Source organism: Pan troglodytes, chromosome 11, assembly GCF_028858775.2.
Source record: "Pan troglodytes isolate AG18354 chromosome 11, NHGRI_mPanTro3-v2.0_pri, whole genome shotgun sequence".
NCBI classification, from domain to species: Eukaryota; Metazoa; Chordata; class Mammalia; order Primates; family Hominidae; genus Pan; species Pan troglodytes.
Window position 1 is genome coordinate 78860696 of NC_072409.2, and position 72089 is coordinate 78932784.

At 42.1% G+C, this 72089-nt stretch overlaps 1 protein-coding gene and 1 long non-coding RNA gene across 13 annotated transcripts in view; both read right to left on the reverse strand.

Annotated features, from left to right (window-relative positions):
* ZCCHC7 (zinc finger CCHC-type containing 7) overlaps positions 1 to 7265 on the reverse strand; it is a 238958-nt gene extending 231693 nt beyond the window's left edge. Inside the window, exons 1-3 of one of the 12 annotated variants that reach the window (XM_063787214.1) lie at positions 7080 to 7183; positions 6040 to 6204; positions 787 to 1417 (exon numbers count right to left, since the gene is read on the reverse strand). In XM_063787214.1, the coding sequence (XP_063643284.1) occupies positions 787 to 1396 (610 nt within the window). In that variant the 5' untranslated portion in view covers positions 1397 to 1417; positions 6040 to 6204; positions 7080 to 7183. Of the gene's footprint in view, positions 1 to 786; positions 1418 to 5552; positions 6205 to 6808 lie in introns of those variants that run through there. The other 11 variants (XM_016960376.4, XM_054657807.2, XM_016960374.4 and 8 more) reach the window with 11 other exon arrangements.
* A 33719-nt stretch (positions 7266 to 40984) lies between these two features.
* On the reverse strand, positions 40985 to 47293 carry LOC129135929 (uncharacterized). The gene is made up of 3 exons (XR_008537032.2): positions 47172 to 47293; positions 43416 to 43509; positions 40985 to 41038 (listed from the first exon to the last, which is right to left on the reverse strand). It is a non-coding gene; the product is annotated as an uncharacterized LOC129135929 (long non-coding RNA).
* Between the last annotated feature and the right edge of the window lie 24796 nt (positions 47294 to 72089).

Below are 72089 nucleotides of genomic sequence, written 5' to 3' on the forward strand. Positions count from 1 at the left end.
CTATGAGTAAAAGAGCATTTCAATACCAGTTTTAACAACAGTGTACAGGGTAGATATAAAAGAAGACTACTTAGGAAACTAGTGCAAGAGACTGAGCATTAGGCACAAAGGGAGGGAAATGAAAAGGAACTTCTTGAAGGCATAAGCATTAAGACTAGATGACTACATGTCACAGAGACAAAACTAACACCAAAATTTTAATCCTTGATGATGTAGCTATCAAAATTTGCATTCTCCCCTATAACCTGCTCTAGACTTACAGCTCTTCATATTTTCCTGTCTTTCTGACTGTGGAGTACCTAAAATCCTAATCCTAACACTAATTCCATATATTCTGTGTGCCAGACATTCCCTATGCTTGCCATCTAACTCCTGGGTAAGCAAATCCCATAGGAAGAGGCAGTCCCAACAGAGTTGGCTGAATGAGTGCACAGGGCTAATGCCAGAGGTGGATGGAGTACTCACCTGTGGTACCAAGCAGAGAGAGAGGGGGGAAGTAAGATTTCAGGTCCAGAACTGGCTCTAGCCAAACAGGAAGAAGCAGCTATGAATCTGCTTACAGCAGAAGCAGAGTGTCTTTGGTATTCTGACATACTCTTTCTGACGTTCAGACAAACCACCATTAGAGTAGCCACTGGTAAGAGAGTCGCATGAGAAACAAACCAAAAAACAAGACCAAAAAGTGAGGAATTAAACGGAGTAGACCCTATTGGTCTTTTCTCTAGGAAAAGCAGTCCTCCTTATGAAAGACGATACTACTTTCAAAATGGCCAATATGATACTAACCTTCAGTAACAGAGTTTTCACATCCCACAAGGTTGAGAAGGATATCATCATCTTTATCATCTACTTCACATCCCAGTAGCATCCAGCTTTCCACATTATCACCTTCTGAAATGGTGCTCTCTTCCTCTTCACTTGAACTGACCTCTATAATCATGACCTCTCGGATTACACCTGATCTCTCTTCAGATTTAGGCTTCTCAATATCACTCTTGCATTTCTTATCAACCAGCTCATTAGATTGAAGAGAAGAAGAAAGACCATGGGCATTTTCTTGTGCTTGAACTCTAACATTCTTTCCTTTACATCTATAAATACTGTCTTCATCAGACAAAGTGATGACCTCTGACCCATCTGACAGCTGGATGACCTCACTATCTGAAAGGACGATTAGCTTCTTCTGATTTGGTTTACTACTTGAAGATTCCGAATTCCCAGAGTTCTTTTCTTCATGCTCTTCCTCCCTGATGACATCATCAAGATCTTGGGCATAATGAACTTGGCTATAGAGTTGAAATTCCACCTCACTATCAACACTCAGTTCACTAGATGACTCATCTCGATAAAGATCATCTTCGTATGCTTCTATAGTCTCATAGCCACCAAACATCATAAAAAGTCAGTAACCTTGAAGCTGCAAAAGAGAAAGTTGTACACAGAATATACTTTAAAAGTTCAGATCATGCCAGTTTAAGTAACAATATCACCTGCCAGTGACAACTGCTAATATGAAGGCCATCACTATTCTCAGACATATTAAAATACCTTTTTTTCCAAGGATTTCTAAGTCCTGTTAGGACCCACTCCTGTAAGTCCCACCACTCCCCAACGAGAATTACTACTGACAAATTGAGTTATAGTTATTGATGGAAACACAGTCAACACTCTAAGAAATGCTTTGTTCTGTGATTTCATCGTGGAAACTTCATAGGATGATTTTTACAAACTAGATGGTGTAGTCAACTACACAACTAGGCTATATGGTATGGTCTATTGCTCCTAGGATACAAACCAATGCAGCATGTAACGGTACCAAATACTGTAAGTAACTGTAACACAATGGTATTTGGGTATCTAAACATACAAAAGATATAGCAAAAACGTATACAAATCCTATGGGACCACAGTCACACTGTCTGTCTTTAACCAAAATGCTATTATGCAGCACATGATATGTAAGATTTCACAGGTATATTGTAAACGAAAAACAAATTGAGATCTACCGCAGGATATAAAACCCTTGCTTTCCAAAATGTTAAAACAAAACTTAAAGCAGCTCTCACTATCCTATCCATTCTTCATCTTTTCCTTGGTTCTGGTTCTATAGCTCATATTTTCAAGCATATACAGGAATATTACTTCAATTATGACTAAAATCTATAACAGGAAACAATTTTGTTTACTGTTTGGGTGTAAATGTATATTCTCAATTAACAAATTAATCGCACGGCCCTCTGATCATTGGCCAAAAGAATAAATAAAAATGCCTGAGCTGGCAGTGGCTCATGCCTATAATCCCAACACTTTGGGAGGCCAAGGCAGGAGGATCACGTTGAGGTTAGAAGTTTGAGAACAGCCTGGGCAACACAGTAAGACCCCATCTCCATAAAAATTAAAACTAAAAACTTAGCCAGGCATGGCAGTGCAAACCTGTAGTCCCAGCTACTACTCAGGAGGTTGAGGTGGGAGAACCGCTTGAGCTCAGGAGTTCAAAGTTACAGTGAGCTATGCTCATACCATTGTACTCCAGCCTGCGTGACAAAGCAAGAACCCAACTCAAAAATAAAATAAGGGTGGGCCAGTGCAGTGGCTCACGCCTGTAATCCCAGGACTTTGGGAGGCCAAGGCGGGTGGATCACTTGAGTCAGGAGTTCGAGACCAGCCTAGCCAAGATGGTGAAACTACTTATCTGCTAAAAATAAAGAAATCAGCTGGGTGTGGTGGTGTGCGCCTATAATCCCAGCTACTCAGGAGGTGGAGGCACAAGAATAGCTTGAACCTGGGAGGCACAGGCTGCAGTGAGTCGAGATCATGCCACTGCACTTCACCCTGGGCAACAGAGCAGACTGTCTAAAAACTCTGTACTAGTTACAAAAATGTATATTTTTACAATGTATATTTATAATGTATAAATACAAACTTAATAATGACCCAATATTGAGACAAAACTCCCAGCTTTGGGAATAAATGTGTAAAGTGAAACACTTTACTTTCTACTGTGAGCATATTAAATCCTCCTCAGCCTTCATCTTTTAAACTCAGCTCAAAATCACTTGCAACCAGGCTAAATTAAGAGCCCCTTTTATGGGCTTCCATAAGTACTTTACACGTCAAAACACTCATCACATTTATAATTACTTATTCAATACAAATTTCCAAGAAACGCAGATCACAAATCCCAGGAGGGCAGGAACTATATGCACTCTGCTAAACAATGAATCACCAAAGCCAAACAGGGTAACTGGTATTTTCGGGGTCAGCTACAAACGTTTGCTGAATTCATAAATGAATAAATGAACTACACCATCGGGCATTTGTTCTTCAGCCCTGATAAATCTAGTATGTGCTTAAAATACAAAAATTATGAGATGAATTTCTCTGTTGTCTTTCGACTACTCCAAAGTCTTAAATTCTAGCATCAGCAACCAAAACTCTACACAGTAGATGTTTCCATTAGGTACTGATGGACTACTGATTAAAATGAGAGCCCTGAAAAAATAAGCGTGTGTCCAAAATCAGGGACAGCCTAAAGAGCAATAATGATGCCTATTTATTCTTTCTTCCACTAACAGCTATACACATAAAATAAAAAATAGTTGTTTTCTTAGTGTCCCAAATTTCTGCCCAAAAATACCAGGGTGTTGTGGTGGTAGTTCTGGTAATAGAACCTCCTTAATCCCAAAAACCAAATGGACAAAAGCCAAAAATGTACTACATTCCTACTGGAGTTGTTTGTTTTCCAGAAATAAATAAACCCACCTGTAATGCTTTTCTTCTAAAGGGTATCATATACCTGTGCCCTTGTTGCACTGTCCTTCAGGTGGCTATGCTGTTACTGTCACACAAATTGAATGTGACTGTCTGAATAATGCTCACAGCATTCATCAGTTTACATTGAATTGTTAGCCTCAGAGGAATTCGAATAAAAGATGAATCCTTTCCTTTTTATTTAATAGGTAAATTAATTCTAAAAGAAGTCAAAGGAATTATGCTTCTTTCAAAATCCTCACTGGATCCATCCTGAGGATCCAGTGTGGACTTAAGATAAAACATAATTCCAGTGCAGCACAGAAAAAATTAAAAAGCCAAATTACAAAGTTACAAGTTTGTACTACTCTTGCAGCCATGCCAAAGGAAAGGGATTAAGAATAGAGCCATAGGCACACCTGTGAATGTATGCCAAAAATAAACTACAGAACCATAATAAAAACTGACTTCCTTGGGTCAAAGGATTTATCTCTTTCCCTGAAATGTAGAAAAATGAATTTAACAATTTAGCCCCTATGGCCTTTAAGAGGATTTTGTACCGTCTGTACTTGAAAATTGTGCTGGGCATAACGTGCTCTCTTATTTAGGTAGTTTATGTATGCCAGGGTTAAGGTCTGCCTAAGGTTGTTTTCGTTAATGTTACTGCTTTAATTACGTTCAAATGAATTTAATTTACCCTTTTAAAAAGTGTCTTGGAAGACAATGTATGTTTTTTACACACACACGCACACGCACACGCACACACACACCCCCTTGACTCAGAAGGCTTTCTCAGCTTTTTGATCCCTGTACATGATTCCCAAGTATACTAACTAGGTAACAAAATCAGATTATCTCATACAGACTCCTCAATCTTCCCATCAGGAAACTGAAGTACAAAGAGACAGGAAGCCTATTCAAGGTTATGCAGCTGGTTAAGAACACGGCTAGAAGTGATTCACATTTCTGTGATTCTCAGCCAACTGTTCACTAAAATTTTTAAATAAATTTCTTTTTTTCCCCCTTGAGACGGAGTATCGTTCTGTCCCCCAGGTGAGAGTGCAGTGGCGCAATCTCGGCTCACTGCAACCTCCTCCTCCTGGGTTCAAGAAATTCTCCTGCCTCCGCCTCCCAAGTAGCTGGGATTACAGGCACGCGCCACCACGCCTGGGTAATTTTTGTATTCTTAGCAGAGACGGGTTTCACCATGTTGGCCAGGCTGGTCTTGAACTCCTGACCTCGTGATCCGCCCCACTTGGACTCCCAAAGTGCCTGGATTACAGGCGTGAGCCACCGCACATGGCCCAAAATAAAATTTTCAAATAAGTTAACTTCAAATTAAGATTTTTTGAAGAAAAACCTTCCTTCATTGCAATATTTGCATTGGTTCTAACACCTAAATTTACCTCACAAATATCCATTTTATGTCCCAGCAGAGTTTAAAAACTAAATGAGACATTTTAGGTGTAAGGAAAACACACGTTTGTCAGTTTGCCATTTAAGAATCTCCCAAGTTGGTACTCAAAGACTATCAATCCCATGACCAGAAAAGATGTTTCCTATATAACATCTTAAAATATCATGCAAATGAAACTTATCTAAGAATTAAAATACCTTAACAAATATAAAACAGCTATAGAATAACTGCAAAGGCTATTACCATTCAAAAGAGGGAGCAGTATTCATTGACTGAATTGTTTTAAACTAGACAACTTAAGGCTTATTTAAGCTTTCAGCATTTACTTAACACAATCTTTAATCAATCCTTCTGCTCTCACAGCCTACCTACTGGTCATTCTGACCTTTTGCTCTTATTTACTTCCAAATATCTTTAGCCTCCCTAGATGTTCCTTCTTGATGACACACGCATCCATCTCCGGCCGATTTAAATCAAATCCACAGCCTCATTTTCAGTCCAATTTTCATTGGAATGTGATGAATACACTTTACTTTCAAAGTAAAATTTTTCTTACTGTTAGTAAGCTGCCCTGACAGGACAGTTGAAACACAATTGTCTAAAGGGTTAAAATGTCTGTCCATTTTTCAAATGCGACGGCCACTCTGAATCAAATCTGATTGGGATGGAGAATCCAAATGTGTAAAACAAAAGTCACAAAAGACAAACAGAGCACAGTATTTCAGTGGGGGGAAAAAATAAGCTAAATTTAGTCACTTAAGTCCCAGCTCTTCTTGGGATATATACATGATTTTTATGAGAACTAATCCTATCCGGAAACATTTCCTTCACCTTTCCCTTAGCCCTTTTCCTTCGGTCATGCAGTCTCTTACCGTGCTAATTATCATATTAACATAATCCTCACTTGCGATCCTTCCTGACTTTATTCCCCATCCTCAGATTCTCTTGAAAGCATAATGCTTTCCTAAGTATACATTTAAAAGTCTTTGTATGCGACAGCCTAACTATTCAAACACGAAGTCATTTCTCTAACGGTCCTAGAAAAAATTTTAAAAAGAAAAAGAAAACCACAAAGTCAAGAGCTTCTGAGGGGACCTGAAAAGTCATCAAATTGAACGCTCTCGTTTTATAGTTGGAGAAACGAGCTCAGAGAAACTTATTCACTGAGCTAAAAAGGCCCTACTAATGGAGCCCCTAATTCAACTGTGCAATCTGAAATCATCTTAAATTCAGCTTCAATAAGAGCTTTCTGGAATCGCCAGCGAGTCCGTGGGGGAGCCACGGCTAGAACCCAGGCCTCCTGATTCCCAGCCACAGGTTTTCCACCGAACCGGCAGCTCTTCCCAAAAGTTGAAGGCAACTGTCCGCTCACAGGATGGGAGGGATAAAGGGCGCCTTAGTAAACACAGTCCAAGTCTACTCGTTTTACATGAGGAAAGGGTCACAGTTCCCGAAATTTTGGATTCTACTGCTGCAGCTGCTGCTTCTGACAGCAGAGGCGGGAGGTGGCCCAGGACTACTCGGTCCTCAAAGACTGGACTCTCTCTCGGCGCGCCGGGACCTCCGCGCTTCACTGACTGGCTTCCCTAGAAGACTGGGGGCCTTGCGGGGAAATAAAAAGGGCAGACACGCCACCCTCACCGAGGCCCTGGACGCCCAGCCGCTCTAGAATCACGGCATTAGCCCTTGGAAAGCCAGGGAGACGCGGACCCCCTAAACCCGCAGCCCGGCCGCGTGGGGCGGCGCGCGGGTGACGGACCAGGAGCTGCGCCCTGCCACGAGTGAGGGACGGACGGGAGACGTCGAGGCCGGCGAGGGGGCACGCGCTAGTTCCACAGCCCGGCGGGCAAGAAGGAGGGTAGGCAGGGGTCCCGGGCCGCGGGCGGCGGGGGTCCGTCACACACATACTCACTGCCGCAGCTGCGAACAGGAAGCACCAACCGGGAACCAAAACGCGTAGAGGGACGGGGAGGGGCGAGGACAAATGAGGTAAGGAGGCCGCGTCCGCGCAGACCCGGGAGGGAAGGCACTTCCGGGGACAACACAGCTCTAGTCACCGCCTTTCCGTCCCCGCCCACCTGCCGCGCCTGATGTGCGCATGCGTACTGGGTGCGACCCGTTCTCTGCCCCGCCCATAATTATTAGGTTTGCCTTCCTTGCTTTCCCCCTTCCCCTTCCCATCTTCTCTTGAAGCTACCTAGGCTGCATCTATTATTTGAATGACTCGTACGAAGGAGATGCTATTTACCGGGCAAAAGCCGGGGAGTTTGTGCCCTCTACCCCCGCGAGGAAAACTACAACCCCCATGAGGACACGGGCGAGGTTGAGGACGGGCTCCGCCTCCTTCTCCCTGGCGCTCGCTGGACGCCTTCTCAGTGCCACGTGGCGCGGGAGCCTAGCTGATCGCGTGCATGACGAGGGCCAGCGTGGCTGGCTGCTTGGCCCGCAGACCTGGGCAGCGGGAAACGCGTACTTGAGAGCGCATGGCTTCAAGCTTCTCCCTTGCGCTCATGATCTTAGGCTGGTCGCTTTTTCTTTTAGGCCGAACACAGTTCACACTGGGCACCTCCAACTCTCTGGAATTCCAGGCAACAGATTAACACTTTGTGAATCTCGAAGAGCTGCACTCCTGCTAAATATTGGAGTTAATGCTGATCCTTTGGAAATCTCTGAAGGTTGCAAGATTGTGCTGGGAGCCTCTGGCTTCATTTGCCCTTCTCACACCTTATTTTAATACAAGGTAAACCCATCTGTAGAACTTTAGAAATAACTGTCAACCTAAAGGAAAAACTGAGGCAAAGTTAATATAAGTGGAGAATTTATTTGGGCCAAGTTTGATGAGGGCAACCTGGGATCATCAATTCAAGTTGCCCTTAATATGTGATCCGATAAGCAGCAGTTTCAACTGAGTTCTTTGTCTTGTGAAGCTCAAGGCTTAAAGGTATCGATCCTCCCACCTCTGTCTCCCAAAGCACTGAGATCACAGGCGTGAGCCATTACACTTCTTGTAGCAGCTACGAGTGAATTTTTTTCTTTCTTTATGGGTTTTTTTTTTTTTTTTTTTTTTTCCTGAGACGGAGTTTCGCAGTTGTTGCCCAGGCTGGAGTGCAATGGCGCGATCTCGGCTCACTGCAACCTCCGCCTCCCAGATTCAAGCCATTCTCCTGCCTCAGCCTCCGAAGTAGCTGGGATTACAGGCGCCTGCCACCACGCCCAGCTAATTTTTGTATTTTTAGTAGAGTCGGGGTTTCACCATGTTGGCCAGGCTGGTCTCGAACTCCTGGCCTCGACCTGCCAAAGTGCTGGGATTAGAGGCGTGAGCCACCGCGCCCGGCCACGAGTGAATTTTTAAAGGAAAAAAGAAGAGGCTTTTGCTAAACTACATACCAAGAATTGACACTAAAATAACATAAGCTATCCATTGGCTACATATTGTTCTTTCTATCACAAATTTTAGGAACACGAAGATAAAGGGTGATGCAGGTACAGGGAAGAAAAGAACAAAATGCCTTTAAACAATTGCCACACACCCCTACCCCCCACCCCCACCCCCACCACCACCTACATGGGATGGTGCTAACTGAAGTACCATACTCAAGTCCCTCTGGGCCTGATAAAGTTTGAATGCCTGCCTGGCTAATGGGGTAGCTCTCACCTGTTTGGGAGCCCGAAGTGGGAGGATAGCTTAAGGCCGAGAATTCGAAACCAGCCGGGGTAATATAGCAAGACGCTGTCTCTACAAAAAAATTTAAAAATTTAAAAATTAACTGGGCGACTGGGCGCAGTGGCTCACGCCTGTAATCCCAGCACTTTGGGAGGCCGAGGCGGGCGGATCACCTGAGGTCAGGAGTTGGAGACCAGCCTGACCAACATGGCGAAACCCCGTCTCTAGTAAAAATACAAAATTAGCCGGGCGTGATGGCGCATGCCTGTAATCCTAGCCACTCCTGAGGTTAAGGCAGGAGAATCGCTTGAACCCGGCAGGCGGAGGTTGCAGTGAGCCGAGATTGCGCCATTGCACTCCACCCTGGGCAGCAAGAGAGAAACTCCGAGTCAAAAAAATAATAATAATAACAGGGCGTGGTGGCCCACACCTGGAGTCCCAGCTGTTCCTGGCTGAGGTTTGAACTGCGGAGGTCTAGGCTGCAGTGAGCCGAGATCGCACCATTGCACTCCAGAATGAGACCGTCTGAACAAAAATGTTTAAAGCTCAAGCAAGGTGCCTCATGGCTGTAATCCCAGCACTTTGGGAGGTTGAGGCAGGTGGATCACTTGAGCTCAGGAGTTGGAGACCAGCCTGGGCAACATAAGAAGACCCCATCTATATTTAAAATAAGATCCTTTTCTTAATTAAAAAAGTATATAAAAATAAATTTAAAAAAACAAGTCTTTTTATAAAAATAAAAATCAATAAGAAATTTTAAATAGTAAAAATTAGCCAGGCGTGGTGGCACACAACTGTATTCCTAGCTACTAAGGAGGCCAAGGTGAGAAGATTGCTTGAGCCTGAGAGTTCAAGGTCATACTGAGCTGTGATCACACCACTGCACTCCAGCCTGGATGAGAGACCCCATATCTTTAATTTTTAAAAAAATTATTTTTGCATACCTTTAACGTAACTTAGACTGCTCTGAACTATTTTTCTCCTCTCATAATGACACACTGCCAATTCATTGGCCTATTTCAATTCTCCTCAAGACAAGTGTGAGTTTGATTGTTTTCACCAACGTTTATTGAACATCTATCTGTTAAAAGACGGTGTTAGAAAGTGCAGAAAAGTTGTAAATTTTTAAGTCACTGATCTCATAGAGATAGGCATCTAGCTAGGAAAACAGTTATAGTCTAGGAGTTTGGCCGGAAAAGAATTAGAACATTTAATTAACATTATGGGGTAGGAGCTGGGAAGGAGAAGGACAAGGTACTATGAAAAGGTAAAATTGGAGAACCACTTTCCAGAAAAGAAAACAGGCATAGAAGCACATCACAGATGACTAGATTATTTGTTTTGGTAATATGTATTGTGTAAAACAAATGTCACCTTTTTAAAAATTTAAAAATATATTGCCAGGATTACTCCTGTCCATCTATTATAATATTTTAAATTTCGACAACACTTTGTGGATTTTTTTTTTTTTTTTTTTGAGAAAGGGTCTTGCTCTGTCACCCAGGCTGGAGTGCAGTGGTGTAATCACAGCTCACTGAAACCTATCTCCCAAATGATGCTCCCGCATTAACCTCCCAAGTAGCTGGGACTAAAGGCACACACCACCATGCTGAGTTAATTATTTTTTAAATTTTTAAAACTTTTTTGTAGAGATAGGGTCTCCCCGTATTGCCCAGGCTGGTCTCCAGCTTCTGGGCTCCAGGCCTCAAGTGATCCCCCCACCTCAGCCTCCCAAAGTCCTAGGATTACAGGCATGAGACACTCAGCCCCACCAACACTTTCAAGTTGATTTTTTAAGTTCCAATTTCACACACACAAAAAAAGAAAACAGGCGTAGAAAGGCTAAGTAAAACTTATAGAAGGCCACAAGTATAGGAAATAATAGTTATGTGCTTCATAATGACATTCCACTCAAAACCAGACTGCATATATGATGATTATTTTATCATATTTTTACTGTACCTCTTCCATGTTTAGATGCACAAATACTTATTGTGTTATAGTCACCTACAGTATTCAGTACAGTAACATGTAGCAGTTTGTAATCTGGGAGCAATAGGCTACATCATGTGGCCTAGGTGTTTACTTGACTATACCATCTAGGTTTGTGTAAATATGCTCGATGAAGTTTGCACAACGAAAAAATCACCTAACAATGCACTTCTCAAAACTTATCCCCATCATTAAATGACACATGACTATACTCCTAATTACCATGTCCCATCTTCCCACTGTCACACATGCATTCAACAAAGATTTACTGCTTTCCCATGATCAGAATGCTTCAGCCTACCCCTTTAGTTCATGTCTTCAAACCTAGAGTCCTTTGGATGGCATAAAAGGCACTTCATGAGCTGACATCTGCCTACTGTTGATGCTGAATCCTGGGCAGTTGCCAGAACACACCATGCCCTCCCACACCTGTGCCTTTGCAGAGAACACTCCACTGCCTGTAAAGCCCTTCTCCCTGTCCTTCTAACATATACCCACTCACCCTACTCTGCTGAAGTTTTGGGTCTTCAGGGAAACTTTCCACCTCAGCCTCTCTCCACATACACAGCATTTCTCTTTCTAATTGAAGCTGTCTCTACTCCCCATTTCTCCTTTTTATTTTTATTTATTTTTTTTTTGACGCAGGGTCTCACTGTGTCACTCAGGCTGGAGTCCAGTGGTGTAAACACAGCTCACTGGAGCCTCAACCTCCTGGGCTCAAGAGATCCTCCCACCTGAGCCTCCCAAGAAGCTGGGACTACAGGCGTGCATCACCACACTGCACCTGGCTAATTTAAAACTGTATACATTTTGTAGAGATGGGATCTTGCCATGTTGACCAGGCTGGTCTTGAACTGTCTCAAGCAGTCCTCCCGCCTCAGTGTGAACCACAGTCCTCAGCCCCTACTTCTTGAAATCATGGGTGACAGCACGCACAAATATCCTGAAGTCTTTCTTACAGAGTATCTTCTAAAGAGACCAACGTTTATTTTATTTATTTATTTATTTATTTGAGATGGAGTCTCGCTCTATCACCCAGGCTGGAGAGCAGTGGCGCGATCTCGGCTCACTGCAAACTCCTCCGCCTCCCGGGTTCACGCCATTCTCCTGCCTCAGCCTCCTGAGTAGCTAGGACTACAGGCACCCGCCACAACGCCCAGCTTATTTTTTTGTATTTTTAGTAGAGACGGGGTTTCACTGTGTTAGCCAGGATGGTCTCGATCTCCTGACCTCGTGATCCACCCGCCTCTGCCTCCCAAAGTGCTGGCATTACAGGCGTGAGCCACCACGCCCTGCCTAGACCAACATGTATTTGAGAAGGGAAGCACCTGTTCTTCCCACGAAAGTGGCAGTAGGACATCAACAGTGCACAGCTGAATTGGGATGAGGGGCCAAGACAAAGCAGAAATCTGCTGCAGAGAGCAGGAAAGATAAAGGATATTCTGCAGCAGGATCTGGGCAAGTGGCACTCATCCATATCCTTTGCATTGCAAAGAGAGGAGCTACCTCCTTCCTTTTTATTTTCCAGTTTATTAGTGGCTCCTAGAACCTCTGAGAACTAACTGATTTTGACCTCTTAACAGTTGCCTTTCAACTACCATTCATTGACTGCAAGCCTACTGTGTAACAGGCCCTTTTTAGTCATTTCAGATATATTGTCTCTTACCCAGCTTCAAGTGACTCTATAAGGGAGGGATTAGCCTCACCTCACTAGTATGGAAATGGAGACTTGGAGTAATCAAGTGACTTGCTCTGAATTACACAGCTGGGAAGTGGTGAAGCTGGAATTCAACTCAAGTTATGTCTAGATCTAAAACTCATGCTCTTTTCTATGGTCAAAGCTGCATTTCAAAATTGAACTTTAGCATGGAGTCTATGATGACTGGCTCATGTCTCTCCACCCAACACCTAGCCCAAGGCCAAGCACAGAGAAGGCTCACAGTGGACACTTTTGGAATGAGTAGATTTTGTATGGAATGGTTGGTAAATGAAGGCCTGGGCATGGTGTGAACAGTGTTATGGGACAGCAGAGGAGGGGGTGGTGGCTGATTAGGGGACATGGGGAAGCCTCTGCAGAGGAACAGAATTGAGTGAGGCCTGGAGAAATAAGTAGTCAGACAAAGACGGACAATTCAGCATTCTCACAGCAAAGACCACTAACAGGCAATTCACAGAACAAGAAACCCAAAGGCCGTGAATAGGTGCTCTGCATCACTAACAGTCAGAAAAATGCAAATTATCTCATGCACAGTAGATGAGAATACAAACTGGAAAAGTGTGTTAGGAGAGCTATTTAATAGCATCTATCACAATTATAAATGAGGTATGTTCTTAAATGTATGTACAAACATTGTGATAGAAAAAAATGGAAACAAATATTCATTAGTAGGGAACGATCTAAACAAGGACATACTTACACTATTTAAAAAAATGCCACTTTTGGCCTGGCACAGTGGCTCACACCTGTAATCCTAGCACTTTGGTAGGCTAAGGAAGGCAGACTTCTTGAGCCCAGAAGTTCCAGACCAGCCTGGGTAACATGGCGAAACCCCGTCTCAACAAAAATACAAAAATTAGCTGGGAATGGTGATATGCATCAGTAGTCCCAGCTACTCGGGAGGCTGAGGTGGGAGGATCACTTGAGCCCAGTAGGTGGAGACCAGCCTGGCCAACATGGCAAAACCCCCGTCTACTAAAAATACAGAAATTAGCTGTGCATGGTGGCACACGCCTGTAGACCCAGCTTCAACAAAAAGATATAGAAAGATTCACAAAGACATACAGTTCAGTGAAAAAAGGTACATTGCAGAGCAGTAGGTGTATTGTGAAATCTTTTTTTTATTTTTTAATTTTTTATGACAGAGTCTCACTCTGTTGCCCAGGCTGGAGTGAAATGGCACGATCTCAGCTCACTGCAACCTCCACCTCCCCGGCTCAAGTGATTCTCCTGCCTCAGCTTCCCAAGTAGCAGGTACTACAGGCACCTGGAACCACGCCCAGTTAATTTTTGTATTTTTAGTAAAGACAGGGTTTCACCATGTTGGCCAGGCTGGTCTTGAACTCCTGGCCTCAAGTGATCCACCCACCCCAGCCACCCAAAGTGCTGGGATTACAGGCAGGAGCCACCGAACCCAGCCCATTTTTATGTTTTTAAAGGGTACCTGTGTGTCTGTATGTAGATATGTGTGTACATAGATACATAGACAAAATACTGCATGGATGCCAATTGTTAGCAGTGGTTATTTACATCTTAGGAGGGGAGTGGGAGTAAGAGATTGAAGGACTTTCATCTAAACAAAAAAATGTGAGACATTATTCATTGAGAAAAACAGCATGTAACTTCTGTGGTATTCCCATCAAAAGTACATAACTTGAATATAAACATGAGAAAACTATCAAACACATATTGAGGGACATTCTACAAAATACTGGACTTATCTCTTCAAAACTGTCAGTGGCAGGAAATGCAAAGAAAGACCGAGGAGCTGTACCACATTAAAGGAACAATTGGCAACATCCAGATCTAGGTTAGAGGACAGCACTGCATTAACGTTATTTCCCCGATTTTTATATTTACATTATGTAGGAGAACGTCTTGGTTTTATTTTTCAGATCAAGCACACTGAACTACCTGGAGTAAAGGGGCATCATGTCTGAAACTGATGCTTAAGTGGCTCAGAAAAAAAATTCTGGGAGCTAGAGGGAGAGAGAGACAGAGGAGTGTGGTAAAAAGTTATCATTTGGGGGGTCTGCGTAAAAGGTATATGAGGATTCTTTGTACAGATTTTGCAACTTTTCTCCCAGTCTGAAATTATGTCAAAATATAAAATTAAAAGGCAAAATTAAAAGAATGAGTGAGAGTTTACTAGGTAGAGAAGCAGAAGGATCTTCTGGTAAAGGAACAGGATAAGCAAAAGCATCACAAGTGTGCGAGTCTTCTGTGTTGACAAACAAGCCCTGACTCTGAATATCCAGGACTAGCATGGTGTGGGGAGATGGGGATTAGAGGGATAATGAGCAGCATAACCCACAAATGGACACATTTCCCTGCTACCTAAGATTAGAAGTAAAGACTTTAGGCCTACATTATACCCAGCCTCAAGAGTTGCAAGACATAACATGAGTTCTCATGGCGGCTCAGTCTTTGCATTGGCAGTGTCTCTTCATCCAGTGACTGTGTGGAACAATGGAAACCCTAGAATCATGGCTGAAAGGGACATCTAGTCCAACTCTCTCATTTTGCAGAAGGGACAACTAAGATGCAAAATGAAGAAAAGATTTGCAAGGTCCCAGCAAAGGTTAGTGTTAAAACTGGCCTCTAGTTCCCAGTCCATCATTCTTTCTGTTGCACCAAAGTCTAAATAATAAGGGAGAAGAAATAGAAGGCTAGCAAGGGAAATGACTGAATGTTAAAGTTTGGATGTTTTTTATTTGCCAAAAGTACAAACTTAGTGTCTATACAATTTTAAAAGTAAACAATATAGATACCAATGTTATTGTAGAAACTGTCGTCACTGAAGCCAATAGCTTCCAACTGGTAAGTGATATTCAATTCAGGCTCCTAGGTCTGAAGCAGCAATCAAGGTGATTCTCAGGAATTCTCAATGACATTGATACCCATCTGGATTTGTTGAAAAGTTTAACATCCTTTTGTATTATTCATGATTTTGCAGTTCTTCAAATTGCAAAGTGATGGAGAGAGCACACAATTTTCAACCAGGCTATGAAATCGTTCTTGAAAATGTGGACATTCATAGAGATGGCTTTTAATTTTTCTTGGAGACTGCCTTTCCTTATGAAATAATGAAATTTAAAAATATATATTATAAATTAAACTACATACATGATAATATTCTCATTACAGTAAAATCCTAGGGATAAGGAACTAGTATTGCAAGGGCACCATTCCCGTTTTTTATTATTATTCCTAGTTGGAATTTTATTCCTCAAGGCTTAGCTCTAAGTGACTATATAATGAATACTGACTGGCAAAACTATTGGGATTCTAATTTAAGAATCATCAGATTCTGCACAAGAAATCTTGAAGCATGTCATCAGTAACATGTGGAGAAGCTGCCTAAAAAGGCATGCCTTTCTTTTAAATGTCCGTGAGCCCTGGATCCACAGATTATGAGACATGAAGGATCACGCATGCTCAAACAGGGCTTATTTAGGTGTCATCTATAGAGGGGCTGCTCTCTTCAGCTGCCCGTCCCGGACCCCGGAATTATGTCTACAGTTTTCAGTTTCCACATGTCTTTGCGGCAATGCTACCATGAATTATTTCACTTGGGACTTTAGATTAACCACAAAAGAAACTAATTGAAAATAACTAAGATCATTCTGTCATGTGAGCCACAGTTTACTACAGTCAACTTAAGCACAATTATATATGATAAACTATAGACATGATGCTTTGTGTTTCAACCATTATTATCCATTGTTTCTTACTCAACTGGTGAAACCATTAGCAATATGGGGCTTTAAAAGGACTGTCTCTGTGATATCCTCTTCCTCTGCCTCCCTTCGGGATCTGATATTCTTCTGTGGTTGACTGACGAGTCTGCATATGGGTGTTGTATTTCTTTTATCAGACCTATTAATTGCAGAAGGTTCTGTCTCCCTATCCCCAATACCTCAAACTTCCTGTTTCCTGTACAGTCTTCAACAACTCTATCTGCATGGCTCTAGCAATCCCTGTTCTTACTTGCTATGGACAGATCTGTTAAAATCCTGGAACTGCCACACAGTTTCTTCAGAATGTTTGATGTCTCCCTCCAGAGAATGGCTTTTTTCTCATTGTGCTATGCCGTTGCTCTCAGAACTTACCCCCTGGAACTTTCTCTTTTCTGTGCCTATGCTCAGCTGTGGGGGAATAATAAGAGAGGTTTTATTCCTATTTATTATCATGTATGATAGGAATAATAAGAAGGAATAATGAGAATAATGGTAGGAATAATGAGAATCGCTTGAATCTGGGAGGCAGAGGTTGCAGTGAGCCAAGATCACGCCACTGTACTCCAGCCTGGGTGACAGAGTGAGACTCTGTCTCCAAAAAAAAAAAAAAGAAAAGAAAAGAAATCATACATATGTAACCTTCTATGTCTGGCTACTTTCACATAACACAAAAATTTTTGAGGTTCATCCATTGTGGCACATATCAGTACTTCATTCTTTGTTTTTTTTTTTTTTTTGAAACAGTATCTGTTGCTGAGGCTGGAGTGTAGTGATCAAATCATGGCTCACTGCAGCCTCGAACTCCCAGATTCAATCAATCCTCCCACCTTAGCCTCCCAGGTACCTGGAATTATAGACATGCCACCATGTCCAGCTAATTTTTGTACTTTTTGTAGAGATAGGGTTTTGCCATGCTTCCCAAGCTGGTCTCAAACTCTTGGGCTCAAGCAATCTGCCTAACTCAGCCTCCCAAACTGGTGGGATTACAGGCGTGACCTACCTCAGTCAGCCATTTCATTCTTTTTAATGGCTGAATAATATTCCATTATATGTATATACCACAATTTGTTTATCCATACATCTACTGACAGGCATTTGGATTGTTTCCACCTTTGGGTTGTTATGAGTAACGATACTACAAACATTCACAGACAAGTTTCGATGTGAACAAATGTTTTCGTTTCTATTCATATACCTAGAATTATTGGGTCATTATGGTAATCCAATGTTTTACTTTTTGAGGAACCACCAAGCTGTTTTCCACAGTGGCTACATGATTTTACATTCCAAACTGTAATGTACCAGGATTCCTATTTCTTCACATACTTACCAACACTTGTTATTTTCAATTTTTTAAGTTATAGTAATCCTAGTGGGTGTGAAATGGCATTTCATTGTGATTTTGACTTAAATTTCTTTAATGACCAATAAAGTTGAACATTTTAATGTGAATGTAGGCTATTTGTACATCTTCTCTGGAGAACTATCTATTCAAATCCACTATCAATTTTTAAATTGAATTGTTTGTATTTTTGTTGTTGAGTCACAAATTTTTTTTTTTTTTTTTTTTTTTTTTTGAGACAGGGTCTCGCTCTGTCACCTAAGCTGGAGTGCAGTAGTGTGATCTCGGCTCCCTGCAACCTCTGCCTCTGGGGCTCAATCAATCCTCCTACCTCAGCCTCCTGAGTAGCTGAGACTTCAGTTGTGAACCACCACATTCAGCTAATTTTTGTATTTTTTGTAAAGACAGAGTTTTGCCATGTTGCCCAGGCTGATCTCCAACTCCTGGGCTCAAGGGATGAGCCTGCCTCAGCCTCCCAAAGTGCTGGGATTAAAGAAGCAAGCCACTGCACCTGGCTGAGCATTTTTTATATATTCTGAATACTAAACCCTTATGAGATATGATTTATAAGTATTTTCTCCCATTCTGTAGGTTACCTTTTCACTTTATTGATAATATCCTTTGATTTGGAAAGGTTTTAATTTTTGTGAAATCTAATTGATGTATTCTTTTGTTGCTTGTGCTTTAGTGTTAGTTCTAAGAATCCATTGCCAAATCCAAGCTCATAGAGATTTACCCCTGCTTTCTTCTAATAGTTTTATACTTTTGGCTCTTATATTTAGGTAATTGATCCATTTCAGTTAATCTTTGTATATGGAGTGAGGTAGGGGTCCAACTTCATTCTTTTGCATGTAGTTTCCCAGTTCCAGCACCATCTTCTGAAGACACTTTTTTTTCCCTATTGAATGTTCTTGGCACCCTTGTTGATAAATCAATTCGCCATAGGTGTTTGGGTTTATTTCTGGACTCTCAACTCTATTCTGTTGATATATACGTCTATCCTTATGCCAGCACCACACTGTTTTGATTATTGTAGCTTTGTAGTACTTTATTTCTCTTTTTCAATATTGTTTTGGCTGTTTAGGGCCTCATGCAATTCTGTGTGAATTTGAGGATCAACCTTTCCATTTACACAAAAATGGCCATTAAAATTGTTATAGGGATTGCATTGAATCTGTAGATCATTTTGGGAGTACTGCCATCTTAACAATATTAAGTTTTCTGATACATAACCATGGAATTTCATTATATTAAATTAGGTCTTTTTAAATTTTATTCAGCAGTTTTATACTTTTCAGTGTGCGAGTCCTTCACCTCCTTGGTTAAATTTACACAAAAATGGCCATTAAAATTTTTATAGGGATTGCATTGAATCTGTAAGTCATTTTGGGAGTACTGCCATCTTAACAATATTAAGTTTTCTGATACATAACCATGGAATTTCATGTTAAGTTAGGTCTCTTTAAATTTTATTCAGCAGTTTTATACTTTTCAGTGTACATGTCCTTCACCTTTCTTGATGAATGGTCTGATCAAATGCATACCTGAGAGATGCAACTTGCATAAACCATAAAATTCTATATCCCAATCAGAATAAAATTCCTAAGAATTGTATTTGATTCTTCTGGATGCTATTATGAATGGAATTTTTTTTTAGGATTGTTCCTTGGTGATGTACAGAAACACAACTGGTTTTTGTGTGTTGATCTTGTACCCTAGAAATTTGCTAAATCAATTTACTAGATCTAATAGATTTTTTTGTGTATTCCTTGGGATTTTCTATATGTAGAGTCCTGTGTTCTGCAACTGTAAATATTTATTTCTTCCTTTCCAATTTGGATGACTATTGTGATTCCAAATGATGACAGTGTTTTACTTTTTCTTTCCAAGATGCTCTGGCTAGGACTCCCAGTACCATGTTGAGTAGCAGTGATGAAAGCAGGCATCCTTATATTGTTTCTGATCTTAGGGGGAACGCTTTCAGTCTATCACCCTTAAGTTTGAAAAGCTTCCTTATCTTTTGGTCTTTGGTTGAGGTTGGACAATAGGCAGCATGAGCTAAATTTAGGAGGACAGGAGGGGAATGAAGTCACACCGTTAGTGTGCTGGCTCCCTCTCTGCTGCGTCTCCATGAGTTGATTGCGTTCCTCTACAAAAGACCACAGCTCCTGTCAGGTGACCTTCTTCATACAGCCACTCCCTTCCTTCCTGGCCCTTTTAGGTGTAACTAAAAGGTGAATGCTCCCTGCAATGGCTAGCCCTAGGGTGCCATACCTTGTTGTCTTCCCTGAGTTCTACCCACCCCTCTGTAAACTGTCCCTTCATGAAACTACTCAATTCTTCATTCAGAATGTACACCTGTTTCCTGCAGAGACTCTAATTCAAAGACTTAACAGCGAGTAAATGGGCACATCTCTCTGGACTGAAGTCAGCCTGCAGTGGTCCAGCAACACTCCAAAGTGAGTGAGGTTTTAACAACCACCTTACACTCTTTTCTGGCTTTTGAACATATATAAGTCTGTGACTGGGTATGCGGTACGAGGAGTTTGGTGAGAACAAGGAAGAGAACTTGCTGCTTTTCATGTCAGCTACGTGTACCTGAGAGATGCAACTTGCATAAACTGTAAAATTCTGTATCCCAATCAGAATTGCTGAATCAAAGATTTGGAACTGCAACTTCTTCAAATGGGAAGACAAATATTTCCTCCACCTTTGCTTCTGATTCTGCTCATCATCCATTGTTAGTATCCCAGATTAGAATCTGATTGGGACATGCTGGCTGCTTGAACTTTGGGGCTTATTGCTACCAAATATTCGAGCCCAGCCCAACTTTTGTTTCATAACTGCCTCTACCCCAAGGCCTGATGGAACCCACCTCTTTTGGCCCAAGGAAACTCACATGCTGGCAACATTTGTGTACTGTATTCATTTCCTAGGGCTGCCCACAACAAATTACCAAAAAGTGGGGTGACTTAAAACAGCAAGAATTTCTTTTCTCACAGTTTTGGAGGCTAGAAGTCCGAGATCAAGATGTTGGCAGGTCCATGCTCTCTGATGGCTTTAAGGAAGAACCCTCCCTGCCTCTTCCTGGCTTCTGTAGGTTCTTGGCAATCCTTGGTTTGTAGATGCATCACTCCAACCTCTGCCTCTGTCATCACATGGCTACATCTTCTTCCTGTGTGTCTTATTCTTCCTCCCATGAGGCCATCAGTCATATTGAATTGAGAACCCATCAGGCTGGGCATGGTGGCTTATGCCTGTAATCTCAGCACTTTGGGAGGCAGAGACACATGGATCACCTGAGGTCAGGAGTTCGAGACCAGCCCGGCCAACATGGCAAAACCCCGTCTCTATTAAAAATACAAAAATTAGCTGAGTCTGGTGGCACGTGACTGTAGTCCTGGCTACTTGGGAGGCTGAGGCAGAAGAATCACTTGAACCCGGGAGACAGAGGTTGCAGTCAGCCGAGATCGAGCCACTGCATTCAGGCCTGGGCAACAGAGTGAGACTCTGTCTCAAACAAACAGAAAAAAGGATCCATCATATCTTAACTGATATCTGCAATGACCCTGTTTCCAAATAAGGTCATATTCTGAGATACTAGCATAAGGACTTCAACATTCCCTTGGAGGGACACAATTCAACCCATAGCAATAGATATTTATCATTTGCAAGGACTTGCTTCTCCCTGTCTGACTCATTCCACCACTAGAAGAGAAAATCCTACTTATAAAATAGAAGGTTAGAGGCTGGGCACGGTGGCTCACACCTGTAATCCCAGCAATTTGGGAGGCTAAGGCTGGTGGATCACAAGATCAGGAGTTCAAGACCAGCCTGGCCAAGATGGTGAAACCCCGTCTCTACTAAAACTACAAAAATTAGCAGGGCATAGTGGCAGGCGCCTGTAATCCCAGCTACTCAGGAGGCAGAGACAGGAGAATGGCTTGAACCTGGGCGGCAGAGGTTGTAGTGAGCTGAGATGACGCCACTGCACTCCGGTCTGGGTGACAGAGTGAGACTCCATCTCAAAAAATAAATAAATAAAATAAAAATAAAATAAAATATAAGGTTAGAACATTTTATTGAAGGAAAGCAATAGGTGAGCAGAAAATCAAGGGCCCTCACTCAACTAAAAGTCAAAGCATGGGACTATAGTGCCAGGTATGACATAATATTCCTGTGTGAAGTTTCAAACCACTTAATCTCTGTGCACTTTGGTTTCCTCATCTGTAAAATGAGGAAAAAGACTTAGTAACTGCCAAGGCAGGTCCTGTTAAGCTCCCAAATTCTTAGATTCTTTGACATACACATCTATTGCTAGTAGATTTTTTGCAAGGGATATTGTGAGCTTGCTTAGTGTTACCTCAGACTGCCTATGCTCAAGGTCTCTCTCAGTCCATTTTCAATTACTCTCCTGTTGTCTCTGTGATAGTTTGGTTTATTTGAAAACATCTGGAGGATTCACTAGCCTTAATTCCAAGTATGAAATGTAAAGGCTCCATTTAAAGCTTCATAATTGGACCCAGATGTTTCTTCTGATGCTATTAAATCTTCTCATCTAATCTTGACTCCAGAAATATTATGGGGTTTCCTCTCAAGGAGACTCAGAAGCATGCACGGGGGTCAGAGGGGAAGGAGAATAATGGGAAGATTTCGAGTCATGACGTATGATCTCCCTTATTATTCCACCTGTGAAATTGGCTCCCATACTTCCTCCCTGACTTATCTGTAGCACTGACTCCTCCAGGGGAGGTGCTCTGTCTTATTCATCTCTGAGTGCACACAAGCATATGTGTTTGGCCCCAAAATAGGACCTGGCTCAGCCTGTGTGGCAGGCAAAAAGGGAGGCAGAAAGGCAGAGAGGTAATTTACAGAGAAGTTTCATCACTGCTCTATTTTCACCCCACCCTCCTCCTCTGATCCCCTAAACTCAGATCCTCAGATCCATGAACTGATCCTCCTTTTCAAAAAATTGTGGTAGGCCAGGCATAGTGGCTCACGCCTGTAATCCCAGCACTTTGGGAAGCTGAGGTGGGCGGATCACCTGAAGTCAGGAGTTCAAGACCAGCCTGGCCAACATGGTGTAACCCCATCTCTACTAAAAATACAAAAAGTTAGCCGGGTGTGATGGTGGGTGCCTGTAATCCCAACTACTCAGGAGGCTGAGGCAGGAGAATCGCTTGAACCCAGAAGGCAGAGGTTCCAGTGAGCTGAAATGGAGCGCCATTTTACTCCAGCATGGGCAACAAGAGTGAAACTCCATCTCAAAGGGGAGGAGGTTGTTGTTTATATGTAATTAAGAGAATGAGAAAAGTTTGCATGAGTGACTCTTTGAATCTTGACATAGGAGTGAGTGTTCTCTGCAGAAACCAGGATCAGGCTGAAGCACACCAGCCAGGAGGCTCTGCAAGAGCCATGGCATAGAGGCATGACTCAGCCTTGTGAGTTTGTGAAACTGCAAGTGAGCTGGCCTGACTGGAGCACAGCATGTTGGGGAATGGAGGGAGAGAGGAAAACACCGTGAAAGAATAGACTTACTGGGAAGCTATAGAGGAAGGTTTGGGTCTGGTCACAAAGTCCAGGTATGGTAGATAAGGAACAGGATTTTATCCTCAGGACAATCAAAACCCATGGAAGGTTTTAAGAAGAGTAATGTGGTCAATTACATGTTTTATACACCCTTTCTAGTGGCTAGTGTGGGGAAGGTGAGACTAGATGTTAGAGGCCAGTTAGGAGACTATTGCCTGAGACCAGGTGAGGGGTAACACAGTTTTGGTGGGATAGGGGCAGCATTGTGCCTCAGCTGGCTCAGATTGGCTCATGAGAGCTGATTGTCAAATTTTAAGGAATTCTCCAAGCTGCTGGTTAAACCCATTCATTCTTAAAAATTAAATTATATGAACTTACAATTAGCTGAGTGTGGTGGTACGCGCCTGTAGTCCCAGCTACTTGGGAGGCTGAGGCAGAAGAATCACACTTACAATTAAAGAAATATTTTCATATGGTAACAATATTTAAAATTCATCATTTCCTAATTGTGTTTTTTGGGTTTTTGTTTGTTTGTTTTCTTATTTGTTTTGTAGCTCTGTTGCCCAGGCTGGAGTGCAGTGGCACAATCATAGCTCACTTTAAGTTCAAACTCCCAGGCTGAAGTGATCTTCCCACCTCAGCCTCCTGAGAGAGTAGAACTACAGGTGTGCACCACCAGGCCTGCTATTTTAAATTTTTTGTAGAGATGGGTTTCCCTATGTTGCCCAGGCAGTCTCGCACTCCTGGGCTCAAGCAATCCTCCTACCTCAGCCTCCCAAAGTGCTGGGATTACAGGCATCAACCAGCACACCCAGCTCTTAATTGTTGTACTATTGTCTTAGTTCTTAAGGCAATTTACCTCTATTTGATCTGTATGGCGGAAACACGATATAATGGTGTGCTGCTGCACACCTCTTCCCCACATGATGTTCAATGCCATCATGGTGGTAATTGTGGAAACTCAAAACAGAGATAAGTAACCCCTAGATATGGTTGGCTTAGATTTGGGATTGTATGTATTGTTTAAAAATATATGCATTAACTTTTCTTTACACAACCACTCTTTCATTATGATTTGACATCTTCTCTCTTCCTTTGTCCCTCTTTTTTTTTTTTTTTTTTTTTGAGATAGAGTTCTTGCTCGTTGCCCAGGCTGGAGTGCAATGGCACATTCTCAGCTCACCACAACCTCTGCCACCCAGGTTCAAGCGATTCTCCTGCCTCAGCCTCTTGAGTAGCAGGGATTACAGACACCCACCACCACGCCTGGCTAATTTTTTTTTTTGTAATTTTTAGTGGAGACAGGGGTTTCACCATGTTGGCCAGGCTGGTCTCGAACTCCTGACATCAGGTGATCCACCCGCCTCCGCCTCCCAAAGTGCTGAGATTACAGGTGTGAGCCACCACACCCAGCCCTTTCCTTCCTTTTCTTATGCGTTCCCTCTCCCCTCCCACTTGTTAAGACCACTCTCCCTTTAGGAATTCACATTCCTGTTGATATCTCATCAAAGAAGCACATGAATAGCTGACATTATGTAATGCTTTCACATTGGGATTCCCAAGATATTACCCCACCCCAATTCAGAATAAGTTGTCAGAGCATAAAATTGGTATTTTTACATATTCTTAATGTACAGATGTCAGTCTGAAAACCATTGACTACTATTATGATTACATTCTTTGAATTATTTTCTTTGTATGCCAAGATTTCTTCTTGTAATTTCTTTTCTTTTGGGGGTTTCAAAGAGGGAAGACAAAACTTTAATAATCCAGTTTACTGATGCTGCCAAAACGAAAAAGTAAACATTTAAGTCTCTGACCACTTTTGGCAATGAAACTTCTGGCACAGGAGAAAAGATGTAACAAGAAGGACCAGATGCAAACTGGAAATACAATCAGTGGCCCACCGGATGGTGCCAGATTCCTCAGCCTGTTCCAGATCAAATATGCCTGCAGTTTACAAGTTTGTTACTCTGTATTAATCACATAAATCAATAGCCTAGGCTTATGGGAGGAACGGTGTGCCTAAAAAATAACATTGTGGAAAATACACAAGATAAGAACCAGAAGAGATTCAGAGACACCCTGATCCATCCTCTATGTATTCAGTGATGCAGGAGTGAGGGGGAGAATATATTCTAGATAAGGTCAAGGAAGGTCTCCCTGAGGAGACGACCTTAAGTGGAGACTTGAAGGAGAAGGAGCTGGGCATGCAGAAAGCCAGAGGGTAGAACATTCCAGGCAGAAGGAATAACATGAACTAAGGGTCTGAGAAAATAACAATTCCTAACATTTATTTAACACTTACTGTGGGCCTGGCACTATTCTAAACACATTACATATATTACCTCACATATTCTTTTTTTTCCAGAGACTGGGTCTCACTCTGTCACCCAGACTGGAGTGCAGTGGCATGATCATAGTTCACTGTAACCTCAAACTCCTGGGTTCAAGCGATCCTTTCGTCTTGGCCTCTCAAAGCACTGAGATTACATGTGTGAGCCACGGAGCCCAGCCTACCTCATGTGTTCTTCACAGCAGCTCTATGAGGCAGAGAATATCATTGTCTCCATTCTATAGGTGGGGAAATGAAGCACACCACGATTAGGTAACCTCCCCAAGGCTGAACAGCTAGTAAGTGCGAGAGCTGGGATTCTAACCCAGCAGTACAATTCCAGAGTCCACATGCTTAACCATTTTGTCATGCTGACAAAGTTGGGGCTGAACCCCTAGTCTCCTGACTTTTACGTCAATGCCTATCCCAGTCAAATACATGTATATAGGTACTTATACACACTCCCAACTTTCCCTCTCAGGAGTCTATATAAACGAGGGACATCTGAAGGTGCCTTCTCTAATCAAGTTGCTAGAATTGAGATGCCCATGGGGAATCTGTGTTGGCACTCCACCCTGAGGGGCACGGTCACCCTGAAGACATAGGCTTCACGTCTCACGTGGAAATTTTCTAGGTGTATCCCCCAGTGCAGGCAGCCCTGGGAAAACTGGTTGAAGATGGTGGCAAGGACAGAATTGATGGCTCATTGACAGTTTATCTGGGGCCTGAGATGAAAGCCCAGGGCTACGGTAGATTCAGCTCAGTGATATGTGGTCAGAGTCCAGGCCATCCCAAGGAGGCAGGTCATGGACCATGGTTGTCATGGAAAACATCCAGAACAGGCCAGAGCTCCACAAGGAAGGACTTGAGCTAAATTGGCAAGTTGTTAAGAGCTCCAGGTTGCTTGAGACCCATACTGCCTCCTCTCTGCCTTTGACTTCATTCATTCATTTGTATGTTTAATTATTTATTATTTCATCTGGTCATTTGTTCATTCAGCAAGTGTTTACTCTGTATCTTCCACATGCTATTCCCCTGCTAGGCAGTGAGATACAAAGGCAAAGAAGATGAAGTCCCTACTCTAGAGGGGCTCAAAGTCTAGAGAGATGGGAGAGGGCATGGTTCAGAGAATTCCTGGGGAAGGCAACACTGAATAGAATCTCTCTGGAAAGAGTAGAGAGGGAAGACCAATGAAGACAAAGGAAACAGCAAGTGCAAAGCTACACTGACATGAGGGAGGCTGGCTCAGCTGGGTACATGCAAATCTTGCTCATACACCATAAAACCTGAATATGGAGGGTGTGAGTATCAAGGGTATAGAGCAAAGCCAGAAAGAGAAATGTGCTACCCTGCCTTTGTTACAAGGCAGTGGTTAAGCAATACAGGAGAAAGCGGAGAGGATGTAGGCCTGGGGATCTGGAGACTGGGGTCCAACCTGAGCTCTGTGCTAATTCAGTAGGTGACCTTGGGCAGGTCTCTTCTGCTCTCTTGGGCAGGTCTCTTTGACCTTCTGTAAAATGATGGAATAGGATTATGATGATGTCTTAGGGACTCTCTTCCACCTCTATCATTCTGTGATTCTAAATCTCTTTATAACAAACTCTAGGAGAGGAGCTTTCCTCTTGCAAATGGAGTGTAAAGTTAATCCTGCCTGTGCTGATGCTAATGTGTGTGTGTGTGTGGTTTATCCCACTTCATTAAACCCTGACTCGCCACAGAGCAATGCATGAGGCAGCCTAGGCAGGTAAATACTAAAGTGTTGCTGAACTGGGTCTGTTAGTGGAAAATGATTTCCCCAAACTTTTTCTCAGGTTTATCAACACAAAGCCTATAACCCCTATTTTCCACACAGTTACCTTGCCATATGTGCAGATTTAGGCCCAGTCACAGGGTATGGCAAGTCGGGTCCTCATACCTTATTTATGTGGGCATCCTCCACACCTCCCACCGTGCTGCCAGCAACATCATCATTTTCCATATGAAAAAACTGAAGCTCAGACAGGTTAGGCCACTTGGTAGGTGAGGCACAGCCTTATGTGATGTGTGACCTACATAGTGAGGGCAATGCTTCTGTTGACTGAATACTCGCCAAGGAGTGAAGAAAAGGCAAGCTCTGAGGTAAAGTTCCTATGTGAAAAACTTCCCCAAGGTTCTTGCCTTTTGTAAAGATCTTACAGGTTCCAAGTCACTCTTTTTTTTTTTTGAGACATGGTCTCACTATGTGGCCTACGCTGAAGTGGAGTGGTGAGATCTTGACTTACTGAAGCCTCAACCTCCCAGGGTAAGGTGATCCTCCTGCCTCAGCCTCCAAAGTAGCTGGAACTACAGGTGCTCACCAGCATGCCCAGCCAATTTTTGTATTTTTTGTAGACACAGGGTTTTACCATGTTTGCCAGGCTGGTCTCAAACACCTGGGCTCCAGTGACTGTCCTGCTTCATCCTCACAAAGTGCTGGGACTGCAGATGTGAACCACCATGCCCAGCCACTTTTTCTAAAAGTGGCTAAAAGAGAACACCCATTCTAGGTTGTCTCTTGAAAACAAACAGCAATCGTCTTGGACTCCCTCAATTCTTCTTTTATTGTGAAGTATAGTGCAGATACTGAATATGCACAAAGCATATGTATATACTTTAATGAGTAATTAAAAGTGAATGCTAATAACCCCCATCCTAGCAAGTATATAGAATATAATATTGGTGGAAAGAAGCAAGACACAGGCCAGGCACAGTGGCTCACGCCTGTAATCCCAGCACTTTGGGAGGCCAAGGTCTACAGATCACTTGATGCAGGAGTTCGAGACCAACCTGGCCAAATGGTGAAACCCTGTCTCTACTAAAAATAGAAAAATTAGCTGGCCATGGTGGCACGCACCTGTAATTCCAGCGACTCAGGAGGCTGAGGCATGAGAATCGCTTGAACCCGGGAGGCGGAGGTTCTAGTGAGCCAAGGTCGCACTACTGCACTCTAGCTTGGAGAACAGAGTGAAACTGTGTCTGGAAATTAAAAAAAAAAAAAGAAAAAAAAAAGGCAGCATGACACAGTGAATACATCCAGTATAATCCCATCCATATGAAGTTAGTAAAACTAATAGGCTCAACGTTTGGCAGAAGTGGCCCACTCTTTGCATGGTCCTATGCCGTATCTAGACCTGAGAAGACTTTGTCCTCTTTCACCTCACTGAGGATGAACCCTCTGAGGACAGAGGCATTGAATGTTACAGCTGGAAAGAAGCTGATATGACATTTGTTCACTCAATCATTCATTCATTTCTCAGATACTTTTGGGGATTTACTATGTAGGGGATCTCTGGGCTGGGAATGTGGGAGATAAGGTATCGGGGATCTTTCATAGATCTTGTCTTGGAGGAACAGGAAAAGCTGAAATGAGTTGAGTCCTAAATGGAGGAAAGGAGTGAGGGTTGAGGAAGTGCCTGGCTCTGGGCCAGAACACACCCTCAGCCCCTCTGAAAGAGGTGGAGGGGTGGGACCCACCAAAGGTACAAGGCAGAAGAGATTCCCTGGGCCTCAGGAAGAATGGGTAGGCTACCGCAGATGAACCCAACGAGTCTCACTGACCAGTCTCTGTATTCAGTCACCTAAGGGTGGTTTATGTGCAAACAATGAATCTCAAAGGAATCAGAATTAATTAGGCTGCAGAATGTGAGAGGAAGAGCCCTGACACTGCCTGCTCCAGTGCCTTTACTTTGTGGATGAAGATACTAAGGTCCAGAGTGAAGTGGCTTTTCCAGTGTCCCCTGGATAGCTTGAGGGGAGCCCTAGGACTCGAATCCAGGTTCCTGCTTCCCTTACCAGCGTTCTTCCACCCAGACACACAACAGTATTTTCCAAGATGAGTTTTTAGAATAATCAGTTTTGATGGTCATGAAATCTGGAAAAGATCTTAGTGGTAATCTGTCTAGTCCAGAGGGTCCCAAACCTGGTTGATCATCAAACCACATGAGAAATTTATTTTTAAAAATATAAACTCTGGGAGCCCCAACCCTCAGAGACTGGGGTTTTGGGGTCTAGTGGGACTGGAATTTAGTAGGACAGGTTGGCCATGTGTTTTGTTTGCATTTTTTTTTTTTTTTTTTGAGACAGAATCTCGCTGTCGCCCAGGCAGGAATGCAGTGGTGTGATCTCGGCTCACTACAACCTCTGCCTCCCGGGCCCAAGCGATTCTTGTGCCCCTGAGTAGCTGGAATTACAGTGTGCCACTGCACCCAGCTAATTTTTGTATTTTTAGTAGAGACAGGGTTTCACTATGTTGGCCAGGAGGGTATCAAACTCCTGACCTCGTGATCCGCCTGCCTCAAGCCTCCCAAAGTGCTGGGATTACAGGGGTGAGCCACCACGCCTGGCCTCCACGTGTATTTTTTAAAGCTCTCACTTGCCACCCTCCACCCTCTGCTGATTCTGATGATTAGTAGGTAGGACACTCACAGACCTAGCCGACTCTGTCCAGTTGAGAGGAAGAAACTGAGGCCCAGATTAGGTGAGGTAGAGTGACTGTACAAGGTCACATGTTATTCCACCACAAATTCTTCTATTGTCCAGGATAGAATTGAGCCAGCCTGCATATCTAAGAGCCTTGATATGTTAAGAGTGTTTTCTCCCAATATGGTTCTTTCAGTGAACACATTTCATTTTTTGAAGCAGGTTAAAAGATTCCCAGCCACACCGCAAGGCACTCAGATTTGTGCAATATTTACAGTGACTTTGTGGTTCACTAAACAAATTCACCTAAGCAACATGAAAGAAATCATCTTGTTTACAGTGAGATCCTGACAAAAATATGTGTAGCAAAGACAGAAAAACACACATAAACCTAGATTGCTGGGTGGGACATGATTTGCTGCCACATTCAATTTTTCTCATTAGAACTTGTTTTATTTGAGCATGTATTTATTGACTCAGTACCCCATGTAAATGCGAGGTTGTTAATCTTATTACTATATGGAAAACAAATTAATTAGTATGCATGCTTTTGACATGAGTTTTTAGGTTGGTGTTGGAAAGATTAGGAAAATACACTCATTACTCCAAATGATATCTGATAATACACATCTGACTTCCACTTTAAGATCTGTTCCAATATATGGGCAACAAATATAGCTAATAAAAATCAAGCTTTTGTGTTCAGTATCTAAATGTTCATGTTGACCAGATTCACACATGAATAACTGCTTGTCACTGTCCATCATCCAGACTCACCTGCAGCAGACAGCTTCTCAGTTCTCAGGTTTGAGCTCATGTCCAATATCCAAAACCAGCTGAGATGATCTCTTTTCTCTTCTTGCCTACTACATTTTATCTCTCTCTCTCCATTTTTTTTTTTTTTTTTTGAGACAGTCTTGCTCTGTCGCCCCACACTGGAGTGCAGTGGTGTGATCTTGGCTCACTGCAACCTCCGCCTCCCAGGTTCAGGTGATCCTCATGCTTCAGCCACTGGAGTAGCTGCAATTACAGACGTGCACCACCATGCCTGGCTAATTTTTGTATTTTTAGGATTCACCATGTTGCCCAGGCTGGTCTTCACACTCCTGAGCTCAAGTGATGCACCCACCTCGGCTTCTCAAAATGTTGAAATTACAGGCATGAGCCACTGTTTCCAGCCAAACTTTGTATCTCTTCCCAGTGCACCTGCTCCCTTCTTTCAGCAGCCATAATGAACACACCTCATTCTTCCAGGAGACTATAAGCTCCCTGAGGGTAGAGACTATATTCCAATTAGAGATTCAAATACATATTGATCAGAATACCCCACTGCAGGAAAAATATATGAAGAACAACAAGGAAGCCCTTAAAGTACCAATGTGGAACAATCACCAAGATATACTGTTAAGTGTACACATACCTCTGCAAGTATACAGTGACACTGATTACCAGGTAAAAAATAAGTAAATAAATAAATAAACAACACATGCTAAAAGTAAAATCTAATAAAAAGGATATATTTCCTCAAAGTAAAAATAAACAAACAAGCCCAACCAAATACCCAAAAAACACTAAAACTAAATAATAAAAAAATTGTCATTTGGGGTAGCAGACTATGGCAAATCCTTTAATTTAAAAAAATCTGTTTCACATTAACATATTGTTACCCAGACTATTTCACCAGGGATCTCCAAAAGAAACATAAGGTATCCAGTGTTTCTCAAATGGTTCTCACTGCTTTTAAAAACTGTTCACTTAAGGACCAGGCGCAGTGGCTCACGCCTGTAATCCCAGCACTCTGGGAGGCTAAGGCAGGCGGATTGCTTGAGCTCAGGAGCTGAGAGCAGAGCCTAGGCAAGCAGTTCAAGACCAGCCTGGACTACATGGTGAAACCCCATCTCTACCAAAATGCAAAACATTAGCTGGACTTGGTGCCATTTTCCTGTAGTCCCAGCTACTCAGGAGTCTGAGATGGGAGGATCGCTTGAGCCTGGGAGGTGAGGTTGCAGTAAGCCAAGACTGCCACTGCACTCCAGCCTGGGCGACAGAGTGAGACCCCATTTCAAAAAAAAAAAAAAAAAGAAAAGAAAAAATACTCATTTTTGAATATCTCACAATATACAAGTTGCCCACTTATATGCTCTAGGCAACGTTTTTAAAGTAGTTTTTTTTCATTATTTATTTATTTGTTTGTTTTTGAGACAGGGTCTCTGTCACCCAGGCTGGAGTGCAATGGTGCAAACATGGCTCATGGCAGCCTCAACCTCCTGGGCTCAAGTTATTCTCTTGACTCAGCCCCCCAAGTAACTGGGACTACAGGCACGCACCATCACACCCTGCTATTTTTGTGTTTTTGTAGAGACAGGGTTTCACCATTTTGCCCAGGCTTGTCTCAGCTCTTCAGCTCAAGCACATCCACCTGCTTTGGCCTCCCAAAGTGCTGGGATTACAGGTGTGAGTCATGGTACCCGGCCTAGGCACCATTTTAAACCAGAATGTAGATCCTAACTCTGCTGTCAGCTCCGTGAATGAACCTGGAAAAATCCTTGCTCTTCTTTGGGACTGTTTCTCCATCTCCATTCTCCCAGTAGAATGAGATTATCTCTGATGTTCCCTCCAGCTCTGAAAGTCACAGATTCTCTGGCAAATAAAATATATCAAAAGTCTCCTCCAAAGTAAGCCCATGATGTGAGTAGCAATTGGAGGCTGGAAGGCCTATGAGGTCTGCTGAAAAAAAGTTACAAATGTACCTGATGTGAACATGCTTTCCTAGCTTCAAAACCCAGAAGACATTCCAGGAGGTTATAAGGAACCAATGCATCATCTTTGGTTCACAACAGTTGATGATATTACCAAAGTCTCAGCACTTCCACTTACTCACTGTCCAGCCTATTGGGAAAAACCCTGATTTGAGACTCAGTTTCCTCAGCTATAAAATGGGTATTATAATTGCTTTGCCTCATTCCCAGATTCTTGGTATAGGCACTTAATTTATGACAGCAACAGAGATAAGAGAATAGAGAGCCTGCGACAGGCTTGTCAAGCCATTTGTCAAAATGAAGTAAAAACATTGCTTATCAAGTTACATTTCATTTGTTGGTAGATTTCCCTTGGTTGTGGCAAGTGCATGGTATGAGACTATCCTCCTCATCCATTACTAGAGGCAAAGTAAATGTATAAAAGCCTTTGGCAAAGTGATTTGCCCATATATATCAAGAGCCATGCAAGCATTCAGGCCCTTTGACCCAGCAAAATCTAGATCTGGGGATTTTAAAGAAATGACAAAAATAGGAGAATGTGATATGTATGAAGACATGCACTTTGGGATTATCTGTGATAGTGAAAAACTGGAGTCCTTCTAAATATATAATACTAGGGAATGATATATCCACTTAAAAGAGTATTAAGCAGCCATTAAAATAATTATTAAAATATTTATTTTTAAATGATAATCACGAAAACCTGTGGCATTATAATGATAAACTGTCAGGTGTGAAAGCTGAATGAACGCGAGGCTGTAACTACACTCATAAATCACCTATGTAAATTTTGCCTGAAGTAAGAGGAACACTGAACAGTTCATTTGTTAGGGTGGTAGGATTATGGATAATTTTCTTTCCTTTTAATTTCCCTTATTGTTGTAACATTGCAAACTAAATAAAAATCTGGGAAAAAATACAATGAAGGCAACAGACAGGTACATTGTGTTGTATCCTTCGTAAATCCTTTCACTGAAGAACGGGATTAAATGTGCCTTACCATAGCAAATCATAAAATAAGACTCACGTTTTGCATTTCCTCTAGACCCTCCTACCCTTCTGAGAATAAATTAAAATATAAACACTAGAGTTGAGTTTTTAAAATCAGGATTATCTCGGCCTGGCCACATGGCAAAACCCCGTCTCTACTAAAAATACAAAACTTAGCCAGGCGTGTTGGTGGGCGCCTATAGTCCCAGCTACTTGGGAGGCTGAGGCAGGAAAATCGTTTGAACCCGGGAAGCAGAGGTTGCAGTGAGCTGAGACTGGGACACTGCACTCCAGCCTGGGCAATAGAACTAGAGTCTGTCTCAAAATAAATTAATTAATTTTAATTAAAAAAATAAAATAAAATCCAGGATTCTCATTATTCTATTTAAAACATATAAGGAGAGAAAATACACTTTTTTCTTCTGGATTAAGTTTCCCTGGCCAAGTTCCGTATGTCTGTTCTTCCCTATTGGCAGGTCATGGGTCCCCATTCCTACCACAGGAGTTTATCAACCTGTTGACTTTGCTCAGCTATCGCACAGATGGTGGTGAAATCATTAGATTGAAGGAAACCCAACAGTTCTTGCTTTATGAAATGAGCATGCTATTTCTGGCCAGGCTACAAGCTTGGTCTGGTATCAGGATCTCCTGAGATGATGTGCAGGAAGGCACAGAAGTGCTTTGCAAATCCTCCAAAGCTGTGACCATCTGGATCTTTTTTCTTTAGGAGTCAATGTAACATAATGGAGGACTACAGGGATAGAGTGGACTTAGGGGAGTGGGGAGACGGGGCCTGGGTTTTAGGCAACCCGAAAGTGTTAGTGGTCAAACGATTTGTGTGGAAAATCAGACTGGCTTTCAAATTCCAGCTCTGCCATCTCCTAACTGTGTGATCCTGGGCAACTTCCCAGTGTCTGAGCCTCAGAGTTGAGGCTTCATCTGTGAAACCGGAGTACTAACAAAACCTGCTGCATAGGTTTGTTTTGAGGATGGAATATGATCATGTATGCAAAGCACAGTGCCCAGTGAGTGTCCAAGAGATGTCTGTTTTCTCATTAGTCTTGCCCCTCCCATGAACTCACTGTAGAACCTTTGGCAATTCTATTTCCTTCTCTGGGCCTTAGTGTCTCCATCTGCAAAATGGGAGAAGGGGAGGAGTCAACTGTCTCCCAGGGCTGTTTTAGCATATGGGCCTGTGGTTTCACAGTGGTGGTTGTAGCAATATCCTAAAGGCAAAATCCTATCTCTACAAAAAATACAAAAATTAACTGGGTATGGTGGCACATGTCTATAGTTCCAGCTATTTGAGAGGAATGCTTCCGCCTGGGGTCAAAGCTGCAGTGAACCATGATCACACCATTGCTCTCCAGCCTGGGCAACAGAGTGAGAGACGTCTCAAAAGAAAAACAACAAACAAACAAACCAAAAACAGAAAAAACCATAGTGGAAGGTATAAGCCCATGTTTGCCACAATGATCATGAACTTATCATGTAGTTATGAAGACTTTTATCAAAATATTTGCCTATTATGTTAAGTCTACTCATTCTCTCATTTTAGCTTTATAACTTTAATGGAAAAAAATGTATTTTTTACCAATAAAGTAATTAAGTTACCCAAAGTCAAAGCTAACTACTGCAGAATTCTAACAGACCCAACAACAACCACTAATTGAGAACCTATGACCATTACACCTCATTCAGAAGTGACCTTTTAAACCGATATTTGAGAGATAAGTAGGTGTCAGCCAGGCAAGTTGGAAATTAACTCACACAGGGGAAAAAAACCTGCATATGTGAAGACCCAGATCAAATAAAATATATATTTGAAAACCTAAAATTCAAATAGGTAACCCACTCTACTCAAATTTTAATTAGTTATCAAGTCTTGGTTGAGTGCCTAATAAACGTCAGGAATTCAGCAACTGCCTCTAGATGAGTTCTCCATCCTGTTAAATTGTATCTAAAACTGTTATGAACATGTTTTTGGGAGAAAAAGGATTTGACATAAAACAGTTAGAAGACTTACTGCCCTAAGTTGTTGAAGCCATAATTTCATTTCAATTTCAAAAGCCACTTACCTTAAGCCATTATTTCACTTCAAATCATACTATGTAAAGAGCTGTACTCTATACACAAAAACAGAATTCTAATTAAATTTACCTACGATCTGTTAGGTATCCCGTATGTGCCAAATGCTGACAAACTAAAGGGGCTGTGTTCCAAATTATACATATTGAAGGAGCTCTACGATAACATACCACAAGACCCACAAACTAGGAATATGCCATCTTCAACTCTTAAAAATGTTGTATTCTTCCATTTTCAAAACAAATATTCTTTTAAAATCCTGAACCTAGCCAGGCACGGTGGCTCACGCCTGTAATCCCAGCACTTTGGGAGGCTAAGACGGGAGGACTGCTTGAGGTTGGGAGTTCGAGCCCAGCCTGGCCAACATGGTGAAACCCCGACTCTACTAAAAACTACTAAAAATACAAAAATTAGCTGGGGGTGGTGATGCATGTCTGTAATCCTAGCTACTTGGGAGGCTGAGGCAGGAGAATTGCTTGAACTCAGGAGACAGAGGTTGCAGTGAGCCGAGATCATGCCACTGCAATCCAGCCTGGGCAACAGAGCGAGACCCCATCTCAAAAAAAAAAAAAAAAAAAGTCCTGAGCCTAATAATTTTTTCCTAAATCTTCAAAATTATTAAATGAGAAAGAAACATTATGACCAGGAACAAGAACAAAGCATGCTTCTGAAAGTGGAATTAGACTTTTTTATTTGTTTAAAATACATTTTAAGACTGTCAGAAGTGGGCCGGGCGCGGTGGCTCACGCCTGTAATCCCAGCACTTTGGGAGGCCGAGGCGGGCGGATCACAAGGGCAGGAGTTTGAGACCAGCCTGACCAACATGGTGAAACCCCGTCTCTACTAAAAATACAAAAATTAGCTGGGCATGGTGGCGCATGCCTGTAATCCCAGCTACTCAGAAGGCTGAGGCAGGAGAATCGCTTGAACCTGGGAGGCAGAGGTCGCAGTGAGCTGAAATCGAGCCATTGCACTCCAGCCTGGGCAACACAGCGAGACTCTGTCTCAAAAAAAAAAGATTGTCACAAGTATACTACTATTCATCAATCATTTTAAAAGAGCACATAGTATTCCACAACTTATTAAGAAAGAGGGAAGCTGGGCACAGTGGCTCATGCCTGTAATCCCAGCACTTTGGGAGGCCGAGGCACATGGATCACCTGAGGTCGGGAGTTCGAGACCAGCCTGGCCAACATGGTGAAACCCTATCTCTACTAAAAATACAAAAAATTAGCCAGGCGTGGTGACGAGCACCTGTAATCCCAGCTACTCGGGAGGCTGAGGCAGGAGAATTGCTTGAACCTGGGAGTTAGAGGTTGCAGTGAGCCAAGGTTGCGCCACTGCACTCCAGCCTGGGCAATAAGAGCGAAACTCTGTCTAAAATAAATAAATAAATAAATAAAATAAATTTAAGAAAGAGGGTACAAAGATATACAGTTTTTTGCTTATATATATTTTTAAATGTAAGGATCAACCACCAATTTTCTCTTAATGGTTACCCATAAGGGGAAGGGCAGGAGCAGGATGGAGACTGGACAGAAGGTTTGCCTTCTCTGAATAGATTTTATTGTGTTTTGCTGATCTGAATTTGGAAATTTATAAACATTTTACATGATTATAAAATTAAATCAAAATTTTAAGAGGTAATTCTAAAAAACAACGTATCAAAAGCAAAATGAAACAAATGATCCAAGTTGATGATCTAAAGTTGATGATCTAAAGAGAGAAAATCTGAATTTAATCAAGCTTCTAGATCTAACTACCAACTCACAGGAAATAAGAGGACACTGGAACATGTTAAACAATACTACATAATTCAGACTACAGGAAATTCTAGAAGACAATCTATTTAGTACAACAAATTACAAGGAATTTAATAAAGAAGAGGTAAAAGAGAACCTATAAAGGATACTTAAGTTATCAAACATTACAGTACATGAATTGAATGAGATTCAAATAATCGTAAAAAAATTAGGAGCCAATCTAGAAAATGTGAACACCGGGTATATGAGGATAAAAGAATTACTGGTAATTTGTTTAGCTGTGATAATAATTTTTTTAAAAAGAGAATATTTACGTTTCAGAAATATGTGTGTGTGTGTCTGTATGCACACACACACACACACACACACACACACGCAGTCAGCCTCCTATGTCCATGGGTTCAACTGACCTTGGAATGAAAATATTCCACACACAAAAAAATTTGCGCCTGTACTGAACATGTACATTTTTCTTGTTGTTATTCCTTAATACAGTATAACAGTTATTTACATGGCATTTACATTGTATTACGTATTATAAGTGATCTAGGGATGATTTAAATAATACGGGATGTACACAGGTTATATGCAAATAGTCCATCATTTTATATCAGGGACTTGAGCATCCATAGATGTTGGTATCCATAAGTGGTCCTAGAACCAATGTCCCACAGATACTGAGGGACACCTGTGCATGTGTGTAAAGATTGGTCATAATTTGGTAATTGTTGAAGCTGGTTTATGGGACACTGAAGTCAATTATAACATTTTATTTTCATATATATATTTTTGATTTCCACAATAAAAAATGTAGAAGTTAGTAATTACTTCTACAACTAATAATATCTCTTCCCTAACCAAGAAAATAAATAGCTAATTATTCCTCCATAATTCCTATAGCATTTATTGTCTCATGTCATCATTTGGTTGTCTTATATAACAATCCTTCCCACATTTGAGATCCCCCTCAAAAATTATTAAACATGCTGACTTGCTTGGGTGGATCTTTTCTTCAACCAGGAGATCTGCCTTTCTAACATATGAGAATTACAAGTCACTCCTACTGGGGATAATAAAAGAAAGGGAATCAAAAAGGAAAACAATAGAACATGCATAGTTTTTATAAAGAAGGCTTAGGAAAGAGTAAAGGAAGTAAAGGAAAAGAGGCTCAGACCTCAGAAATAAACTCCTACATCCCTCAGTAGAGAGAGCTGAAAGCCATATGTAATAGGCACTGAAAGCCTATGTTTTGGCATGAATTTACTACAGGCAAAGCCACCATCATATATCTATATGTACCGAGGAAGGCTAGACTGTTAAGTGTCACGTATATACGGTCTCAATGGAGCCTCAGGAAGCTATTAAACAACCTCAAATCACAAAATCAGAAAAGTGTTGAACATTTAGAGGAAGAATAGAAAGGAAAAAAAAGCCTCCAAGTTGTGTATTATTTGTCAGTAAAGCAAAACAAATGTGTAAGCCCACTTATATTTAATAATGTCTCACTGAAATTAAAGTAATAGGGGAGAGTCTGAAGTTTCCACAGATAAAGAGATAGTGCTGTACTCAAATTTACTACAAAATTAATAATAGTAAATGTAAAATATGTATTTATACAGTCTTTTGCAGACTTATGAACTATCTCAAATTCACGAATCCTATTTTTTAAATACAGTTTTAAGTTTCAACCACTTGTATCACCAGAATTTTGAGACTTAACTCCCATGGTTAAGAGATTTCCAAGCTGTGTTCACACCTGTAGTCGCAGCTACACTGAAAGCTAAGGCGGGAGGACCACATGAGCCCAGGAGTTCCAGACTAGCCTTGCTCTATTTAAAGAGCAAGACTCCACTGCCAAAAAAAAAAAAAAAGAAAAACAAAGAAGAGAATTCCATAAATTACTTGGCTTCTTATATTCCATCTCTTCAGTGAAACAGTACATCACTTAAGGCTAAAACTATGTCTTTTATCACTGTAAGTCCCCAGTACTGCTTACACCCTACACAGAGTAGATGCTCAATAAATGTTTGATGATTTGGCAATTAATGGGATAGGAGGGAATATTAATATGTGTCAATAAATTACTCTGAATATTATAAATAGGCTTATGAGTATGGAAAAGACCCACCCTCAAGGAATTTGTGATATTTTCTCTTACATCATACTGCTGTTTTCAATATGCCATAATTTTTCTTTTCTTCAGGGTGGGGTCAGGGAAACAACACAAAATAGCTGTGGATGCTGTTTAACAATCAGCATTTCATAAGCAGTTAAGAATTTCTGTACTTTCACAAAAATGAAAAAATCTCTCTAAAGATTATGTGAGCCCAATCTATGCCCAAATCTTTTTTTTTTTTAATATAGAGAACTGATTATGTTCACTTGTAACCTGTCATTCCAAAATTCTTCAGGATGTTTAATGTTCAAGTGTCCATATTCCCAGTCCCACTGGATGCCTGGCAGGATGCAACCATCTGAATGAGTGGAAGTATAATGTTTGCACCAGGTATTATATTAGGAGCCCTGAACCCAGAATATGTCTGATTAAGTCTTTTAGCCCAATAATTTGCCACTGCTGCCAAGTCTGGTAATTTTGAAGGAGAAAGTTCAACCATAACGGGGTGATACAGGGCACCCCCGTACTCAAAAAACTTTCAAAGTGCTTTCTAAACAAGTTTCTCTTTCTCCTTGAATACAACGTCAGTCACAACTGATGGCAGTACAATCGATCCATCCATACACTGCTCTAAGAACATCTTGATGGTATAATATGCTGTCATTCATGCTCTACCTGCTACTAGTTTAATTTGGTCAAGTAGCTCTTTCCCTGGAGACTCAAATTCTACTAGACTCAAATTCTATTAGACCAAAGACAAATGATCTCAACCATGGTCTTCACTTAAACCAATCACTGGCCCTGCATTATAACTGAGCAACAAGTTGGCACAATCACCATGTGTTGGTTGCTGGAGAGCTATCATCAGGGTCTTGAATTGCTTCTGAACCTGGAGACTGCTGGCACGGATTCTGTCACTTGACCCCTACTACTATGCCAATGCCAATCAGCAGATCACAACAGTACAGTACAGATGATAGCTCCAAGAATGTAAATTGCAGATCCTTCCCTTTGTGGCTTTGGCCATACAGCATTTTAGTTTTGTTCTTTCCATTAACTGAAGTCACGAGGTATGCCTCCTTGGAAACTCCAACAGTTAAGAGATTCTCATGTATTCCATGAAATAAAAAGCAAAGAAAAATCAAACTTGTCTTAATGAGATGGAAGTGTTGGATCAAACACTGATTGAGCTGTTCTATGTCCTCCACCTCCCCAGTGCCTGGATGTGGTTCATCTGCATCGGATGGACACTGTCCAAATTTGCCACTTGGCTCAAAAGACTGCTGCCCAGTGAATGGTAATGCAGATAGAGGCTCAGAGGTATCCATGGGTTCCTCCATGATGAACAATGGTCTTGATTGCTGAAGCGATTGTTTCTGATTGGTTCCTATGCCCAGATCTATTTATGAAAGGAATAATAATGATTAGAGAGTAACAGCACACTTAAATGGGCATCGGTATTGAACATATTGCTTATTAATTGGAAAAGGATTACAACATTATTGGATTAAGGAAACAAAATAGAGAACATATATTTGAATATTTGTAAGAGTGTATGAGTCAAGAACTTGATTTGGCTAAAATTTAAAAAACAAATGGTAAGAGCAAACAGTAGGTTTTCTCTACTTTCTCATCACCATCATTTACCAGTCATGATACTGTTCAATTTCTTCAATGAATCCCACACCTAATTCGTGTTTTTCCCAACCTATCCACATTTTCCCATCAACTTCAGCATCTCTGTATATTCTCTACTCCAACTAGAAATCAGCAGAGAGCTCGTTTCAAAGGAAAGATAAGAAGCTTTCTTTTCAGTAGGTTAAATGTGAAACAGTAAGATACCCAAATGGAAATATTCAGTAAGGTGTAAATGGGGAACATGAAATCAACAAAACGGTTAAGAAAATGAGATGCCAATTTGATCACCATAAATAGAGAAGTGATTAATGAAACTGGGTGTGATCTCAGGAAAAGGTAATTTAGAGAAAGAATAAGCTAAATGTTTATTCTGGCCTTCTATATAATGTTATGCCTAACCCTAGATCATTTTGTTTCTGTCATCTTGCTCAAAACTGCCAAGTACTACTGAATAAAAAGTTATGGAATCCTTCAAAGTGAGTTCATTATAAGTTCATTTTAATTTTGACAGAATACTACTTCTAAGCAATCCTTTATTCTCTTATTGTTGATTCATTAGAACGCAATGATTTCTAACTTATGAGCTTTCAGCCTCCTGGGAAGCTGTTAAATTAGTTATCTCAGTGGGTACCCAGGGCATTGCATTACATAAAGACAATTTCTCACATACATGTATTAACATTTTTCAAATGTGCAGTCCATGTTGTGGTTAATAAAATACAAAGTCATCTAAGAGAGAACTGGGTAGTAGCTTTTTTCTAATATGCATATTCTCCATTGATGAATACTAAAAATGTAACTACAATCATGGGGTGGTCCACAAATTGTTTCAAGGTTAAACAAGTTGTCATCTTCAAAATACTGGTAACAACTGCCTGAAAGTATTCCCCACAGCACAGACATCCTTTCCCCATTCTAAGCTTCCAATTATCCTCTGCCCTCTCCTACTTCTGCTTTCATTTTCCCAAATCAAACAAATCCTCATAGGTACTCTCATCTATCTCAACACATCTGAATTTCTCCTACTTCTGCTTCTCCTACTTCTGCTTTCATTTTCCCAAATCAAACAAATCCTCATAGGTACTCTCATCTATCTCAACACATCTGAATTTATTCTTTCTCCTCCACCTCTATAAATATTTGATGATTTTGCAATTACTGGTGTCTCTCTTCCCTTTTAGGAATAATTCAACAACACATACACCTGATCCTATCTCTAACCTGGCCCCCAACCAAAAACATCAAACAGGTTTAGTCTCTCCTGCTTCACAAGTTTCTTCCTTTCTACCTAAAAACATTATCAGATCTCACCTATATGGAAAAAAAATTTATTTGATTCTGCTTTATGTTTTAACTACTATTTATCTCTTCTTTTTGCTGTCAAGTTCTCAGGGTTAGCAAACTACAGTCTGAGCCAGCCACCTGTTTTTGTAAGTAAGGTTTTATTGACAATAGCCACCCTGATTTCTACAGGTATTATCTAAGGCTGCTTTCCCACAAGGGCAGAGTTGAGTAGTTAAGATATCATATGGCTTGGAAACCTAAAATATTTTCTATCTGGCTTCTTAAAAAAAAAAAAATTTGCCAATCCCAGGGGCTCCAAGTATGATCTACATTCAGTGTCATAGTTTCCTGGGGAAGCAGGATGCCATTACAAATTTTGGAGCAATAAAGTACCATGAAATAAAAGGACATTTCAATACCAGTTTTAACAACAGCATATAGGGCAGACATAAAAGAAGACCACTTCCGAAACTAGTGCAAGAGATTGAGCATTAGGCACAAAGGGAGAAAAATGAAAAGAATGAACTTTTTGAAGGAATAAGCATTAAGACTAGATGACCACATTATTATAGAGACAAAGCTAGCAGCAAAATTTTAATCCTTGATGATGTAGCTTTCAAAATTTGCATTCTCTCCTATAGTCTACCCTATACGAACAGCTCTTCCTATTTTCCTCTTTCCGACTGTGAAGTTACTAAAATCCTAACACTAATTCCATATATTCTGTGTGCCAGGCATTTCCCATGCTTGCTATCTAACTCCCGGGTAAGCAAATCTTGTAGTAAGAGGCAGTACCAACAGAATTGGTTGAATGAGAGCACAGGGCCAAGGTCAGAGGTGGATGGTGTACTCACCTGTACCTCCCACCTTGGGAGGCTGAGGGAGGATAGCTTGAGCCCAAGTGTTCAAAGTTGACAGTGAGCTATGATCACGCCACTGCACTCCAGCCTGGGTGACAGAACAAGACCCCAATTCCAAAAAAAAACCAAAAAAAAACCTGATAAACCTCTTTATTCCTGTGCTTGTTATAAAACTGTGTATAAAATACAAACGTAATAAAGACCTAAAATTGAGAGAAAACTCCCAACTTTGGGAATAAATGCATAAAGTGAAACACTTAGTACTGTGAGCATATTAAATCCTTCTCAGCCTTCATCTTTTAAACTTGGCTCAAAATCACTTCCCACCAGATTAAATTAAATGCCCCTTTTATAGGCTTTCATAGCACTTTACATTTCAAAACACTCATCACATTTCTAATTATTTATTCAATGTAAATCTCCCAGAAGCACAGATCACAAACCACAGGAGGGGCAGGAACTATATACACACTGCTAAACAATGAATCACCAAAGCCAAGCAGGGTAACTGGTATTTTGGGGGCCATCTACAAGTATCTGTTGAATTTATAAATGAATTATAACACCAGGCCATTTGTCCTTCAGCCCTGATAAATCTAGTACGTGCTTAAAATACAGAAATTATGATAGGATAAATTTCTCTGCTGTCTTTCAACTACTCCAAAGTCTTAGAAATTCTCGTATCTACACAGTAGATGTTTCCATTAGGTACTGATGGACTACTGACTAAAATGAGAGCTCTGGAAAAATAAGCTTGTGTCCAAAAATCAAGGACAGCCCAGACAGCAATAACAATGCCAATTTATTCTTTTTTCCACTTGTAGCTATACACATAAAGTTAAAAATAGTTGTTTTCTTAGCCACTCAAATTTCTGCTCAAAATGTCAGGGTGTTGTGATGCTAGTTCTGATAGTAGAACCAGCTTAATCGCAAGAACCAAATGGACAAGAGCCAAAAATGTACTACATTCTTGCTGGAGTTTTTTGTTTGTTTTCCAGAAATAAATGAACCCACCTATTAATGCTTTTCTTCTAAAAGGTATCATATACCTGTGCCCTTGTTGTACTGTCCTTCAGGTGGCTATGCTGTTATTGTCACACAAATTGAATGTGACTGTCTGAATAATGCTCATAGCATTCATCAGTTTATATTGAATTGTTAGCCTCAGAGGAATTCAAATAAAAGATGAATCCTTTCCTTTTTATTTAATAGGTAAATTAATTCTAAAAGAAGTCAAAGGAATTATGCTTCTTTCAAAATCCTCACTGGATCCATCCTGAGGATCCAGTGTGGACTTAAGATAAAACATAATTCCAGTGCAGCACAGAAAAAAATTAAAGAGCTAAATTACAGTTACAAATTTGTACTACTCTTGCAGCCATCCCAAAGGAAAGGGATTAAGAATAGAGCCATAGGCACACCTGTGAATGTATGCCAAAAATAAACTACAGAACCATAATAAAAACTGACTTCCCTGGGTCGAAGGATTTATCTCTTTCTCTGAAATGTAGAAAAATGAATTTACCAATTTAGCCCCTATGGCCTTTAAGAGGATTTTGTACCGTCTGTACTTGAAAATTGTGCTGGGTATAACCTGCTCTCTTATTTAGGTAGCTTATGTATGCCAGGGTTAAAGTCTGCCTGAGGCTGTTGTGGTTTATGTTACCGCTTTAATTACATTCAAATGAATTTAATAACTTTTTAAAAAAAGAGTATTCTCAGAGGACAATATATATGTTTTTTACATACACACAAACAAACCCTTGACTCAGAAGGCTTTCTCAGCTTTTTGATCCCTGTACGTGACTCCCAAGTATACTAACTAGATAACAAAATCAGATTATCTCATACAGACTCCTCAATCTACCCACAGGAAACTGAAGTACAAAGAGATAGGAGGCCTATCCAAGGTTATGCAGCTGGTTAAGAACACAGCTAGAAGTGATTCACGTTTCTGTGATTCTCAGCCAACTGTCCACTAAAATTTTTAAATAAAATTTCCAAATAAGTAATTTCAAATTAAAAAAACACCTTCCTTCATTGAAGTATTTGCATTGGTTCTAACACCTAAGTTTACCTCACAAATATCCATTTTACCTCCCAGCAGAGTTTAAGAACTATGAATGAGACATTTTCGTTGGAAGAAAAACACACATTTGTCAGTTTATCATCCAAGAATCTCCCAAGTTAGTACTCAAAGACTTTATCAATCCCGTGACCAGAAAAGATATTTCTTATATAAGATCCTAAAATATCATGGAAATGGAAATGAAACTTATCTAAGAATCAAAATAGCTTAACAAATATAAAACAGCTATAGAATAACTGCAAAGGCTCTTCCCATTCAAAAGAGGGAGTAGTATTCATTGACCGAATTGTTTTAAACTAGACAACTTAAGGCCTATTTAAGCTTTCAGAATTTACTTTATGTTTTTTGAGATGGAGTTTCGCTCTTGTTGCCCAGGCTGCAGTGCAATGGCGCGATCTCGGCTCACCGCAACCTCTGCCTCCCGGGTTCAAGCAATTCTCCGGCTTCAGCCTCCCGAGTAACTGGGAGTACAGGCATGCGCCACCACGCCGGCTAATTTTTGTATATTTAGTAGAGACGGGGTTTCTCCATTTTGGTCAGGATGGTCTCGAACTCCTGACCTCAGGTGATCCGCCCACCTCGGCCTCCCAAAGTGCTGAGATTTACAGGCATCAGCCACCGCGCCCGGTCTTTAATCAATCTTTCTGGTCTCACAGTCTACCTACTGGTCATTCTGACCTTTTGCTCTTATTTACTTCCAAAGCACCTTTAGCCTCCCTAGATGTTCCTTCTTGACGACACAGGAATCTATCTCGGGCCGATTTAAATCAAATCCACAGCCTCATTCAGTCCAAATTTCACTGCAATATGATGAACACACTTTACTTTCAACGTAAAATTTCTTTCTTACTCTTAATGAGCTATCCTGATAGTGACAGATGAAACACAATTGACTAAGGGGTTAAAATGTCCATTTTTCAAATGCGACGGCCACTCTGAATCAAATCTGAGATTGGAGTGGAGAATCCAAATGTGTAAAACAAAGGTCACAAAACACAGGCAGAGCACAGTATTTCAGTTGGGGGAAAAAAATAAGCTAAATTTAGTCACTTAAGTCCCAGCTCTTCTTGGGATATATACATGATTTTTATGAGAACTAACCCTATCCGGAAACATTTCCTTCACCTTTCCCTTAGCCCTTTTCCTTCGGTCATGCAGTCTCTTACCGTGCTAATTATCATATTAACATAATCCTCACTTGCGATCCTTCCTGACTTTATTCCCCATCCTCAGATTCTCTTGAAAGCATAATGCTTTCCTAAGTATACACACAATCCATTTAAAAGTCTTTGTATGCGACAGCCTAACTATTCAAACACGAAGTCATTTCTCTAACGGTCCTAGAAAAAATTTTAAAAAGAAAAAGAAAACCACAAAGTCAAGAGCTTCTGAGGGGACCTGAAAAGTCATCAAATTGAACGCTCTCGTTTTATAGTTGGAGAAACTTATTCACTGAGCTAAAAGGGCCCTACTAATGGAGCCCCTAATTCAACTGTGTAATCTGATATAATCTTAAATTCAGCCTCAACAAGAGCTTTCTGGAATCGCCAGCGAGTTCGTGGGGGAGCCACGGCTAGAACCCAGGCCTCCTGATTCCCAGCCACAGCTTTTCCACCGAACCGGCAGCTCTTCCCAAAAGCTGAAGGCAACTGTCCGCTCACCGTCCAAGACTACTCGTGTTACATGAGGAAAGGGACACAGCTCCCGAAATTTTGGATTCCACGGCGGCAGCTGCTGCTTCTGACAGCAGAGGCGGGAGGTGGCCCAGGACTACTCGGTCCTCAAAGACTGGACTCTCTCTCGGCGCGCCCGGACCTCCGCGCTTCACTGACTGGCTTCCCTAGAAGACTGGGGGCCTTGCGGGGAGATAAAAAGGGCAGACACGCCACCCCCACCGAGGCCCTGGACGCCCAGCCGCTCTAGAATCACGACCTTAGCCCTTGGAGAGCCAGGGAGATGCGGACCCCCTAGACCCGCAGCCCGGCCGCGTGGGGCGGCGCGCAGCTGAGGGACCAGGAGCTGCGCCCCACCACAAGTGAGGGGCGGACCGGAGACGCCGAGGTCGGCGAGGGGGCACGCGCTAGTTCCACAGCTCGGCTGGCGAGACGGAGGGTAGGCAGGGGTCCCAGGCCGCGGGTGACTCGGGGTCCGTCACATACATACTCACTGCCGTAGCTGCAAACAGAAAGCACCAAACAGGGACCAAAACGCGTAGAGGGACGGGGAGGGGCGAGGACAAATGAAGTAAGGAGGCCGTGTCCGCGCAGACCCGGGAGGAGAGAAGGCACTTCCGGGACAACACAGCCCTAGGCGTCGCCTTTCTGTGTCCGCCCACCTGTCGCGCCTGGTGTGCGCATGCGTACTAAGTGCGAACCTTTCTCTGCCCCGCCCATAATCTTTAGATTTGCCTTCCATGCTTTGCCCCTTCCCCTTCCCATCTTCTCTTGAAGTTACCTAGATTGCGTCTATTATTTGAATGACTCGTACAAAAGAGATGCTATTTATCGGGCAAAAGCCGGGAGTTCGTGCCCTCTACGCCCGCAAGGAAAACTACAACTCCCATGAGGACACGGGTGAGATTGAGGCCGGGCTCCGCCTCCTTCTCCCTGGAGCTTGGTGGACGCCTTCCCAGTGCCAAGTGGCGGGGAGCTGATCTGATCGCGGGCGTGACGAGGGCCCGCACGGCTAGCTGCTTGGCCCGCGGGCCTGGGCAGCCCTGGAGCGGGAAACGCCTCCGTGAGAACGCATGGCTTCAAGCTTCTCCCTTGCGCTCCTGATCTTAGGCTGATCGCTTTTACCTTTAGGTTGAAGTTGAACACAGTTCACACTGTGCGCTTCCTCCCCCTCTTTCTGGAATTCCAGGCAACAGATTTAACACTTTATGAATCTTGAAGAGCTGCACTCCTCCTAAATATTGCAGTTAATGCTGATCCTTTGGAAGCCTCCGAAGGCCACAAGGCTGTGATGGGAGCCTCTGGCTTCAGTTGCCTTTCTCACACCTTATTTTAATACTCAAGGTAAACCCGTCTGTACAACTTTAGAAATAACTGTCAACCTAAAGGAAAAACGGAGGCAAAGTTAATATAAATAGAGAATTTATTTGGGCCAAGTCTCAAGAATGCAACCTGGGAGCATCAATTCAAGTTACCCTTAATTTAATACATGATCTTAGCAGCAGTTTCAAGTGAGTTCTTTGTTTTGTCGGCCAGGAAGCTCGAACTCTTGTCTCAAAGGAATTGATCCTTCCATCTCTGCCTCCCAAAGTACTGGTATTACAGGTATGGGCGACTGCACCCGGCTACAAGTGAATTTTTAAAGGAAAAAAAAAGAAGAGACCCTTGCTAAATTGTATTCCAAGAATTTACATTAAAATAACAACCTATCCATTGGCTATACTTGTTCTTTCTATCACGGATTCTGGGAACACGAAGATAAAGGGTGATGCTTGTACAGGGCAGAAAAGAACAAAGTGCCTTTAAACAATTGCTAGTGTACATGGGGATGGTGCTAACTGACGTCTCATACTCAGGTCTCTCTGGGCCTGATAAATTTTGAATGCCTGGCCGGGCTGGTGGGGTTGCTCACACTCGTAATCTCAGCATTTTGGGAGCCTAAGGGGGAAGGATCTCTTAAGGCCAAGAATTCGAAACCAGCCTCGGTAACATACCAACAGGCTATCTCTTAAAAATTTTTAAAAATTAGCCGGGCACGGTGATGCATCATGCAACCGCGCTCCATCCTGGGTGACAGACTGAGATCCTGTCTCAAAAAATAAGATAAAGAATAAATCTCCTTTTTATAAAATCTTTTTATAAAAATTAAATAAAAATTAAATTTTTTAAATAATTCAAATTTTAAATATTAGCTGGGTGTGATGGGGCACGCCTGTAGCTCTAGTTACTCAGGAGGCTGGGGCGGGAGGATTGCTTGAGCCTGGAAGTTCAAGGTCACTGTGAGCTGTAATTACACCACTGCACTCCAGCCTGGATAAGAGACCCCATAACTTTAATTTAAAAAAAAGTGGGGGACTGGGCACGGTGGCTCATGGCTGTAATCCCAGCACTTTGGGAGGGTGAGGTGGGAGGATCACTTGAGTCCAGGAGTTCAAGACCAGCCTGGGCAACATAGTGAGACCCCATCTCTATTTCTTAAATTAGTTAATACAAATACAAATAAATTGTTTTGTTCTGTGAGTTACCAGGAATGTAAAAAAGATTCAAATAAAATAAATTGTTGCATACTTTTAATATAGCGTAGACTGCTCTATTTTTCTCCTGTCATAATGAAACACTTTGCCAGTTCATTGGCCCCTCTAAATTCTCCTCAAGATAAGTGTGACTTTGATTTTTTTCACCAACATTTATTGAACATGGGTTAAGAGACGGGTGGTGTTAGAGAGTGCAGATAAGTACTACATTTTTAAGCGACTGGTCTCACAGAGCCAGGAGTTTGCCTGGGAAAACAGTTAAAGTCTAAGGGTTTGGCTAGAAAAGAATTAGAACATTAATTAACATTATGGTAAGTGCTGGGAAGGAGGACAGAGTACTATGAAAAGGTAAAATTGGAGAACCACTTTGCAGATAAGGAAAGAAGCATAGAAGCAGCTCACAGATTAATGATTGTTTGTTTCGGTAATGTGTATTGTGTAAAACAAATGTCACCTTTTAAAAAATATTCAGCTTTTATTAAGTGCCTGTATTACTCCTGTCTATCTATTATATATAATATTTTAAATTTCAACAACACTTTATGGGTTTTATATATATATATATATATATATATTTTTTTTTTTTTTTTTTTTGAGATGGAGTCTTGCTCTGTCACCCAGGCTGGAGTACAGTGGCACTATAACATCTCACTGTAACCTACCTTCTAGTCAAGTGATGCTCCCACCTCAGCCTCTCAAGTAGCTGGGACTGCAAGCTCACGCTACTATGACCTGCTACTTTTTCTTTTTCTTTTCATAGAGATGTGGTATCCCCGTGTTGCCCAGGCTGGTCTTGAACTTCTGCTCTCCTGGGCTCAAGCAATCCTCCTGCCTCTTCCTCCCAAAGTGCTGGGATTACAGGTGTGAGCCACAGAGCCTGGCCAACACTTTCAAGTTGATTTTTTTAAATTCTCATTTCACCAAAAAAAAAAAGAAAGAAAAAAAGGAAACAGATGTAGAAAGACTAAGTAACACTTATAGAAGGCCATAAGCTTAGGACATATAGTCATGTGCTGCTTAATAACGTTCCAGTCAAAAACAGACTGCACATACTACAGTGGCCCCGTAAGGTTATTTTATCATATTTTTATTTTACCTTTTCCATGTTTAGATACACAAATACTTACCATTGTGTTACAATCACCTATAGCATTCAGTACAGTAACATGCAGTTTTCTAGCCTAGGAGCACTATGCTCTACCATATAGCCTAGATGTGTAGTTGACTATACCATCTAGGTTTCTGTAAATACACTCAATGATGTTTATACAACGATGAAGTTGGCTAATGACGCATTTCTCAGAACATATCCCAGTCTTTAATGACACATGACTGTACTCCTAATTACCATGTCCCGTCTTCCCACTGTCACACAGGCATTCAACAAAGATTTCCTACTTTCCCATTCTCAGAATGCTTCAGCCTACCCCTTTAGTTTATGTCTTCAAACCTAGAGTCCTTTGGATGGCATAAAAGGCACTTCATGAGCTGACATCTGCCTACTGTTGACGCTGAATCCTGGGCAGTTGCCAGAACACACCATGCCCTCCCACATCTGTGCCTTTGCAGAGAACACTCCACTGCCTGTAAAGCCCTTCTCCCTGTCCTTCTAACATATACCCACTCACCCTACTCTGCTGCAGTTTTGGGTCTTCAGGGAGACTTTCCACCTCAGCCTCTCTCCACATACACAGCATTTCTCTTTCTAATTGAAGCTGTCTCTACTCCCCATTTCTCCTTTTTTTCTTTTCTTTTCTTTTTTTTTTTTTTTTTTGTTTTTTTTTTCGACACAGGGTCTCACTCTGTCACTCAGGCTGGAGTGCAGTGGTGTAAACACAGCTCACTGGCGCCTCAACCTCCTGGGCTCAAGAGATCTTCCCACCTGAGCCTCCCAAGAAGCTGGGACTACAGGCGTGCATCACCACACTGCACCTGGCTAATTTAAAACTATATACATTTTGTAGAGATGGGATCTCGCCATGTTAACCAGGCTGGTCTTGAATTCCTGTCTCAAGCAGTCCTCCCGCCTCAGTGTGAACCACAGTGCCCAGCCCCTACTTCTTGAAATCATGGGTGACAGCATGCACAAATATCCTGAAGTCTTTCTTACAGAGTATCTTCTAAAGAGACCAACATTTATTTGAGCAGGGAAGCACCTGTTCTTCCCACGGCAGTGGTAGTAGGACATCAACAGTGCGCAGCTGAATTGGGATGAGGGGCCAGGACAAAGCAGAAATCTGCTGCAGAGAGCAGGAAAGATAAAGGATATTCTGCAGCAGGATCTGGGCAAGTGGCACTCATCCATATCCTTTGCATTGCAAAGACAGGAGCTACCTCCTTCCTTTTTATTTTCCAGTTTATTGGTGGCTCCTAGAACCTCTGAGAACTAACTGATTTTGACCTCTTAACAGTTGCCTTTCAACTACCATTCATTTACTGCAAGCCTACTGTGTAACAGGCCCTTGCTAACCACTTCAGATAATATTGTCTCTTGTCCAGCTTCAAGTGACTCTCTTAGGGAGGGATTAGCCTCACCTCACTAGTATGGAAATGGAGACTTGGAGTAATCAAGTGACTTGCTCTGAATTACACAGCTGGGAAGTGGTGAAGCTGGAATTCAACTCAAGTTATGTCTAGATCTAAAACTCATGCTCTTTTCTATGCTCAAAGCTGCATATCAAAACTGAACTTTAGCATGGAGTCTATGATGACTGGCTCATGTCTCTCCACCCAGCACCTAGCCCAAGGCCAAGCACAGAGAAGGCTCACAGTGGACACTTTTAGAATGAGTAGATTTTGTATGGAATGGTTGGTAAATGAAGGCCTGGGCACGGTGTGAACAGTGTTATGGGACAGCAGAGGAGGGGGTAGTGGCTGATTAGGGGACGTGGAGAAGCCTCTGCAGAGGAACAGAATCGAGTGAGGCCTGGAGAAATAAGTAGTCAGACAAAGACGGACAATTCAGCATTCTCACAGCAAAGACCACTAACAGGCAATTCACAGAACAAGAAACCCAAAGGCCGTGAATAGGTGCTCTGCATCACTAACAGTCAGAAAAATGCAAATTATCTCATGCACAGTAGATGAGAATACAAACTGGAAAAGTGTGTTAGGAGAGCTATTTAATAGCATCTATCACAATTATAAATGAGGTATGTTCTTAAATGTATGTACAAACATTGTGATAGAAAAAATGGAAATATTCATTAGTAGGGAACAAACTAAACAAGAACACATTTATACCATTTAAAAATATTATGCCACGTTTGGCTGGGCACAGTGGCTCACACCTGTAATCCTAACACTTTGGGAGGCTGAGGAGGGCAGATTGCCTGAGCCCAGGAGTTCGAGACAAGCCTGGGCAACATAGCCAGAGGCAGTCTCTAGGGGGAAAAAAAATATGTATATATATATATATATATATATATATGCCACTTTTAAAAGAATAAAGGGAATCTGCATGCACTGACATGGAAAGATTGCCAAAGACGTACACTTAAATGAAAAAAGGTAAATTGCAGAGCAGTAAGGATATAGTGTTCTCATTTTTATTATGTTTTTAAAGGGTACAAGTGTGCCTGTGTATAGATATGTGTGTATATAAGTGCATAGACAAAATACTAGATGAATACCAATCGTTAACAGTGGTTATTTACCTCTTAGGAGGGGAGTAGGAATGGAGGAGATTGAAGAATGACTTTCACTTTAAAAAGTGAGGTGTGATTCATTGAGAAAAACAGCACATTACTTCTATGGCATTCACATCAAAAGTGCGTAACTTGAATATAACCATGAGGTACACTCTAAAAATACTGGACTTATCTCTTCAAAACTGTCAGTGGCAGGAAATGCAAAGAAAGACCGAGGAACTGTACCGCATTAAAGGAACAATTGGCAACATCCAGATCTAGGTTAGAGGACAGTACTGCATTAACGTTATTTCCCCGATTTTTATATTTACATTATGGTTATGTAAGAGAATGTCTTGGTTTTATTTTTCAGGTCGAGCACACTGAACTACCTGGAGTAAAGGGGCATCATGTCTGAAACTGATGCTTAAGTGGCTCAGAAAAAAAATTCTGGGAGCTAGAGGGAGAGAGAGACAGAGGAGTGTGGTAAAAAGTTAACATTTTGGGGATCTGCGTAAAGGTATCTGAGGATTCTTTGTACGGATTTTGCAATTTTTCTCCAAATGTGAAATTATGTCAAAATATAAAATTAAAAGGCAAAATTAAAAGAATGAATGAGAGTTTGCTAGGTAGAGAAGCAGGGGGATCTTCTGGCAAAGGAACAGGATAAGCAAAAGCATCACAAGTGTGAGAGTCTTCTGTGTTGACAAACAAGCCCTGACTCTGAATATCCAGGACTAGCATGGTGTGGGGAGACGGGGATTAGACGGATATGAGCAGCATAACCCACAAATGGACACATTTCCCTGCTACCTAAGATTGGAAGTAAAGATTTTAGGCCTACATTATACCCAGCCTCAAGAGTTGCAAGACATAACATGAGTTCTCATGGCGGCTCAGTCTTTGCATTGGCAGTGTCTCTTCATCCAGTGACTGTGTGGAACAATGGAAACCCTAGAATCATGGCTGAAAGGGACATCTAGTCCAATTCTCTCATTTTGCAGAAGGGACAACTAAGATGCAAAATGAAGAGATTTGCAAGGTCCCAGCAAAGGTTAGTGTTAAAACTGGCCTGCAGGCCGGGTGTGGTGGCTCACACCTATAATCCCAGCACTTTGGGAGGCCTAGGAGGGTGGATCACCTGAGGTCAGGAGTTTGAGACCAGCCTGCCCAACAAGGTGAAAACCTGTCTCTACTAAAAACACAAAAATTAGCCAGGCGTGGTGGCACACGCCTGTAATCCCAGCTACTGGGGAGGCTGAGGCAGGAGAATCGCTTGAACCCAGGAGGTGGAGGTTGCAGTGAGCCGAGATTGTGCCACTGCACTCCAGCCTGGGCAACAAGATCGAAACTCCGTCTCAAAAGAAAAAAAAGAAAAAACTGGCCTACATTTCACAATCCATCACTCTTTCTATTTGCACCAACGTCTAAATGATAAGGGAGAAGAAATAGCAGGCTAGCAAGGGAAGTGACTGAATGTTAAAGTTTGGATGTTTTTTATTTGCACAAACTTAGTGTCTGTACAATTTTAAAAGTAAACAATATAGATACCAATGTTATTGTAGAAACTGTCGTCACTGAAGCCAATAGCTTCCAACTGGTAAGTGATATTCAATTCAGGCTCCTAGGTCTGAAGCAGCAATCAAGGTGATTCTCAGGAATTCTCAATGACATTGGTACCCATCTGGATTTGTTGAAAAGTTTAACATCCTTTTGTATTATTCATGATTTTGCAGTTCTTCAAATTGCAAAGTGATGGAGAGAGCACACAATTTTCAACCAGGCTATGAAATCGTTCTTGAAAATGTGGACATTCATAGAGATGGCTTTTAATTTTTCTTGGAGACTGCCTTTCCTTATGAAATAATGAAATTTAAAAATATATATTATAAATTAAACTACATACATGATAATATTCTCATTACAATAAAATCCTAGGGATAAGGAACTAGTATTGCAAGGGCGCCATTCCCGTTTTTTATTATTATTCCTAGTTGGAATTTTATTCCTCAAGGCTTAGCTCTAAGTGACTATATAATGAATACTGACTGGCAAAACTATTGGGATTCTAATTTAAGAATCATCAGATTCTGCACAAGAAATCTTGAAGCATGTCATCAGTAACATGTGGAGAAGCTGCCTAAAAAGGCATGCCTTTCTTTTAAATGTCCATGAGCCCTGGATCCACAGATTATGAGACATGAAGGATCACGCATGCTCAAACAGGGCTTATTTAGGTGTCATCTATAGAGGGGCTGCTCTCTTCAGCTGCCCATCCCGGACCCCGGAATTATGTCTACAGTTTTCAGTTTCCACATGTCTTTGCGGCAATGCTACCATGAATTATTTTACTTAGGACTTTAGATTAACCGCAAAAGAAACTAATTGAAAATAACTAAGATCATTCTGTCATGTGAGCCACAGTTTACTACAGTCAACTTAAGCACAATTATATATGATAAACTATAGACATGATGCTTTGTGTTTCAACCATTATTATCCATTGTTTCTTACTCAACTGGTGAAACCATTAGCAATATGGGGCTTTAAAAGGACTGTCTCTGTGATATCCTCTTCCTCTGCCTCCCTTCGGGATCTGATATTCTTCTGTGGTTGACTGACGAGTCTGCATATGGGTGTTGTATTTCTTATATCAAACCTATTAATTGCGGAAGGTTCTGTCTCCCTATCCTCAATACCTCAAACTTCCTGTTTCCTGTACAGTCTTCAACAACTCTATCTGCATGGCTCTAGTAATCCCTGTTCTTACTTGCTATGGACAGATCTGTTAAAATCCTGGAACTGCCACACAGTTTCTTCAGAATGTTTGATGTCTCCCTCCAGAGAATGGCTTTTTTCTCATTGTGCTATGCCGTTGCTCTCAGAACTTACCCCCTGGAACTTTCTCTTTTCTGTGCCTACGCTCAGCTGTGTGGAAATAGTGAGAGAGGTTTTATTATCATCTATGTTGGTTTCTTGGCACAGAGAGAATCTACCTATCTGAATATTAGCCAAAGAAAGCTCCAGACTGGTAAGAAAGCTCCGTTAGTGAACGGCCGGGCAGGGTGGCTCATACCTGTAATCCCAGCAATTTGGGAGGCCGAGGCAGGAGGATCCCTTGAGCCCAGGAGTTTGAGATCAGCCTGGGCAATATGGCAAATCCTCATCTCTACCAAAAAATACAAAACATTAGCTGGGCCTGCTCATGGGCACTTGTATTCCCATCTACTTGGGTGGCTGAGGCAGGAGAATCACCTGAGCCCAGGAAGTCCAGGCTGCAGTAAGCCATGATCATGCCACTGCACTCCAGCCTGGGCAACAGAGTGAGACCCTGTCTCAAAAATAAAAGAAAGAAGGAAAGAAAACCAGTGCAGGCCAGGCATGGTGGCTCACTTGTGGGAGGCTGAGCCAGGAGGATTGCTTAAGGCCAAGAGATTGAGACTAGCCTCATAAACATAGGGACCATGTCTCTACAAAAAAGTATTTAAACAAATAAATAAATAAATAAAACCAATGCAAAATTGTATCTTAGATAAATGCTATATATGAGACGCTCTGTGAGAAACTACAATGGAGATATTGACTTATTCAGGAAGGTTAGAGAAGGCTTCTACAAAGTCGGGACATGATATCTGAAGGATAAGTAGGAATAAACTGAAAGAAGCATGAAGGGTAAAGTATTTCAGGCAGAGGAAACAGCAGGTGCAAAGGTCCTGGAGCAAATCAATAGAGACTGAAATGTCACTGGGGCTGGAGACGAGAGTAGAGGGGAGTAGGAGCACTGGAGGGCCTGGTGACATAAGGAGGGGCCAGACTGTGGGGCTTTGAATGCATGCGAGGAATTTTGATTTCTATCCGAGGAGCGATGGGAAAACAGTGTTAGAACAACAACAAAAGAAATGTACACTCATACACTGTTGGTAGGAGGGTAAATTGATGAAGTCTTTTAGAAGAAGAATTTGGCTGTACTGAATCAAAATACAATTTTGATAAAATGTTAATCAAATGACACAATGACCTTTGACCCAGCAAATCCATTCTAGGAATCTTTCCTAAGTAGACACTACTACATAAGTATAGATAGATACAGATATAGATATATGTACACACGCACAAATATATTCATTGTGGCAATAGTAAAAAAAAAACAGAAACAAATTAAATGTCCATCAATCAGGAATAGATTAAATAACATGTGGCACAACCATAATGGAAAACTTACATGTTTCTCAATTTATTTGAGACCATTTTTGCTTCAGCTATTTTGAAGTTGTTATTAAAAACATACACTTACATGGATGAATCATTTTTCGTTAAGAAAAGTCCTTCTTTATCTTCGTAATACTGTCTTCTTGACATCTACTTTATCTGATATTAGTATAGTCTCTGCAGCCTTTGTAACTATTTGCATAGTACATTGTTTTTGATCCTTTTACTTTCAACTTGTCTTTACATAAAGTGCATGTCACATAGACAGAATATAGTTCTGCATTTCTTTCTTTCTTTCTTTCTTTTTTTTTTTTTTTTTGAGACAGAGTCTCCCTCTGTCGCCTGCCCAGGCTGGAGTGCAGTGGTGCAATCTCGGCTCACTGGAACCTCCAGCTCCCAGGTTCTAGTGATTCTCCTGCCTCAGCCTCCTGTGTAACTGGTACTGCAGGCACCTGCCACCACACCCAGCTAATTTTTGTATTTTTAGTAGAGACGGGGTTTTGCCATGTTGGCCAGGCTGGTCTCGAACTCCTGACCTCAGGTGATCTGCCTGCCTCTGCCTCCCAGAGTGCTGGGATTACAGGTGTGAGCCACTGCACGCAGCTTTTTTTTTTTTTTTTTTTTTTTTTTTGAGATGGAGTCTCACTCTGTCGCCAGGCTGGAGTGCAGTGGCGCAGTCTTGGCTCACTGCAACCTCTGTCTCCCGGGTTCAAGCAATTCTCCTATCTCAGCCTCCCAAGTGGCTGGGAGTACAGACATGTGCCACCACACCCAGCTAATTTTTGTATTTTCAGTAGAGTTGGGGTTTCACCATTTTGGCCAGGATGGTCTCGATCTCTTGGCCTTGTGATCTGCCCGCCTCAGTCTCCCAAAGTGCTGCGCTTACAGGCGTGAGCCACCGCGCCCAGCTATTTTTTTTTTTTTTTAAAGAGACAGGGTCTTGTCCATTGCCTAGACTGGAGGGCAGTTGCAAAATCATAACTCACTGTAACCTTTAACTCCTGGGCTCAAGCAGTCCTCTTACCTCAGCGTCCCGAGTAGCTGGGACTACAGGCATACCCCACCACCCCCAGCTAATTTTTAAATTTTCTGTAGAGACTAGGTCTTGCTAGGTTGCCCACACTAGTCTTAAACTTCTGGCGTGAAGTGATCCCCCCCCCTTCGTTAGCCTCCCTAAGCGCTGGGATTACAGGCAGGAACCACGGAGCCCTGCCCCATTAATCATTTAAAAGTGTACAGTTCAGCAGCATTTAGTGCATTCACTATGTTGCATTAAGTTGGCGCAAAGTAGTTGCCATTAAAAGTAATTAAAAGTTTTGACAAAAACCGCAGTTACTTTTGCACCAACCTAATACAACCACCACCAACCACCTCTCTCTGGTTTCAAAACTTTTTCATCACCCCCAGAAGAATATTCTATAGGCTTTAAGTAATAACTCACCATCTCCCCTTCCTCATTCTCTGACAACCAGGAGTCTGCTTTCTGTCTCAAGGGATTTGCCTATTCAAGGTACGTCATGTATAAGGAATCATACAATATGTAACTTTTTGTGTCTGTCTCCTTTTACGTAACACAAAAATGTTTGAGGTTCATCCAAGTTGTAGCGTGTATCAGTGCTTCATTCTTTTTCTGGGGGCGGGGTGGCAGGGGACAGGTCTGACTCTGTCGCCCAGGCCGGAGTGCAGTGGCATGACCTCAGCTCACTGCAACCTCCGTTTAATTCCTGGTTTAAGTGATTCTCCTGCCTCAGCCTCCCCAGTAGCTGGGATCACAAGCAGGCACCACCATGCCTGGCTAAGTTTTGTATTTTTAATAGAGATGGGGTGTCACCATGTTGGCCAGGCTGGTCTTGAACTCCTGGCCTCAGGTGATCCACCTGCCTTGGCATCCCAAAGTGCTGGGATTACAGGCAAGAGCCACCATGCCTGGCCTCACTACCCATTTGCAAATTGTTTGTATTTTTGTTTCAAATTGTAAGCATTCTTTATATATTCTGGACACTAAACCCTTATGAGATATGGTTTGTAAATATTTCCTCCCATTCTGTAGGTTGCCTTTTCACTTTATTGATAATATCCTTTGATTTGCAAAAGTTTTAATTTTTGTGAAATCTAATTGATCTATTTTTTCTTTTGTTGCTTGTGCTTTGGGGTCTTTTAAGAATCCATTGCCAAATCCAAACTCATAAAGATTTACCCCTATGTTTTCTTCTAATGTAGTTTTATACTTTCAGCTCTTGTATTTAGGTCATTGATCCATTTCAAGTTACTCTTTGTATATGAAGTGAGGTAGGGATCCAACTTCATTCTTTTGCACGTAGTTTTCCAGTTCTCCCAGCACTATTTTGAAGAGACTGTTTATTCCCCCATTGAATGTTCTTGGCACGCTTGTTGAAAATCAGGTGACCATAGGTGTTTGGGTTCATTTCTGGACTCTCAACTTTATTCTGTTGGTCTATACGTCCATCCTTATGATGGTATCACACTGCTTTGATTACTGTAGTTTTGTAGTAAACCCTGTCTCTACTAAAATACAAAAAATTAGCCAGGAGCAGCAATGTGCACCTGTAGTTCCAGCTACTCAGGAGGCTGAGGCAGGAGAATTGCTTGAACCCGGGAGGCAGAGGTTGCAGTGAGCTAAGACCACGCCACTGCACTCCAGCCTGGGTGACAGAGCAAGACTCCATCTCTTAAAAAAAGAAAGAAAGAAAGAAATCAGAAAGTGGGAGTTCTCCAACTTTGTTTCTCTTTTTCAACATTGTTTTGGCTATTTGGGGCCCCACGCAATTTCCTATAAATTTCAGGATCAATCTTTCTGTTTTTGCAAAAATGGCCATTGGAGTTTTGATGGGGATTCCATTGAATCCGTAGATCATTTTAGGAGTATTGCCATAAGTTTTCTGATATATAACAATGGAATTTCATTACATTAAATTAGGTCTTTTTAAATTTTATTCAGAAGTTTTATAACTTTCAGTGTACAAGTCTTTCTTCCTTGGTTAAATTTATTCCTAAGAATTGTATTTTATTCTTCTGGAATTTTTTTTTTAGGATCGTTTTTTGATAATGTATATAAACACCACTGGTTTTTGTGAGCTCATCTTGTACCCTGCAACTTTGCTAAATTCACTTACTAGATCTAATAGATCTTTTGTGTATTCCTTGGGATTTTCTATATGTAGAATCCTGTCTTCTACAACTATAAATATTTCTTCCTTTCCAGTTTGGATGACTATTGTGATTTCAAATGATGAAAGTGTTTTACTTTTTCTTCCCAAACTGCTAGGATTCCCAGTACCATATTGAGTAGCAGTGATGAAAGCAGGCATCCTTATATTGTTTCTGCTGTTAGGTGGAAAGCTTTCAGTCTATCACCAGCAAGTATGAAGAGCTTCCTTGTCTTTCGGTCTTTGGTTGGGGTTGGATAATAGGCAGCATGAGCTAAATTTAGGAGGACAGGAGGGAAATGAAGTCACACCGTTAGTGTGCTGGCTCCCTCTCTGCTGCGTCTGCATGAGTTGATTGTGTTCCTCTACAAAAGACCACAGTTCCTGTCAGGTCCCCTTCTTCATACAGCCACTCCCTCCCTTCCTTGCCCTTTTAGGTGTAACTAACAGGTGAATGCTCCCTGCAATGGCTAGCCCTAGGGTACCATACCTTGTTGTCTTCCCTAGCACTGCCCACCCCTCTGTAAACGGTCCCTTCATGAAACCTTCCTCAGTTCCTCATTTAGAATGTACACCTGTTTCCTGCAGAGACTCTAATTCAAAGACTTAACACTGAGTAAATGGGCACATCTTTCTGGACTGCCGTCAGCCTGCAGTGGTCCAGCAACACTCCAAAGTGAGTGAGGTTTTAACAACCACCTTATAATCTTTTCTGGCTTTGGATCATATAGAAGTCTGTGACTGGCTATGGGGTAGGAGGAGTTTAGTGGGAACAAGGAAGAGAACTTGCTGCTTTTTATGTCAGCTATGTGTACCTGAGAGATGCAACTTGCATAAACCATAAAACTTTGTATCCCAATCAGAGTTGCTGAATCGAAGATTTGGAACTGCAACTTCTTCAAATGGGAAGACAAATATTTCCTCCACCTTTGCTTCTGATTCTGCTCATCATCCATTGTTAGTATCCCAGATTAGAATCTGATTAGGACATGCTGGCTACTTGAACTTTGGGGCTTATTGCTACCAAATATTCGAGCCCAGTCCAACTTTTGTTTCCTAACTGCCTCTACCCCAAGGCCTGATGAAACCCACTTCTTTTGGCCCAAGGAAACTCACATGCTGGCAACATTTATGTACTGTATTCATTTCCTAGGGCTTCCCATAACAAATTATGAAAAAAATGGAGTGACTTTTTTTAACTTGTTTTAACAGCAAGAATTTCTTTTCTCACAGTTTTGGAGGCTAGAAGTCTGAGATCAAGATGTTGGCTGGTCCATGCTCTCTGATGGCTTTAGGGAAGAACACTCCCTGCCTCTTCCTGGCTTCTGTAGGTTCTTGGCAATCCTTGGTTTGTAGATGCATCACTCCAACCTCTGCCTCTGTCATCACATGGCTACATCTTCTCCCTGCATGTCTCCTTCTTCCTCATATAAGGCCATTAGTCATACTGAATTAAGAACCCATCATATCTTAACTGATATCTCCAATGACGCTGGTTTCCAAATAAGGTCACTTTTTTTTTTTTTGGAGACAGAGTCTCGCTCTGTCACCCAGGCTGGAGTGCAGTGGTGCAATCTCAGCTCACTGTAACTTCCACCTCCTGGGTTCAAGCGATTCGTGTGCCTCAGCCTCCAGAGCAGCTAAAGATAATTTTTTGTGTTTTTAGTAGAGACAGAGTTTCACCATGTTGCCCAGTCTGGTCTCCAACTCCTGAGCTCAGGCAATCTGCCTTCCTGGGCCTCCCAACATGCCAGAATTACAGGTATGAGCCACCACGCCCAGCCAAATAAGGTCACATTCTGAGATAGTAGGGTTTAGGACTTCACCATATCATTTGGGGTGATACAATTCAACCCATAGCAGTATATATTTATCATTTGCAAGGACTTACTTCTCCCTCTCTGACTCATTCCAGTATTAGAAGAGAAAATCGTACTTATAAAGGAAACTTTACAACATTTTATTGAAGCAAAGCAACAGGTGAGCAGAAAAATCAAGAGCCCTCAACTAAAAGTCAAAGGACAGGATTATTGTGCCAGGTATGACATAATTTTCCTGTGTGAACTTTCAAGCCACTTTCTCTCTGTGCCCTTCAGTTTCCTCATCCGTAAAATGAGGAAACAGACTTCATAATTGCCAAGGCAGGTCCCGTTAAGCTCCCCAATTCTAAGATTCTTCGACGTATGCATCCATCGCTAATAGATCTTCTGCAAAGGATACTGTGGGCTTGTTTAAACTGTTTCCTCAGATTGCTTATGCTCAAGGTCTCTCTCGGTCCATTTCCAATTACTCTTCTGTTATCTGGGCGATAGTTTGGCTTATTTGAAAACATCTAGAGAATTCAGTAACCTTAATTCCAAGTGTGAAATATAAAGGCTGCATTTAAAGCTCCATAATTGGACCCAGATATTTCTCCTAATGCTATTAAATCTTCTCATCTAACCTTGATTCAAGGAATATTGTGCAGTTTCCTCTTATGGAGACTCAGAAGCATGCACTGAGGTCAGAGGGGAAAGGAGGAGAATGGGAAGATTTAGGGTCATGACGTATAATTTTACTTATCATTCCATCTGTGAAATTGGCTTACATACTTCCTCCCTGACTTATTTGTACCACTGACTCCTCCAGGGCAGGTGCTCTGTCTTATTCATCTCTGAGTGCACACAAGGACATGCATTTGCCCCCAAAATAGCACATGGCCCAGCCAGTATTGGAGGGAAAAGGGAGGGAGGAAGGCAGAGAGGCCATTCATAAGAGAAGTCCCATCACTGCTCTATTTTCACCACCACCCTCCTCCTCTGATCCCCTAGACTCAGGTCCTCAGATCCAGGGACTGATTCTCCTTTTTTTTTTTTTTTTTTCCTTTTTTCTTTTGAGACAGAGTGATTCTCCTTTTTAAAAAATTGTGGTAAAATAGGCTGGGCATGGTGGCTCATGACTGTAATCCCAGCACTTTGGGAGGTCGAGGCGGGCAGATCACTTGAGGTCACGAGTTTGAGACCAGCCTGACCAACATGTCTAAACCCCATCTCTACTGAAAATATAAAAATTAGCCAGGTGTGGTGGTGCGTGCCTGTAGTCCCAGCTACTTGGGAGGCTGAGGCAGGAGAATTGCTCGAACCTGGGAGGTGGAGGTTGCAGTGAGCCGAGATCATGCCACTGCACTCCAGCCTGGGTGACAGAGGGAGACTCCATCTCAAAAAAAAAAAAAAATTATCCTGGTGTTGGGGCATGTTCCTATAGTCTCAGCTACTTGTGGGGCTGAGGTGGGAGAATTGATTGAGCCTGGAAGGTTGAGGCTGCAGTGTGCTATGATCGCCCTACAGCACTCCAGCCTGGGTGACAGAGTCAGAGACCCTGTCTCAAAAAAAAAAAAAAATTATACCAATTTAATAATTTTTAAGAGTATAGTTGAGTGGCATTAAATACATTGACATCGTTATACAACCATCACTACCATCCATCTGCAGAGCTTTTTCGTCTTCCCAAACTGAAACTCTGTACCCAGAAAGCAATAATTCCCCATTCCCCTCTTTCCTTGGTCCCTGGCAACCACCATTCTACTTTCCAGCTCTAAGAATTTGACAGTTCTGGGTATGTTATATAAGTGGAATCACATAATATTTGTCCTTTTTATTTTTTTTGAGACAGGGTCTGGCTCTGTCACCCAGGCTGGAGTACAGTGGCATGATCTCAGCTCACTGCAACCTCCACCTCCCAGGCTCAAGTGATCCTCCCACTTCACACTCCCAAGTAGTTGGGAATACAGGCACGTGCCATCAGCATTACAGGTGTGCACTACTGGGCCCGAACATATTTGTCCTTTTGTGTCTGACTTATTTCATTTAGCATAATGTCTTCAAGGTTTATCCAGGGCTAGGTGAGGTGGCTCATGCCTGTAATCCCAACACTTTGGGGGGCTAACGCAGGAGGATCACTTGGGGCAGAGTTTGAGTCCAGCCTGGGCAATGTCTGAGACTTCGTCTCTACAAAAACTATACAAATTAGCCAGACATGGTGATGTGTGCCTGTTGTCCCAGCTACTTGGGAGGCTGAGGTGGGAGGATCACTTGCGCCTAGAAAGTCGAGGCTGCATTGAGCTGTGTTTATACCACTTGCATTGTAGCCTGGAATGCAAGTGGTACCAACTTGCAAGGTCCTGTCTGAAAAAATAAAAAAGGTTCATCCATGTTGTAGTATGTGTCAGAATTAGAAACTGATTCTTCCTGAGAGCTACAGAACCTTCAAATTCCCTTCCAATGCTAAGTTCCTCTTTCTCAGCAGGAAGACATGCCTTCTTTGATTAAGCAAGAGTGAGAACAGGACTGATCCAGCCTCCCGGTCTTCACCACACCGTCTTTGTATCCAGGCCCTTGAGACCTCAACTTTAGAGCTTCCTTGGCCCTCATTCGTTTGGTCATTTAACAGATACTTACTTGAGCTCCTGCTCTGTAGGTATCTTCTCCAGTCCTATATTGAGTGTTTATAATCCGACAGAAAAAAACAGATATATAAATAAATGCAGCCAGACACGGTGGCTCATGCCTGTAATCCCAACACTTTGGGAGGCCAAGGCAGGAGGATTGCTTGAGGCCAGGAGTTCAAGACCAGCCTGGGCAACAAGGCAAGACCTCATCTCTACTAACAAAAAAAGAAAAAGAAATGTGAAGTAAGGTACTCACAGCTTCTAAGAGAGAAGTATTATGGAGCTCATGGCAACACAAGAGTAGGAGTTCATATGTAACTAAGAGAATGAGAAAAGTTTGTACAAGTGATTCTCTGAATCTTGACGTAAGAGTGAGTGTTCTCTGTGCAGAAACCAGGATCAGGCTGAAGCTCACCAGCCATTAGGCTCTGCCAGAGTCATGGCATAGAGGCATGACTCAGCTTTGTGTGTTTGTGAAACTGCAAGTGAGCTGGCCTGACTGGAGCACAGCATGTTGGAGAATGGAGGAAGAGAGGAAAACACCGTGAAAGAATAGACTTACTGGGAAGCTACAGAGGAAGGTTTGGGTCTGGTCACAAAGTCCAGGTATGGTAGATAAGGAACAGGATTTTATCCTCAGGACAATCAAAACCCATGGAAGGTTTTAAGAAGAGTAATGTGGTCAATTACATGTTTTTTACACCCTTTCTAATGGCTAGTGTGGGGAAGGTGAGACTGGAGGTGAAGCCAGTTAGGAGACTATTGCCTGAGACCAGGCGAGGGGTAACACAGTTACGGTGGGATAGAGGCAGCATTGTGCCTGAGCTAACTCAGACTGGCTCATGACAACTGATTGTCAAATCTTAAGGAATTTTGCAAGCTGGTTGTTAAGCCCAGTCATTCTTATAAATTAAATTATATAAACTTACAATTCAATAAATTATATTTTTCAGCCTGGGTGCAGTGGCTCATGCCTGTAATCCCAGCAGTTTGGGAGGCTGAGGCAAGTGGATCATTTGAGGTCAGGAGTTTGAGACCAGCCTGGCCAACATGGTGAAACCCCATCTCTACTAAAAATACAAAAATTAGCTGGGCGGTAGTGGCGCCTGCCTATAATCTCAGCTACTCGGGAGGCTGAGGCAGGAGAATCACTTGTACCCGGGAGGCAGAGGTGGTGGTGAGCCGAGATCACACCACTGCACTCCAGTCTGGGCGACAGAGTGAGACCCTGTCACAAAAAAAAAAAAAAAAAAAGTTATATTTTTCAAATGGTAATAAATATTCAAAATTCACTTCCTAATTCTAGTTTTTTTGTTTTGTTTTGTTTTTGGAACACAGTCTTGCTCTGTTGCCAAGGCTACAGCGCAGTGGCACAATCATAGCTCTCTGTAAACTCAAACTCCTGGGCTCAAGTGAACCTCTTGGCTCAGCTTCCTGAGAAAGTGGAACTATAGATGTTCACCACCATGCCTGCTACTTTACTATTTAACATTTTATAGAGATGGGTCTTCCTATGTTGCCCACGCTGGTCTCAAATGCCTGGGCTCAAGCGATCCTCCTGCCTCAGCCTCCCAAAGTGCTAGGATCACAGGCATGAGCCAGCATGCCCAGCCCTAATTATTGTACTATTGTCTTAGCTCTAAAGGTAAGTTACCTCTATTTTATCTGTATGGTGGAGATGCTATATAATGATGTGCTGCTGCGCCTCTCTTCCCAACAAAGTGTTCAGCACCATCGAGGTGGTAACTTGAAATCAACCACTGTGGGAATATTTATATACTAAGAAAATCAACAGTTGCTTTACATCTGGACATTCTCCCCCTGAGAGCCAGTTATTAGCACGCCACTGCATGGGGTCTCTGTGGCCTGGAGACACATGCTCCAAGAAAGGGAAAGTAGTAGAATCTTTTGGCCATATCTGGGCTGGCAGAGTCAACGAGCTAGTTTGTAAGAACTCCCCTACTTTAGTAGCCTCTCTCTGTAGGGTGCTGTGCTGTTCTAAAGTCTATCACAGACCTTGCAGTAGGAAGGGAGTTTTTGTTGTTGTTGTTGTTGTTGTTGTTGTTTTTGAGACAGAATCTAGCGCTGTCACCAGACTGGAGTGCAGTGGTACAATCTCGGCTCACTGCAGCCTCCGGTTCATGCCATTCTCCTGCCTCAGCCTCCCGAGTAGCTGGGACTACAGGCGCCCGCCACCACGCCCAGCTAATTTTTTTGTATTTTTAGTAGAGATGGGGTTTCACCACATTAGCCAGGATGGTTTCGATCTCCTGACCTCGTGATCCGCCTGCCTTGGCCTCCCAAAGTGCTGGGATTACAGGCATGAGCCTCTGTGCCCGGCCGGAAGGGAGTATTCTTTTAATTCCCAAGGACTCTGCTGGTTCTGTAGTGCCTGAAGTGCAGGGCCAAGGATGTTATTTGTCTTTTTTTTCTTTATTATTTATTTTATTATTATTATTTAAAAGAGACAGTCTCACTATGTTGCCCAGGCTGGTCTTGAACTCCTGGGCTCAAGCAATCCTCCTGCCTTGGCCTCCCAAAGTGCTGGGATTACAAGCGTGAGCCACTGCGCCTGGCCCAAGGATGTTATTTGTTGGCCAGTAATTTGCAGTTGAGGGAGAATGGAACAGCAAAACTCCCGTCTTCATCCTACCTCTCTGAGGTTTTGACTGAATACGTCTGGACATCCTTGGAAAGATTTAACAGCAGTCACAGAGATATGTTAAGATCATATTTTCGAGGCCAGGCACGGTGGCTCATGCCTATAATCCTAGCACTTTGGGAGGCCAAGATGGGCAGGTTGCTTGAGCCCAGGAGTTCAAGACCAGCCTAGCAGAGTGTTGAAACCCTGTCTCTACAAAAAACACAAACATTAGCTGGGCATGGGGGTGTAGATGCCTGGAGTCCCAGCTACTTGGGAGGCTGGGGTGGGAGGATTGCCTGAGTCCAGGGAGGATAAGGCTGCAGTGGGCCGTGATTGTGTCACCTACACTCCAGCCTTGGCAGCAGAGTGACACACCGTGTCTCAAAAAAACAAAGGATCATATTTTCATATTATAAATAATACCATCACTTTAGATTGGAGAAGGTTGGGGTGTTGAGGGTGGGAGCAGAGGCAAGGAGACCGGTTGAGCAACTGTGGTAGTCATCCTGGAGAGAGGTGATGAGAACTAAATCAGGGGAATGACATGGGGTATAGATTTGAGAGATGGAGCAGAGAGAGAATCAACAGTACATAGTGACTTGTTGGGGGTGGGGGAGGAGGGGAGAATCACTGGGTGGCTGGTGAAACCATTTATTGAGACAGAGAAACCAGAGAAATGGTAGATGTTTAAGGGGACCACTCTTGAACTCACTGACTTTGAAGTGCTGGGACATCCAGGTGCTAAAGCCTGGTGGGCAATTGGAGAGAGAAGAAAGGCACAGGAAGAGAGAGCTCTGCATCTACATGTGTTGTGTATTGGGGAGTCTTCAGTCGAGAGATGATCATTGCAATCTCGGGCAGGAATGAACTTATTGAGGGGCAATGTGTAGAGTGAGAAGAGAATCAAGGACAGCACCCTGGAGTTGAACCTCAAGGTTTAAGAGGCAGACCAGGGAGCTGAAGGATTGAGGGGGAAGGATTGGATAGCATGGTAAGAGAAATAGGAGAAAACTGAGAGGGACTGGTGACTTTGGGAAGAGAGTTTGGGAGACAGAATTGATTGTGGTGTCTGATAACACTGGGAAAGAAAGGGAAATGAAAACTAGAGAGGCCACTGGATATGTGGGGAGCTAGGGGGGCCCCGGAGCCCATCTTCAGATCAGTCTGAGTGAAGTGGGGAGCAGAAATCAGAGTGCTCTGGATTGAGGAGGGTGTGGGAGATACGATTATGGAGGAACACACAGAAGGTCTTCTTATGAAGCCCATACTAGAGAGGGACCCAAGTCAAGGGAGGTTTGTAGATTTTTTACTGGATTTTTTAAGGTAAGAGAGACCTGAGCATGCTTATGGCTGTGGAAAAGCAGAGATGAGGCTGAAGAGACCAGGAATTATCAATCAAGTGACCCATCGAGGTAGAAAAACCCTGGATTGGCAGATTTCTCAAGCTTTTCATGTACACATGAGTCATCTGGGGATCTTGTTAAAATTCAGATTCTCATTCAGTAGGTCTAGGGCGAGGCCTGAGAGTTTCCATTCTAAGAAGCTTCCAGGTGATGCTGATGCTTCTTGTCGATGAACCGCACTTTGGGAAGCAAGGCACTGGAGCTCTGAATTGCAGTTGTGTGTCCATTTGTCCATCTCTGTCCCTAGACCCTGAAGCAGGATCCTTCCAGATAATCCCTACTGTCGAACACAGCACATGTCATATAAAAGTTTGTTCAATGCGGGCCAAGGGTGGTAGTTCACGCCTGTAACCCCAGCACTTTGGGATGCCAAGGTGGGAGGATTGCCTGAGCTCAGGAGTTCAAGACCAGCCTGGGCAACATGGCGAAACCCTGTCTCTACCAAAAATACAAAATAATAATAATAATAATTACCAGGCATGGTGGCACATGCGTGTAGTACCAGCTACTCAGGAGGCTAAGGTGGGAAGATCGCTTCAGCCTGGGAGGCCGAGGTTGGAGTGAGCTGAGATCTTACCACCTATAGTCCAGCCTAAGTGACAAAGTGAGACAAAACCCTCTCAAAAAAAAAGAGTTTGTTGAATGCATTAAAAGCATGTTGAATGTGAAAGACATTTAATAGGTACTACCTATAACTATAAAAAGTGGGGAGGTACCCTAAAGTACAATAACATGAGAATGGGTAAGTAAATTATAGTACAAGTGAGTATACTTCAGAATAGTCTTAAATAATTAAGGTGGTCATTATGAAGTCCATATAGTAATGTGGGGAAATTCCTATGATACAGTTTTAGAAGGCATGTGAATTTTTGCTCATCATAGCCACTGTGGGATATTATGCATTTGGACAAAAACTAGAACAGAACAGAAAATAATCAGCAAGTTTGATTACTTGGAGCAATAGGATGATGGAAACATTTTTCACTTGGATTTCTGTGGATGTTACAAAAATTCAGGCAAAAAAAAAAGCAACACCTATGAAAGAAAAGAAATTAAACGTGCATGTTCTAATTGTGGAAAATCAAAACAGAGATAAGTAAACCCCACATATGGTGGCTTAGATTTGGGATTGTATGTACTGTTTAAAAATATATAGGCAGGGCATGATGGCTCACACCTGTAATCTCCTCCCTTTGGGAGGTCGAAGTGGGTGTATCACGTGAGGTCAGGAGTTTGAGACCAGCCTGGCCAACATGGTGAAACCCCGTCTCTACTAAAATACAAAAATTAGCTGGGTTTGGTGGCACGTGCCTGTAATTCCAGCTACTCAGAGGCTGAGGCATGAGAATCACTTGAACCCAGGAGTTGGAGGTTGCAGTGGGCTGAGATCGAACCACTGCACTCTAGCCTGGGTGACAGAGGGAGACTCTGTCTCAAAAAAAAAACCCATATATATATATATGTATATATACACACACGTTAACTTTTCTTTACACAATTACTCATCATGATTTTGACAGCATCTCTCTTCCTTTGTCCCTTCTTTCTTTCCTTTCTTTCCTTTTCTTATGCTTTCCCTCTCCCCTCCACTTTTTAAGACATCTCTCCCTTAAGGAATTCCCATTCCCATTCCCATTCCATTCCCTTAAGGAATCCCAGTGATAGCTCATCAAAGAAGCACATGAATAGCTGACATTATGTAATGCTTTGACATTTGGCATTCCCAAGGCATTACCCCACCCCTGATGCAGAATAAGTTGTCAGAGCATGAAATTGGTATTTTTACATATTCTTAATGTACAGATGTCAGTCTGAAAACCATTCGCTAGTATTATGATTACATTCTTTGTCTCATTTTCTTTGTATGCCAAGATTTGTTTTTGTGATTTCTTTTCTTTTGGGAGTTTCAAAGAGGGAAGACAAAACTTTAATAATTCAGTTTACTGATGCCGCCAAAAGGAAAAAATAAACTTTTAAGTCTCTGACCACTTTTGGCAATGATACTCCTGGCACAGAAGTAAAGATGTAACAAGAAGGAACAGATGCAAACTGGAAATACAATCAGTGGCCCACTCAGCTTGTTCCAAATCAAATATGCCTGCAGTTTACAAGTTTGTTACTCTGTGTTAATCACATAAATGAATAGCCTAGGCTTATGGGAGGAACCCTGTGCCTAAAAAATAATAACATTGTGGAAAATACACAAGATAAGAACCAGAAGGGATTTAGAAACACCCTGGTCCATTCTCCATGTATTCAGTGATGCAGGGGTGAGGGGGAAAATATATTCTAGGTATGGTCAAGGAAGGTCTCCCTGAGGAGAAGACATTAAGTGGAGACTTGAAGGAGAAGTAGCTGGGCATGCAGAAAGCCAGAGGGTAGAACATTCTAGGCAGAAGGAATAACAAGAACTAAGGGTCTGAGAAAATAATAATTCCTAACATTTATTTAACACTTAATATGTGCCTGGCGCTATTCTAAACACATTACATATATTACCTCACATATTCTTTTTTTTTTTTTCAGAGACTGGGTCTCACTCCGTCACCCAGACTGGAGTGCAGTGGCATGATCATACATAGCTCACTGCAGTCTCAAACTCCTGGGTTCAAGCGATCCTTTCGTCTTGGCCTCTCAAAGCACTGGGATTACAGGTGTGAGCCACGGAGCCCAGCCTACCTCATGTGTTCTTCACAGCAGCTCTATGAGGCAGAGAATATCATTGTCTCCATTCTATAGGTGGGGAAATGAAGCACACCACGGTTAGGTAACCTCCCCAAGGCTGAACAGCTAGTAAGTGCGAGAGCTGGGATTCTAACCCAGCAGTACAATTCCAGAGTCCACATGCTTAACCATTTTGCCATGCTGACAAAGTTGGGGCTGAATCCCTAGGC